The sequence below is a fragment of the Patella vulgata genome, chromosome 2, assembly GCF_932274485.2.
Source record: "Patella vulgata chromosome 2, xgPatVulg1.2, whole genome shotgun sequence".
NCBI lineage: Eukaryota > Metazoa > Mollusca > Gastropoda > Patellidae > Patella > Patella vulgata.
Window position 1 is genome coordinate 90,628,730 of NC_065880.2, and position 69,037 is coordinate 90,697,766.

At 38.4% G+C, this 69,037-nt stretch overlaps 1 protein-coding gene across 2 annotated transcripts; it reads left to right on the top strand.

The window, feature by feature from the left end:
- Positions 1 to 19,465: 19,465 nt before the first annotated feature.
- On the top strand, positions 19,466 to 38,917 carry LOC126810065 (uncharacterized). 2 transcript variants are annotated; one of them, XM_050535019.1, is made up of 4 exons: positions 19,466 to 19,570; positions 33,897 to 34,059; positions 35,320 to 35,460; positions 36,865 to 38,917. In XM_050535019.1, exons 2-4 carry the CDS (start codon positions 33,914 to 33,916, stop codon positions 38,885 to 38,887), a joined length of 2,310 nt encoding a protein of 769 aa, XP_050390976.1. In that variant the 5' UTR covers positions 19,466 to 19,570; positions 33,897 to 33,913; the 3' UTR covers positions 38,888 to 38,917. The 2 variants fall into 2 exon arrangements, with proteins under 2 accessions (XP_050390976.1, XP_050390975.1); XM_050535018.1 differs by lacking the exon at positions 19,466 to 19,570 and adding an exon at positions 24,120 to 24,252.
- Positions 38,918 to 69,037: the final 30,120 nt, after the last annotated feature.

Sequence of the window (69,037 nt, forward strand, 5' to 3'; positions counted from 1 at the left end):
TTACTACACTAGGATCTGACTGAAAGAGTTGTTATATAACCCGCATTCTGGATGATGTAATTAAGGGATTGGCCAATGAAATGGTCTGGTACGGCGAGTTTTTGGCGTGAGATGTACGGAACTGTGGGTAAGTAACCCATTAGAAACACCAATACTGATTGGTTAATCAAATGTCTGACGTCATAGAGTCTAAAGCCGCACGTATGTCATCTGCGACCTTCCACTACAACCCGTCAGATTTTCATGTAGTAGAGTCCTTCGAAAGTATACAAAAAACGAAACGAAATAAAGATACGTTATGTCCAAAATTTAAATAATTTCATATACAAATGACGGTCACTTTTTTCACTACTTGTCAGTTCATGTCAGTGATTTGTTGGACCCCCACACACGAGAGAGAGAGAGAGAGAAATGGGGTTTAACGTCCACTCGACACAAACTAGGTCATTTCGGGACTAACATATGGTTCAATTTTATTTCTATGATTCGCTTGCGCGTAGGGGTCTTTAGCAGTGGGAGGAAACCGGAAGACCCGGAGAAACCCTAAATACGACAATCCTGAACACGCCCCCACAATAATCCTAAATTTTTTCACTACTTGTCAGTTCATGTCAGTGATTTGTTGGACCCCCACACACGAGAGAGAGAGAGAGAGAGAAATGGGGTTTAACGTCCACTCGACACAAACTAGGTCATTTCGGGATTAACATCTGGTTCAATTTTATTTCTATAATTCGCTTGCGCGTAGGGGTCTTTAGCAGTGGGAGGAAACCGGAAGACCCGGAGAAACCCTAAATACGACAATCCTGAACACGCCCCCACAATAATCCTAAATACCAAGCTTCTATTGAACATGGCCCAGATGGCCGACAAATACCAAGCTTCTATTGAACATGGCCCAGCTGGCCGACAAATACCAAGTTTCTATTGAACATGGCCCAGATGGCCGACAAATACCAAGCTTCTATTGAACATGGCCCAGCTGGCCGACAAATACCAAGCTTCTATTGAACATGGTCCAGGTGTGTTTTGTTTCTCGACGGCTGCTGGTGTACAAGTCACATAGTACATATATATTGTATATTATTTGTAATCTTTATATCATTAAATTCCACAAATATCAAAATATAATATACAGAATATATAGATTCTATAGATATTCGATGAAATTGTAACCTATATATGTATTAAAGGAGCTAAATCGCTAACATTTGGGACCTAGAAATGGACAGAAGTAGGTCGCAACGCATATAATACTGTAATATGAATGTATATAAACTGATTTACATTCAATGGTTTCCGTTTTTACTCTAATTTCAAATCAGTTATGTTCCACGAAATAAACCAGCAGTCTCAATTGAATTCAAATATCTAGCGTCTGGTTATTCCAGTCTACATACGCCGTTTGATTAGTGCAATGTGTCTAGTCTCGTTCCCCGAGTCTCTAGCTAGAAGTGGGGCTGAAACGCATTATGGTACACGATTCGTGTACCAATGGTAAAATGTTTATTTTGTCTTAAATATTGGATATCAGAAGCCCATCTTTTTCCGGTTAGATCACAGCATCAATGTTGATTTAAATTGACAAATAATTCGTGTTTTCAAAGTTGAAGATTTTGGATGATATTGAGTTAGAGACTTGGCTACTTTAAAGGGCCAATTCCGATAATTTTTTGGAGAATTAAACTGATTTATTTTGTTCTAATCCCTTAAAATCCCCAATCTAAGGGCCGAACAACTAACTCAATATTTGTGATACGTTTTCAAACAACTTAAACCCGTTAGTCTTCATCTGGAAATGGAGACCGGTGTCCCTAACTGTTTTATACGATGTCTGGATAAAACCAGACTTTTATTTTATAAAAATAACGTATAGGTGAATTTTACCTTTTGTTATCAAGTACAGTACATAGGTCATTCACTGTATAGACCTCTAAAGGAACGGGAATCTATTATCAGGTCTCTCATGGAAAAAATTGACCCGAAATATTAAAAGGGTTACGTGTCCGGATAAACGGTTTTGACGTTCACTTCCAAACAACTCAATATTTTGAGCTGGAATGCCGATGGCTAGCGAGTGCGTGCTGTATCATAAGGTCATTGAGTCAACTGCCGTGGTTTCAAGTCCCCGGTTGTATGTGACAAGTAATAGGGTCGATTGTTCAACCTCGCAGGTTTTCGCAGGGTCCTCCGGTTTCCTTCTACTACTAAAGACCCCTACGCCCAAGCGAATTATTGAAATAAAGTTGGACCATGTGTTGGTACCGATGTGACCGGGTTTGTGTCGAGTTGACGTTAAACCCCATCTCTCTCTCTCTCTCTCTCTCTCCGTCCTGTACCACTGACAAAGGGGGAAAACCACACTGTACGATCCCGGACTATTTTCTCGGCCAACACGGAGATCGAACCCCAGACACCCGGTTAGCGAGACGGCGCCTTACTCACTAAGCCAACGCGAATTCCTACACTCATAAGCAAATACAGTGAAATACAGTGAATGGAAATGTCCTTTGCAACGTCATAAGCTTAAAAATCTAAATCGGAGAAAACAAAAATTAAAAATACGATAAAACTTTGAAGTATCCAAACAATGAAATGGAGTTTAATATCTCGTCAACATCAAACGGGTCCTTTTGAGACTAACATATGGTTAGATGTGTAGTGTGATGTAGAAGAATTTTGTCCAGGCGGCGACTTGTCTGGCTTCTCTTCCTCAATTTTCAACTCTATCCCAGTTGGAGTTAGTGAAAAATATGAAATAAAATGGGGTTTAATGTCCTACTGTTCTGCAACTATAATGGGCTAATGAAGACGGGCATACGCCATACAATGTGCTATGTGGGAAATTTTGCCCTGACAGCGGCACTATCGCCTACTCTTCTATCGAATTCCAACTAAGAATGTATCTTTTACGTGAACGCCAATGTATACACGGGACCTCGGTTTTTCGTCCCATCAGAACGACTAGACATCCGTCCTTGTCAGACCCTCCGTCCTGTACGACTGACAAGGGGAAACCACGTCAGAAAATCCCGATGAATTTTCTCGGTCAATGAAGGATCGAACAGGCGACACAATCTAATTAAAATATAGATCTATATTTCGTTTCGTTTTTTATTCTTTCGATGGCCTACACTACATGTAGATCTAACAAGTTATAGTGGGAGTTCACGTTCTATGATGTCAGGTACCAAGCAAGCGACATTTGACCCGATTACGTCAGTCATTCGATTAATCAATTAGCGACCGCCATGTATTTTTTATCTACTTTTGCTTTGTTTTGATTTCTATTGCCGCTAATGTCTACCCACAGTTCCGCGCAAAAAAGGTCAAACGCTCGATTCGACAGACCATTTAATTAGCAGAACACGAGTTAAATAACAACGCTTCCAGATCCAAGTGTAGTAAAGACAAGTAAAATCAAAATTTTGAACTATAAAAACGAAACGAAATAGGATCTGTGTTTTAACCAGAGTGCAGGCGACCTGGGTTAGTGCAGAAAAGTAGGTCGTTAAACCACAGATTATTTATATGCCATTATGACTTAAGGCAGTAGGTCAATATGGTTTTCGTATGTTGATTGATACATATTGATTCAGGTATTTTTTTAATTAAACATGTGTCATACTGTTCAGATACGTTTATTTGTATACAAATCCGAGTCGACATTTTATTGACTATTTTAATAACGAAATTGGGTACTGACACCTTCGTGTTTAATTTTATTCCAATAATTCGCTTGCGTGTCGGGGTCTTTAGCAGTGGGGAGGAAACCGGAGGACACGGAGAAAATCCACTCCTTATTACGTACAATGGGGGAGTCGAAACCACGCCAGTTGACTCATTGACAGATCTTATGATGCAGCGTGCACGCCCTAACCATTCGGCCATTCCCCCACACACACACACGAGCTTTAATTACTGGCTAGCTAACCACGTCGTCCACAGATCAATCCCGGAGTTGGCCGAGAAAGTTCCGCCGGATTTCCAAGCCTGGCTTCCGAGAAAGTTCCCCCGGATATCCCAGCCTGGTTGTCACGTGTAGAGTCAGATAAAGAACATGTTCCTGAAGCAACGACTGCGAGTTTTACAACATCTGGCCGTTGCTTGTTTACTTTACAATTCCCGAACTTATAGCTACATTATCTACAGACACGTGAGCAGTAGCGTCCAATCAGAGGTTGTGACATCGCGACCTCCACGGAAACCTTGACATTGAATGAACCTTGAACTTTGCAACTCGATTATCAAAGGTAGACATTTTAGCTTGAAAGTGCGAGACTTGGTATTTGCGACGATCGAGGAATCTGATAGGCTCACAAGTTGGGCTTGTACCCAATCAAAATTAGTGCCGCAATAATGCAGGGTATTACGTGAAGGCCTTGATGTACGTAGTTAAAGCGAGATCAAGCCTCATATTGAAGATGGATAAAGAACGGCGTCGGATGGGATAAAAATAAACCCCGAGGCCTCGTGTACCGCGTGCCCTTAAAAGAACCCTTAAAGGGCCAATCCCGATAATATTTTGGAGAATAAAATCATCTACCTTAGGGCTGAGCAACTAACTCAATATATTTGATACGTTTTCAAACAACTTAAACCCGTCAGTCTTCATCTGGAAATGGAGACCGGTGCCCAAAACTGTATTATGCGGTGTCTGGATAAAACCAGCCTTTTATTTTATAAAAATAATGTGTAGGTAAAATTTACCTTTCGTTATCAAGTACAGAACATGCATCATGCACTGTATAGACCTCTAAAGGAACAGCAATAGATTATCAGGCCATGCAACGAAACAATTGACCCGAAATCTTAAAAGGGTTACGTGTCCGGATAAGCAGTTTTGACGTTCACGTCCAAATGACTCAATATTTTGAGCTGAAATTTTGAGACAGAGTAAATACAACATTTCTTTATATTTTGGCGCTTAACTTTCATACGTACTCGGACTTTTAATTTTGAGGCTCTGTTCAATTCGGGATTCGAAATAAGAGTAGACTGTAGTTCCGCTGTTCGTGTACAATTTCCCTCATATCACACTGTCGGGCCTATTTATGTCTTCATTAGCCCAGTCGGTGCAGAACAGTAGGATTTTAAACCTCATTTCGTCATTTCTGTCGTTCAGCACATTTGCCCAACGCCTACAACTATTCTTTGAAAATCGCGGACAAATAATCGCAGGCGTTAACTAGAATTCCAAATTCCGATATGCTGGTGTATTACGGATATGGGATGGGTGTGAGTTTCCGGTAGGCTACTGAGCGAGATCTGTGATAGAATTTACGCGGTATGTTATACTGGAGTCTATCGAAGATGGGATTGGTGATGGTAGCAACTCATATTTATTGAAACCCGTGACCAAAAGCGCAAATTCCTTAAAAACAATTTCTTCTGTCAAGTATTTTGACCGCGAAATAGACATAACCGGAATATTTACAAAATATAGTCAATTTATTACATGACTTCAAGCATGTACATGCAGATAGCAGACGTGTTACAGTGAATGGATGTTTGGACTACAGCGGAACTGTGTGGCTGGTGCCAAAATATTTCCTGAAAATAAACAGATGTGAATGAAATGTTGGGGGTGTGTGGCAGATACTTGATCTAGTATCATACGTATTAGAGAGAGAGAGAGAGAGAGAGAGAGAGAGAAAGAAAGAGAGAGACAGCGAGTGAGACAGGGAGAGGGAGAGGCAGCGAGAGAGAGAGAGAGAGAAATGGGAATTAACGTCCACTCGACACAAACTTGGTCATTTCGGGACTAACATATGGTTTAATTTTATTTACATAATTCGTTTGCGCGTAGGGGTCTTTAGCAGTGGGAGGAAACCGGAGGACCCGGAGAAAACCCACGAGGTTGGACAGGTGACCCTACTCCTTGCCACGTACAACCGGGGATTCGAAACCGAGAGAGAGAGAGAGGGGGGGGGGGTATGCTTCTTCATACTTGGTAAACTCATTAATACCTCATATAGGTTTTATTAATGAACCATGCAAGTCTTACAATCAGATGTTGATCGATGCGTGTCTATCAGAAGAGTGAGATATACAAGATAAGTGGACCTGGGGTCACATGTTAAACAGATTAATTACCACCCGAGTAACTCATTATATTCTGAGTAATTACTAATAATATACCACCCGAGTAACTCATTATACTATGAGTGCCAATATACATATTGTGTCAAAGATTAGACGAGATATGCGACGGTATATGTGTGGTGAGAGAGATTAAACAATTATATAAATAGGAGGATGTTTATGTCGACTTGATGAATGTGCAGGAGAGAGAGAGACAGAGAGAGAGAGAGAGAGAAGAGAGAGAGATGGGGTTAACGTCCACGCGAGAGAGAGAGTCTTTAGCAGTGAGAAGAAACCGGAGGACCCGGAGAAAACCAACGAGGTTAGGGAGGGACAGAGAGAGAGAGAGAGAGGGAGAGAGAAGAGAGAGAGAGAGAGAGAAGAGATAGAGATGGGGTTAACGTCCACTCGAGAGAGAGAGTCTTTAGCAGTGAGAAGAAACCGGAGGACCCGGAGAAAACCAACGAGGTTAGGGAGGGACAGAGAGAGAGAGAGAGAGAGAGGGAGAGAGAGACACACACACACAAATTCAAGACTAACACATGGTTCAATGATATTTCAATAATTCGTTTGCGCGTAGGGGTCTTTAGCAGTGGGAGAAAACCGGAGGACCAGGAGAAAACCCACGAGGTTAGACAGGCGACCCTACTTGTCACGTACAACCGGGGAGTCGAAAGCACGCCAGTTGACTCGATGACAGACATTATGATACAACGCGCACGGGCTAACTATTCACCCCCCCCCCCCCACACACACACACATATCCTCGGCGCATGGCGCATACCTGTCTTTGTCAGCCCAGTCAGTGCAGAAAAGAAGGACGTTAAACCCCATTTGATTTAACCCTTGAGCGTATACAAGAGGTATATCGAGACACCACGACCCTTAATGTTTGTGAGGAACAGGTTCATAATTGTCTAGCGAGAATTATATGCATTGTCAGCTAAATCGCTAATATTTCGGACCTAGAAATTGACACAAATGGGTCGCAACGCTAATAATGTAATAGGAATGTATAGAAACTGGTTTACATTCAATCGTTTCTGTTTTACTGTAATTTCTAATCAGTTATTTTCGGCGATATATGCAGAAGTCTCAATCGAATGGCAATCTCTAGCATCTGGTTATTCCAGTCTACACCGATAGTATTTATTGGGCATGCTTTCCAGATAAAAATATGACCTTAACGCCGCTGCCGGGGCAAAATTTTCTTCATAGCACACTGTATGGCGTATGCCCGTCTTCATTAGCCCAGTTTAGGAGCAGAACTGTAGGATGTTAAACCCCATTTCATTTCATTTTCGTCCGTGTTACAATATATAGTACAGTTGGTGATATAGCCGGTATTTAAATATTGATATTATATACACTGTAAATAAATAGGTAGACAGAGAAAACCTGTATTGATTTATCGATTTCAGAAATTGTGTCACCAACTGACTCTATTATGAATATGTCACGGGGATTTATATTTTGTCAGATGACGATGAAAACATGTCAATAACAATAACTCTTTTGTTTATTTATTTGCTAGTTGGCGGAAGGTCAGGGCCCTTTTTTCTCGAAATCTTAACTAAAGATAAAATCCAAATTTCAGTTATTATTATTATTACAACATATTTATAGTGCGCCCTTGTAACACTTTTTTAGTGATAACAGAGGTTAGTTTAATAAATGTATTAACAGAATACAACACATCTACATAACTACAACAGCAATACAGAATTTATACAGGAACTCATCAAGACGGTACATAAATATGTTAACTCTACCATTCCGCCTCTCTGCCAAGGCAGCGGTTGAACTCGGGTGAGTCCATACGCCTGTCTGCGCGTTCTCCGTCTTCTCGAAACAGAAAGACCCTTCTCGAGCGAGCTCCCAAGTTCCACTGATTTGATTCAACAACCTCAGCCAATTTATACTAAACTTAGATTTGGTATAAGTTAATTAAAGTATGCGTATACATATATTATTGATATTAATATATTAAAATGAAGAACTACACAATGAATCAGCTGTCATTGATAGATTATTTCACCAATATCATATTGATGTTGGCGACACATCGGTCAGGAGTCGCTCAGCCTATTGTCTAACGTGACCTCTCTCACCCCAATAATGTAACACCCTTTCATATTACATGTTCAGGGGCACTTTACAAAGTGACAATATAATCTTAAATAAACAATAAACATATTTTAATTTTAATTGACTAAGCACTAAAATCAATCTAATATTATCCAATCAAATTACTAAAATTTGGATTTTGTCTTAGTTAAAAAGTCCGTGAAACAGGCCACTGGCTGATTGGCGAGATCAATTGAATACGGATAAATCAGCTATTGGATATGTTAAGTTAGGGTTGTGGTTACACGTGTAAACCTAGCCCTGGTGGTGTTCGGTTCGACTTGTAGTCTTCTATACAGCAAAATTTTGTAAAAAAAGTCACACGCATGTTATGGCCAATCAAACGAAAAACATATGTTAAACATATTTTATGGAAGGGCTATCCCTGCCTATTGCAGATCTTTCAATAGCCCTGAAATGTTATCTAAAATATTAATTGAAGACCATAATAAACTCGCGATGTCATCGCTATAGCCTGCGATGTTTACTGGATTTGAATACATTTTGTGATGGATGATTTGACGTCAAAATTGATAATCGAGACTTTGTATTTCATCGTACCGACTTTAGTAATGATAATCTAGACTAGGCTTAAAATTAAATCTTTAATTTCTCGGTACAGAGTGGAATAATTTGACTGAAATTTTCAGCATATTCTCTTAACGTTTCCTTTATTCTTTTACTATTATAGCGAGAACTGTCACCTCTTTATCTAATCTCCCATAATGTTCCTGTAATTATCTTGTGATTACGAGAAAATCAGAATTTTTTAAAATTTGATTGACCCTAATATTCTTCCTTATCCGATCGCATATGTCAGTGTTTCGATGGCTAAATCTATTTGTTAAGGTCAGCTAAATATCTGTCAAGGTCACTGAGGTGTATCGTATATGTCATTGTTCCTATGGCTAAGTCTATTTGTTAAGTCCAGCTCAATTTTTATCAAGGTCACAGAAATGTAAACAAGGTTAGAGCACGTGATTGTTGGCGAGATTGTAGGTTAGGTTTAAGAATTTGAGGGAGAGGTTAAGTTTCCACATAAGCACTGACCTAGGATGATAAAAGATTAGTTCGTGATATTTCCTAGTTTCATTAAAAATACATACAATACATTAGATTTATATACAAAGTCGATTTCACTGTTTTTTGGTGTTGGTGGCGCTGGTGGTCTTCCTTTGATGGTGCTTCTGGTATTCTGGTATTATTGTTTCTGAAGAAAAAAGAAAATAAATTTGAGGCTCTCGGCCGCAATTTTTGGCGGAGCCGTGGTGGTTGAGTGAGTAACACGTTGGCCCGCTATGCGGTCCTATGTTCGATTCCAGTGTTGGCCGAGAAAATTCATGGCGTGCACGTAAATGAACCTATGAAAGTTTGCAGCTGTCTGGGCAAAGAGAGAGAGAGAAATGGGGTTTAACGTCCACTCGACACAAACTAGGTCTTTTCGGGACTAACACATGGTTCAATTTTATTTCAATAATTCGCTTGCGCGTAGGGGTCTTTAGCAGTGGGAGGAAACCGGAGGACCCGGAGAAAACCCACGAGGTTGGACAGGCGACCCTACTCCTTGTCACGTACAACCTTGGAATCGAAACCCGCCAGTTGACTCAATGACAGACCGTATGATACAGCGCGCGCGTGCTAACCATTCGGCCATCCCCCCCCCCCCTGTCTGGGCAAAGTTACCCTCATAACACACTGCATGGCACAATGAAGTGGGCTAGTCGCATGTCTTAATTATGCGTACAAATGCAAATGAACACATATCAATGACATCGCCATATTGTCTAACCAAAGGGTTGGAGGGGGTGGGGGGCGTCAATGGCCGAATGGTTAGCGTGTGCGCGTTGTATCATAAGATCTGTCTTTCACTTCCTCACTTGTACGTAACACAAGGAGTAATGTCGCCTGCCCAACCTCGTGGGTTTTGTCCTGGTCCTCCGGTTTCCTCCCACTGCTAAAGACTCATACGCGCAAGCGAATTATTGAAATACAATTGAACCATATGATAGTCCCGAAATGACCTAGTTGTGTCGAGTGGACGTTAACACACTCTCTCTCTCTCTCTCTCTCTCTCTCTGGTGTAATTGTTGGGAGATACTGTGTCGGTTGGGGAAGTAGGAAACTCTCACAAGCCAAACTGTACGCCATACAGTGCGCTATGAGAGAAAACCTCGGTTTTTCGTATCATCCGAACGACTATATGTTGTCCCTACTAACGGGCACTCTGTTCTACATCACTGACAAACAAATCATGACGAATTTCTCGGCCAACGCAGTGATCGAACGTGGGACCTCAAGGTTAGCAAGCCAACGTCTTACTCGTTGGATCACCGCGGTTCCCCATGTAAAAGAACCAATGACAGCTGGAATTCAAAATAAAGAGTCAGGGTAGGTGGAAACGTCACAGTCCGGTCACAATTTCCCTCCACTCGGCAAATCTCGGCAGATTCTGTTACTATACACTTATCCTCGGCTGTATGACGGTAAGTGATGTGTACCTACGTCTATACAATTGCGATGCGGCACCGGTTTACTTATTAGGAAAACTTGCCGCTTTTTAAGAGAAGTTATTAAAATTGTGTCGTTCGAAGCGTGTGTAGAATTTTCAGGGCAAAGTTGTCATTGTTTGAAGAAAATTGGATAAACTTGAAAGAAAAACAGCTTCAGGCTTTGAAATATTTGTATGATAAAACATTCTTCAAAGGCGTCGTCATGGGCAACGCCGTTGGTAATCCGGGAACTTGAAAGTAGTTCCAAAGGCGGACTTTGTCATACAGCCGAGGCTATAGATGTAGGGTACTGGAATCTGCTGAGGTTTGCCGAGTCAATGTCCCTCATATCACATTGCATGGGGTACGAACGACTTAATTAGCCCAGTCGGCGCAGAAAAGTAGGATGTTAAACACCAGTTCATTTCATTTCCGGGGGTTGGATGGCTGAATGGATACCGTGCGCGCGCTGTATCATAAAGTCTGTCATTGATTCGACTGGCGTGGTTTCGAATCCCCGGTTGTACGTGACAAGGAGTAGGGTCGCCTGTCCAACCTCGTGGGTTTTCTCCGGGTCCTCCGGTTTCCTCCCACTGCTAAAGACCCCTATGCGCAAGCGATTTATTGAAATAAAATTAAACCATATGTTAGTCCCGAAATGACCTAGTTTGTGTCGAGTGGACGTTAAACCCCATTTCTCTATCTCTCCATTTCATTTCCACTACATTGTGGCAACTGTTGAAAGGGAAGTAACTCCTAATTTTAACGCCACCATTTGGATGCAGACCACCATATTATCCAATAATTGTCTCTGTTTTTTCCCCCCCCAAATATGCTGCTTATAGAGCGTTACTTTGTTTCTCAGTGTCATTGTATTAAAATAAACAGAGTAAATTCAAACCAGCATTATGGGAGATTAGATAAAGAGTTGACAAGTCTAGCTTTAATGTTGTTTATATGATGACATGTATGTGATAACTTCCATCTTTATATTTTCAAATTTAATCCCATGTGATTTATTTTTAAAGAGACACTAACACTCTTGCTGGCTTGACAGCTCCAGAAAATAAATAATAGCCTTATTCTAAGTATTAGATGTTTATGTGTCCTACCTGTTGTGTAAATTATCCATTACATCCTATTTTACTTGTCCAGAGGGTTCAAAAATATTTTTAAAGCCAAGTCACATTTGAAAAGGTTTACGTTAGGCTTTTCAAATCATTTAGTTGAATTTTTCAAATTTTTTAAATTAGGTGTGTTAAGATGAAATTTGTATCATCAATTAATTGGAATATTGTAAAATAGTACAATTTGTTGACTAGAATAAAGATTGGGACATATTATTCAGTTACAACAAGAGTGGTATTAAGTCTTTAACGGACCAGTGTACATGTTATTTTCTAGCACAAATGTTAAGCCACCCAAAATAAACTCTCTTGTGTTCAAATTCATCTGGGATATTGTCAGGAATAAACTTAATGATATGTTTAAAGTAGCCTAACCGTCAAGACTTCTTAAAGAAGATAGGTCGCTAACTCAATATCATCCAAAGTCTTCGACATTGTAAACACGAATTATTTGTCCATTTAAACCAACATTGAGGTTGTGATCTTACCGGGAAAAGATGGGCTTCTGATATCCAATATTTAAGACAAAAAAAATATTTTACTATCGGTACACGAATCGTGTACCATAATGCGTTCCAGCGCCATTTGTAACAAGGGACTCGAAGAACGAGGCCAGGCATTTTCCACAAGGCATGTCAAACGGTGACGCTATATTCTTATCTGGAGAGCATGCCCAATAAATACTATCGGCGTAGACTGGAATAACCAGACGCTAGAGGTTGAAATTCGATTGAGAATACTGGTGTATTTCGTCGAACCTAACTGATTAGAAATTACATCTGTGATCATCTGTGATCATTTGGCTGTGATCATCTGTTATATACTCTTCAAAAAAAGTAGGGGATATTGAAATGCAAATACCTATACAGGTTGCGATATGATAAATAGTCATGGACATTTGACATGCTTTGAGAGTATGTTCACAGATGAAGAATTTGTCGCCCCAACAGAACTACTGAGCTGCAATAGCGCCATACACGTTGGAGGCGTTCATTGTCAAATTTGACACTTCAAGGAAGGGTTGATGAAGACCACCGCGTGCTGGTTTATCTATCCATGTTTGCTTTCCTATCGGTTCCTGCATAAGATTTACTGTTTAGCGTATCTTTGCTTTAGTGTGTTACGTTTAATTTGATCGGGAGACTTGTTCGTCGAGGTCAACGTCAACCGACAACACTGCAAGAATTGGCCGTGGCACTGCAAGAGGATCAGTGGGTCAGATTGAACCAAATCGTGGTTGGATGGTTGATTAGGAGAATTGCTGAATGTCTGAGGATTGGTGGAGCAATAAATTACTCATTATTAAGACAAAAATCAAAAACGTCCATTTTCACTTTTGACGGTCTTTCTCTTTGCGAGTGAAATGGGGCCGTCAGATAAGCCGCCCATATGAACTGTTTATGTTCATGTGTAGGCAATTGGCCTGTTATTAACATACATTGGTTACCTCTAATAACATCAGCAGTGCATTTCCACAGTTTTGTATTGTTTCTGAATATCCTCTACTTTTTTTGAAGAGTATATGTGTTTATATTACAGGTTTGTTTGTAGTGCATAATCAAAAATAATTGTTCCAAGCGTTTGTTATCCAATTTAAAAATCGGTTTTTGGAACATTAATGGGTTAACATCAGAAATCAATAATAATAAACCCCTTTCAGACTTAAAGATACATTATGGGAGATTAGATAAAGAGCTGGTAGTTCTCACTATAATAGTTAAAAACTAGATAATGTAAAGCCATAATTATTCTATTAAAGATACATTATGGGAGATTAAATAAAGAGCTGGCAGTTCTCACTGTAATAGTAAAAGAATAAAGGCAACGTTAAGAGAATATGCTGAAAATTTACATTACATTACATTACATTAAAGATACATTATGGGAGATTAGATAAAGAGCTGGCAGTTCTCACTGTAATAGTTAAAAATAAGATAATGTAAAGGGGATTTGCTGAAAATTTCAGTCAAATTGATCCACTCTGAACCGAGATTTCAGCGTTTGAATTTTCGGCCTAGCCTCGATCATCATTACTAAAGTAGGTACTATAAAAAACATAGTCTCGATTACCCATTTTTTGATTTAATCAGAAGCAGCAGACCGGGTTCTAATCCAGTAAATATCCCAGGCTTAATAATTTAGTTAACATTTCAAGCCTAAAGAAAGACCTGGAATTGGCAGATTTAGCTCTTGCATAATGTTTGTTTAAAAAGAAATCATTTCACATTGATATATCATGTTTCCTGGAAACATGGTCTAGCCAAGAAAAGGAAGAACTTGGAACTTTTACTGGACATGTATTTAGTAGGAAAGGGGGGGGGACAAGCAGTGTCTAACCCCAGAAGAGGGTGTGCGATTTTTATTAGAAGTGAACTAAAACATGGTGTTAGTATAATTGAATCGAAGGACGGTGATGTGTATAGTGGTATGGTTCCCTTTTGATATTTATGTAGCTGCAGTTTATATTCCGTGTCCATTAATTCCCCCATTTGGCAAAACAAACGATACAACCCCTTTAATCAAGACCGTAACGGGGGGGGGGGGGGTCCCAGAGGTGCTGTAAAATTGATGGTCGATGTACATCTATTTTTTAATGGTCGACAATTTTTTCACGCGCCTGCCTTTAATGGCCTAGAAAAAGATGTTCTTAGATATAATAAATTGGACGAAATACTAATTGGGGGCGACTAATTGCCCGAACACATAATATGAAAGAGATATTCTATTCTGATTCAACCATATCCATCACTAATTAATTATATACCAGAGAATATTTTTCTAAATAACAGAAACAATACTAAAATAAATATATGTGGTAGATAACTCATAGACCTATGTAATACAATCGATATTTGTATTCTGGATGGACGTAGCATTGGTGATTAGCTGGGGAACTATACATGCACAAACCATATTGGCTGCAGCACAGTTGATTACTTCTTGTCCTGCATCACTTGCAAGGGGGAACTACGCCGGAAAATCTGGATGAACTTTCTCGGTCAATGCAGGGATCGAATACCCGACGTTCAGGCTATTGTGTCGGCTACAAACAACGTTAAGCGGCTTTGAGGGACATATATATTTAACTTGAAGTATATGTTTCAATGTAAGTATAAATATAAGTATTATACAATGTATATTGTACTGTTGGTGAAGAAAGGTAAGACGTTACACCCTATATTTAATTTAATATACAATTATATACTATATACATTATACTATTAGACTGTTGATAGACTATATACATTAGACTATATACATTAGACTGTTGGCGAAGACAGGTAAGGCGTTACCCCCTAGTTTATTTCATTTAGGGGGATTGGATGGCCGAATGGTTAGCATGTGCGCGCTGTATCATAAGGTCTGTCATTGAGTCAACTGGCGGGGTCTCGATTCCCCTGTTGTACGTGTAGAGTAGGGTCGCCTGTCCAACCTCATGGGTTTTCCCCGGGTCCTCCCACTACTAAAGACCCCTACGCTCAAATGAATTATTGAAATAAAATTGAACCATGTGTTAATCCCGAAATGACGTAGTTTCTCTCTCTCTCTGTGTCTCACTATTTCATTTCTTGTCCTTAATGATACATTATGTAAGATTTAGATAAAGAGCTGACCATTCTTACTATAATAGTTACTAAAATAGATAATGTAAAATGAATTTAATGACAATTTCGTTCAAATTACTCCATTGCGAGCGAAGATATTAGCTTTTGAATGTTTGACAAGACGTGTGTCGAAGATTAGCCTAGTTCACTTTTTTTTAGATTAAATCAAAATATGGCCGAACCGTTGTAATCTACTTAATATCGGAGATATCCGATGGTATCGAGAGTTGATTATGGTCTTGGGTGTTAATAAAAGCCTAATTAATAGTTTATATAATATTTCAGACCTAAAGAAAGACTTGCAATAGGCAGATTTAGCTCTCGCATAATTTATGTTTAACATTGAAAAAAATATAAGATTACTATTTGACTATATAAACATATCCAATGTCACATCCGTGAATTAAATATAAGATTACTTTTTGATTACATAAACAAACATATTCAATATCACATCTCATCCTTCTGTTGTTATCTTGAGGGAGAGAGAGAGAGAGAGAGATAGAGAGAGAGAGAGGTTTAACATCCACTCGACACAAACTAGGTCATTTCGGGACTAACACATGGTTCAATTTTATTTCAATAATTCGCTTGCGCGCAGGAGTCTTTAGCCGGAGGACCCGCAGAAAACCTACGAGGTTGGATAGGCGACCCTACTCCTTGTCACGTACAGCTGCGGAATTGAAACCACTCCAGTTGACTCAATGACAGCCCCCCCCCCCTTCCGAAGTATGGGGGGGGGGGGTTATTGTATTAACGTTGCGAGTATAAATCACTGACACGTGCTCTGTGTCACGTGATAAAGACGGGAGTTAAAAAGTCATTCATTCTTCTAGCCCACCTCGAGTTGTCAACAACAACAACAATGGACGACTTAACCAGGGACTCTATAATGAGCGGAGTACAAACAGCCATGAATAGAATTCAACAAGGTACACTCAACCACTTAACGATACATTATGTAAGATTTAGATAAAGAACTAGTCATTCTTGCTATAATAGTTCGAAATTAGATGATGTAAAATGAATAATTTAAAAAAATTTCATTCAAATTACTCTATTGCAAGCGAAGATATTAGCCTTTGAAGGTTTGACAGACGTGTGCAATAATTTCAACCACCGTACTGGTTGATCGAAGCTAAGTCTCGGTCCTCCATATTTGATTAAATCAAAGTATCGCTGAACCATTCTAATCTATTTAATATCGGAGAAATCAGATGCCACCGAGAGTTGATTAAGGTCTGGATCAGTTAATTAATGTCTAATTAATACTTTAGAAAACATTTCAGGTCTAAAGAAAGACCTGCAATAGGCAGATTTAGCTCTTGCTTAAAGCATAGATATGACGTCACCCTTTGATGTTTTTAACCATTATATAGGAGAATGTACGCTTTTCTTAAACAATCGTCTGTTTAAGAAAATACCAATAATAGACACGTATCTGAAAAATGAAGATGTATTTTGGGATAATTTATTCTCTGAACAAATTAAATTACAGAACATGAAATTACTTTAAAACCTCATAGTTACCGAAATGTCACATGACCGAATGTTGATTTCACGTGCTTGTCTACATAAAGAATTCCACTTAAATCCGTCCGTTATATGTCACTTGTCCGTTTAATAGTACGTTCGGCACTAGATCGACGATACGTTTTTATACGCCCACATTTTCACATCTTCTTTGTGGACACTCTACAGGTCATAACTTGAAATATAGGTATATATCCCAAAGATCTCGGTTCCTTTCGATATTGGCTTGCATGGGACCGTAACTTCGTGGATTACGGCCCCTGACTGTACACACTAGAGGTCACAACTATTAGCCCATTTTGGTGAAACTGAACATGTGTGTTTATAACCCAAAGATATCGATTCCTTCCGCTATTGGCGCATCGGACTGTAACTTACTGAATTATGGCCCCGGATTGAACAAAAAACAAAACGTGTTTTGAGCCTGTGGAACCTATGCAGGTCACAATTTTTATCCGATTATAAAAAACGTTCAAATATATCACCGTTACACCATAATGACAGTTGAGTTTGAATTTCGTGAATTGGTTTGTGCCTTTGATCCTGTGTCCTGTCACTTATATCCGTATATATATTAAATTTTAAATCAAAATTGGGACGGCTAGTACCCTCCATATTAACCACAGTATTAAGAAAATTATCAATATCTAAATCATTCTCGTGAGCAGCCTTTCCATCACAACTTTGGCGGCTATTATCCCCCACATCAAGAACATCACAATTTTTACGACTATTATCTTCCATATCGAGTACATTACCAATGTAATCAGTATCCAAATGCTTATCACATAATATATTCTCATTATTAATATTTGTTTTCGACTGTGTTGTAAACATGTCGTCTTCATGTAGAATATTTTGGACTGTCTGTGTATGCTTGCTTTGTATGACTGGAGTGTAACGGTGTTTTGTCACATGCATTCATGAGCATGTGCATGTTGTTTTAAGAATATATCCATTATTTTATGGCTTGTTGTTTTAGAAAACTAACCATTATTTGTATCTCTATATAGTCTATGGTGCTATGTTTTAAGTTTGATAATAGCCTCAGACTGTCCATTATGTAAATACAAAGAAATGTACTTTCTATTTACATAATGGACAGTCTTCGGCCATTATCCATCACATAATGCATGTTTAACATATCTTATCAATTCAAACTTAGATACTTTTAAGAGATGTATTACTCGCTCACAACAAGAAATTTCGAACGATCAGGGGCCTGTTTCACGAAATTTTAACTCAGATAAAATCCAAATTTTAGTAATTTGATTGGATATTATTAGATTGATTTTAGTGCTTAGCCAATCAAAATTGAAATATCTACTAAAATTTGGATTTTATCTTTAGTTAAAATTTTTTGAAACAGGACCCAGGGCCCTTATTCACGAAAACTTAAACTAAGATACAATCGAAATTTTAAGAAATACTGCAATTCGATTGGCTGACCAATATGCAAAATGGATATATGCAAATTGATTTTACTGGTCAGCCAATCGAATTGCAGTATTTCTTAAAATTTCGATTGTATCTGAGTTTAAGTTTTCGTGAATAAGGGCCCAGGTCATAAGAAATGAAATGAAATGAAATGAAATGGAGTTTAACGTGCTACTGTTCTGCTCCTAACCTGGGCTAATGAAGCCGGGCATACGCCATACAGTGTGCTATGAGGAAAATTTTGCCCGGACAGCGGCACTACGGCCTACTCTCATATCGAATTCCAACTGCCAGGGGATCTTTTACGTGCACGCCAATGTGTACACGGGACCTCGGTTTTTCGTCCCATCCGAACGACTAGACAGCTTTCCTTGTCAGCCCCTCCGTCCTGCATCACTGACAAGGGAGAACCACGCCTGAAAATCTGGATGAACTTTCTCGGCCAATGCAGGGATCGAACACCCGACCTCCAGGCTAGCGAGCTAGCGTCTTACCCACTTAGCCACGTGATCCCCCCCCAGGTCATCAGTATACAGGAGAAGATAACTGATAATTACACGTTTAGTAAAAAGGATCAGAATGAAAATCAGTACAGGCACGAATCGAAGGTCTTAGCTAAACTGAAAGAAGTCAAATTATCTTTAGATAAACAAAATCTAGATTTAGACTCCGCAACATCCAGTATATTAGAAGTAAAACTCAGTTACTCTGGTGTAAGAATGGAAGGACTTGGCTAAACTAAAGGAAAGCAAATTATCTTTAGATAAACAAAATTTAGATTTAGACTCCGCGAAATCCAGTATATTACTCTGATGTAAGAATACGTCTATATTACTTATATGAGATATCTATATCTTCCTACCCACTATTTTATTACGTCATGACTGACCCACTGTTAGCCTACGATGGCCGGAGTGCAGGCAAAATCGGTCAGGGGTTATGTATATATACCTGTATTATTAATATCTGCCTACCCACTATTTTATTTCGTCATGGCTGACTAAACTGACGATGATCAGTAAGAATAGGAGGGTCATGAACCTGTACACGCACCCACCTATATCGCTTCGTATGTTTTGTGATACATGTTTGGCTTTGCTAGATTAAAAAGGATACAACAGGGATAGGCTATATCGGTGACAACTGATGAAGAAAACCAACACAATACGTAAGTAAATAATAATGCTTTATTTCGTAGTACACAATACTATACAGAATTTACATAATTATTTACATATATGAAATATAAGTAAACTTTTCTCTATGATGTACATAAATAGTTGATAATTTCTTCAGGGTTTCTGGCATCATTATAGTTCACATCTCTATATGTAATAAATTCTCTATTACTGTTTCCGAGTTGAACGTCTTTATCAGTAAGATTTTAAGCTACAGTCAATATGGAAAGTCCATAAGAAACCGTATGTCTTACGCCACAAGAGAACAAATCCTACACTCATAGCTTTGTGACGGTTCGAGTGGAATTTGATATTTGGTAGAGTGGCCCACAGCCTCGAATATTTGTGCTTTATAAACAGACCTGTTTTAACAGCCTGTTGCAACTCGGATCAAAATAATGTTTATGAGAAAAATTCAGTCAAGTGGTTTCGGAGAAGATGTCAAAAACGTCTAAAACGTTCAAGATTTTATTGTCATTTTTATTTTTTGTGAAGATATGACTTTACTACAATAGAAATGAAATGGGGTTTAACATCTTTCTCCGAACTGTACTAATAAAGACGGACATACGCCATAGAGTGCACTATGAGGGAAATTTTGCCCGGACAGCGGCACTACGGCCTACTCGTATATCGAATTCCAACTGTCAAGGGATCTTTTACGTGCACGCCAATGTGTACATGGGACCTTGGTTTTTCGTACCATCCGAACGACTAGACAACTGTCCTTGTCAGGCGGATGGGACGAAAAACAACGCCTCTAGGGATTACCAATGTTTGTCTGATCTGATACGAACTCCTACAAGCGGCAGACCGGAAACATTTTTGATAAAGACATCCAACATTTCTTTTTTGGGGGGTATATTTTAATTATATCATGAAATAGTTATAATACAAAGCCAGTTCAATTATGATAGTTATAATAATAGTATTTATATAGAGACGTTATATATTACATAGAGATCCTGTATTTTCCATTTCCTCTTTACATAGGGGATCTCTAAATCATATACCACTCTAGCAAATTCAATATACTAACATAGTTAAATTTGGTTTGTAAATCATATCACACTCTTACCAAATTCAATATACATTTGGAGCCTGATTGTTATAACGTAGGTTTCTGTATATGTTCGGGTTTCAAAAAATAGGAAATGAATGTCTCAGTACTATACAAGTCAAATTTCCCAACTGCTGTCATATTTCTGAAGCAATGGCCCAAGAAAATCCTGTCAGTCTATTGCTGGGTTGGCTTCTGATACTTGAGCTTTTGAGGGAGTGTGTCCATTCTTCCCCTTCAATCAAATCTATCTCAAGTACAGCAACATGACAGCCCTTCGTTTAATCTGGGGTCTTTCCTAAAGCTTTAGACAGTGATTTAAGGTATTAAAAACTGCGAAAGTATTGCTCGTCTCCAAGCAATATTGTTTACATTGTAGCCATTTTGATAGCCTCGTTTGTCAAGCAATTTTCTGCAATATTCTGCTAATCACTGGTTAATTGGGCGTAATTAAATCGTGAGTCACGACGTAACGTTATGTAAAGATATCTGGAGCTCTGTTTAAACCGAATGTTAATGTTACACAGTTAGGTATTGGTTGTTAATGGGACTATTGACCAGTCATAATTTGGAACAAAAATTAATTTGCTTTCATTACGGCATTGTTTGAGTGGGAATTTAGCTGTTACCAGTCTTTTAGGGGGATCACGTGGCTAAGTGGGTAAGGCGCTGGCTCGCTAGCCTGGAGGTCGGGTGTTCGATCCCTGCATTTGCCGAGAAAGTTCATCCAGATTGTCCGGCGTGGTTTCCCCTTGTCAGTGATGCAGGATCGAGGGCCTGACAAGGACAGCTGTCTAGTCGTTCGGATGGGACGAAAAACCGAGGTCCCGTGTACACATTTGGAATTCGATATAAGAGTAGGCCGTAGTGCCGCTGTCCGGGCAAAATTTCCCTCATATGTAGTCGGTTACATACTTATAAGAAATGTCAAACTTGGTATGTTGAAGAAATGAAAGTTTCAAAATTTCTTTTAAAATGCCGGCATTAAATCCAATGTTAATTATATTAATGTCCAGGGCTCTGTTTCTCGAAATCTTAACAAAAGATAAAATCCAAATTGAAGTAGATACTTCAGTTTTGATTGGCTAAGCGCTAAAATCAACCTAATATTATCCAATCAAATTACTAAAATTTGGATTTTATCTAAGTTAAAATTTCGTGAAACATGCCCCAGATCAAGAACAGGTGAGTTTATTGTGCCGGAATTTTCTTTATTTGATATTAGTTCTGGGGGATATATTTTACTTTTATATTTGTTGAAATTTGCGTTATCATTGATGGGTGTTAAGTCATCAAGGTATCGGAAGGTATGAGTTAGAATCTGAACATGTTCCTGAAGCAACGACCGGGAGTTTTACAACATCTAGCCGTTGCTTCAATACTCAACAATTCCCGAATTTTTGCGCTCGTAGTGTTTACACGTTACTAATTAGCATTGTCCAATCAGAGGTCGTGGCACATAACACACTGTAAACAAATATGGCGGCCTCCATATAAAAAGAAATAGACAAGTTTACAGCCTTTGTTGATCAGCCATAATTTCCAGCAACCTTGACATTGATCAAACCTTGAACTTTGCAACTCAATTGTCACATGTAGACATTTTAGCTAGAAGCGCGAGACTTGATAATCGTAACGATATTTTTAACGAAGGATTCTGATAGGATCACAAGCTGGGCTTATACCCAATCAAAATTAGTGCTAAATATGCGGGGTATTACGTGAAATGCTTGATAAGATGTACGTAGTTAAGGCGAGATCAAGCCTTCTATTGAAAATGGTATCTGAATGGAATGTCGGTAAAATAAAAATAGAAAAAAAAGGTTGCCAAGCAAGATAAGCCCACATTTTGCAAGAGATGGGCAGAGAAAAAGCTAAAAAAAAAGCGATAGAGGGCCACAATCCTGGAAGTTACGGTCCAATATGCGCGAATATTTAAAGGAACCGGGATAGTTGGGTTATAAATATGAATTTTAAGTTTAATCTGCAGTGTCCACGGGCTAAAACGTGATTTTTCGTACAAACAGGGGTCATAATCCACGAAGTTACGGTCACATACATGCCAATATCGAAAGGAACCGAGATCTTTGGGAGATAAACCTATATGTCAAGTTTCGTCAAAACTGTTACCTGTAGAGTGTTCACAAACAAATTGTTGGCGGACGGATGGACAGGAGCGACGACAATATACCTCCACGTGTGCTATGTGGAAAATTTTGTCCGGGCAGCGGCACTATGGCCATTTCTTATATCGAATTCCACTGCCAAGGGATCTTTTACTTGCACCCCAATGTATACATTTAACCTCGGTTTTTCGTCCCATCGGAACGACTAGACAAACCCTCCGTCCTGCACCACTGACAAGGGGAAACCACGTCGGAAAAATCCCGGTGAAGTTTCTCGGCCAATGGAGGGATCGAACACGCGAGCCAGCGTCTTAACCACTTAGCCACCGTGGCTCCGAAATGTTTTGCGTGCTGTTCTTTTTCAATAAGATAAAATCCCCCTTGGGGCTGAATACAGTCAATTTTATATAGTATTGTAACCATAGAAGCACCTGCATTTTATAGTAATTAAGTCTAACATCTATGAATAAATAATGGTCTGTACTGAATAACCAATCACAGCAACAACAAACATACAAAATACGGTTAGTGCTAAATGATAAGGCCGGCTCAATTTTTCGTCATATGTCACGAGATGTAAACAGAGCTAGCGGTAATCCCAACCCTAACCCCAACCCTGGACCTTATCCCTAATGCGTATCCTAACCCTAGCCTACAATCTTGCCAACAATCACGTGCCTTAACCTTATTTAAAATACAGATGTGACGTCACCCTTTGATGTTGGCGTACCATTATTTCAAATAATCGTACGGGCAACTTGCCAATCGTACCTTGTCAAATATTAGACTCGAGTGACGTATTTCACTGTAAACGCACGTGCGGAGTGTCTGTATTTTAAGATGTTTAATGGTCTCGAGCTGAGACATTGCGTAATATATTGTAAAAACACTCGGACCTGACGGTCCTCTTGTTGTTACAATATATTACTTAATGTCTCGCTCTCGACCATTAAACAATACGTACATCTCAGCGACCTTCACAAAAATTGAGCTGGCCTTAACCCTAACCTACAATCTCGCTAAAAATCACGTGCCCTAACCTTATATACATCTCAACGACCTTGACAAAAATTGAGCCGGCCTTAACAAAAAGATTTAACCATAAGATACCCGTCACGGTAAACGATCAATATCAACCCTTTAAGCCTTGTCCCCTCTCTCTCTCGCTCTCTCAGTTATTTTACGGACATTTGTAACGTACAAGCATTCATACCTACTGAACAGTGTCGGGGTATTATATACCCTTTCTCAGAAAGACATACTGGGAGTTATAATAAAAAGATATATACATATGTGCATAGTACATATATGAACGTCGATTCAGTATTTGCCCGGATAATCGTCGTGGTTCCGTAATATTGCAGTTCTTAATCCGTCTTTTGTGGTTTGCCAAAATACTACTGCCGTTTTACTCGGGTTATTGGCATTATTCAACAACCACGAATTGTATTTAATAGTTCTACCATCATTAGTAGTTTGTATACAGGTAAGAATTTGTATATTGAAAATAAAATAGGCTTTAACGTCCTACTGGTCTGCTCCTATACTGGGCAAATGAAGACGGGCATACGCCATACAGTGTACTATGAGAGAATAGAGACACTACGGCAAAATGACCCTCATAGCACACTGTATGGCGTATTCCCGTCTTTATTAGCCCAGTATAGGAGCAGAACAGTAGGACGTTAAACCCCATTTCATTTCATTTTCATTTCATTTTGACTGATTTACATTTCATGATCAGACCAAAGGATTAGCAATTAGCTAAATTATATAACTACTTAATCCCTAGGATATCAGTTAGCAATGATTGGGTTATCTCTTTAATCCTTTTCATAGATAAGAATACCTTATTCTATACGATTAATTAGTTTATATACATGGTAACCAGTCATCTAGAATACGATATCACTTCTATTCTGGATATTAAATACTTCATATCAGTTAACTGTGTTCCTGTACTATTTTAGGTGAGTCACTCCATGTATTAATTTTACTATTCACTATAGCTATTCGAAGTAAGCATTTACTGTGCGCTCCCTTTTATCACGTGGGACATACAATTTCTCAGTACTACCGTAGCAATGATCTCTGTGTTAAAATTATATTTGGAACGGGTTTAACCAGTTCTATCACATATGTGATAATGACTGACACCAATATTGTCCTTTAAAATAAAGCTTATGATGTGGAATATGATTCGTTAAACTCCAAGGTAGCTAGGGGTCGGCATATAACCATTGCTTTAAACCCGAGCACTTACAAACTAAAATGACCCCCAGAATATTGTAAACTAACTTTTTATTTATTTATTGGTTAAGTCTGAGTGAGTAAAATATAGGTCAGTTTTTAAAACTAGCAGAGAGAAAAATCAATGAGTATTAACTCTATGGCGGCGGCAATTAATCATTTACCGAAGTTCTAAAACTAGCACAAAATGTCATTGAAAGGGCAAATTCAATATCGCTTGAAACATGGGCAGTTTATGCAGTCAAAAAAATATTTTACATCAATAAATGAAATGAAATGGGGTTTAACGTCCTACTGTTTTAAGGCGTCTATAGCACCCGGTGTTCCCAGGCGCTGTAGACGCCTTAAAACAGTAGGACGTTAAACCCCCATTTCATTTATTGATGTAAACACCGATAGGTCTTAACAAATTGTTGAAACCTTACAACACACCTTATGCCATGATGTCGGATTCTAACACTTCTGGTTTGGTCCCTGACGGTTACAAGAGGGACAGTATTTGATTGGTAGATCCGGACAAGGACAACGATGCGTTGCGCGTTGTTCCGGGTTTATATACATTCACAAGATACCCTTCCATAAACCCAAACTTAATGACTTTTGGGTCCTTTCCGAAAGCACTGACAAACTGCCTTCAAATTAGTGGCTTTTATTCCAAACTTGCTGATGGAGCTGCAGCCTGTCAGGTGATGGATGAGCTGATAAAAGTACTACAAGAGCCTTCATCCACAGTTCCTTGAATAAGTACTGGTGATGCAATGCAGGCACCATGATAAAACAGCTCTAGTCATCCCACAATTGTGGCTAAGTGGGTAAGACGCTGGCTAGCTAGCCTGGAGGTCAGGTGATCGATCCCTGCATTGGCCGAGAAAGTTCATCCAGATTTTCCGGCGTGGTTCACCCTTGTCAGTGATGCAGGGCGGAGGGCCTGACAGGGGCAGCTGTTTAGTCCTTCGGATGAGACGAAAAACCGAGGCCCCGTGTATACATTGGAATGCACGTAAAAGATCCCTTGACAGTTGGAATTCGATATAAGAGTAGGCGATAGTGACGCTGCCCGGGCAAAATTTCCCTCATAGCACACTGTATGGCGTATGCTCGTCTTCATTAGCCCAGCAAAGCAGATGAACAGTAGGACGTTAAACCCCATTTCATTTCATTTCATCCCACAATTAAAGGACAATATTAGTGTCAGTCATTATCACACATGTGAGAGAACTCGTTAAACACGTTCGTGTATTACCATGTTTTTATTATGTATAGAATGAATAAAAACCAGGGAATGTACGGACTATTTCTATTTTTCTCGTGTTCTCTTATCTAGTGACAGTCAATCATTATTTGAATTGTCAGTTATCCTCTCATTGTCTCACATAACTTTTGGTCTTCGAAGGAATTATAAGTGAGCAGGAATCCCCACGCGTATCTGTTATCACTCGTCCTTTCAGTCCGTTATATAGAAGGATAACTCGTGTTTTCCGTTTGCGTTCATCACTTCCGTTTGTTGAAACCTCGATTACGCATCTATCGTAGTAATGCTCTCTTTGTTTATCTCAATCAGCACACAAGTTATCACCATCATCATTTAAACATAGTGACTCCTGGGCCCGATTCCTAGAAAATTCTTAAGCACGTTTTTGTGCTTAGATTTAAGTAGACTTTGCATTTTAGTAAACTTACCTTATTTTGTGTTCCCAGAATATTCTTAAGAACGTTCTTGTGCTTAGATTTTAAGTAGACTTCATTGTAAGCACAAGAACGTTACTATGCGTTCCAAGAAAAAACTTAAGCACAACTTCGTTCTTAAACATAGCCAATCTAAGCGCAAGTCCCAAGCAAGGTATACGGCTTGCTTACCAACCTTAAGTCTGTTTCCACTTCAAAACGATGGCTGACCGTAGAGTTATTCAACGGCATTTCCGACACCTTTTGATACCAATAGAGACAAAATTGCAAGAAGAGAAAATCCTTCTACAGAAGAAATTAAGAATACTATAGAAAATTTCGCTTCTACCCTGAAACCATTTTATTTATTTGCCAATTAGTAAATAGTAGGCTATACAAACTGACGGGCTACTTAAGATCAGGCGCTCTCACAATTATTGAGTTAGTTTATATATGTCTGCGTTTTTTTGTCTTGTGGCACATTTTATATGTGTATAGGGGACATGTCAAATGCATCTAAATCAACCATATATGACGTCAATGAAGCAGACGACAAATTTATGACGTAATTCGCATACCAAAGTTGTTTTTGTGACGTTAAAGAGCATCGTAGTCTCAGTTTATGGTAAACTTTACCAGTCATAATGTGCTTAGACTTATACTTGACTTGTGCTTACGGTATTTTTATAAGTTTCTTACGTAAGAAAAAGTGAAGCATGACTTTGTGCTTACTTTAAGAATTTTCTAGGAACCGGTCCCAGATCTATGTATTCAGCGCGCTGATGGAAGTCCCACTTCTTGAAATCTTTATTTTGTGTCTATCGTATAGTAATGATCTCTGTGTTGAAATTATATTTGGAACGTGCTTCACCAGTTCTATCACATATGTGATAATGACTGACACCAATATTATCCTTTAACCATATGTAGAGCATGTTGAATTACTCCCACGTCAGCCATCTCAATGTCGACTGTACCTTACTTTTATTTGTGAAAGACAGCGAGAGAGAAAGCAGATTTAGTTGTACATAGGCATACGGACTCGATGTCGATGAATGTTAAGCGGTGCCGGTCGTCTGCGTGAGGCGAAGGAGCGGAGCTTACCGTGTATGATCAGGCCCCCCCCCCCCCGCCCCTTCAAGAAAATTAGACGGTCGCAAACGCGTTTTCCTTGGGAAGCTAGCATTACTTTAATCGTATCACCTCACTGGTTTGCACGAGTAAAATGAAGAGTCATATCTTTCTAGCTCCTTAAAGCGGAAATTTCAAATTTTCAAGTTAAATTTTTAAAATGTATTAAAATAAAGCCTTAAAATAGATGGTATCCATAAACAGTCCTACCTTGTTAAAGAATAATCCTATTAATCCTATAATTCGCTATTGCCAGCTGAGAAATTGGCAAAAATATCATTTTTAACTTCAAATTCCAACGTTGGAAAATGGCTGCCCCATGTTGTCAATAGCAAAACAGGGGAGGTAATTGGGTTGTTATTTCCTTTGTCATAGATTTTTAAGGGTGGGAAATAATGCCCATGATCGTATAATAGTGAGTTGATAACCTATGGAGCAAAAGACATAGAAATAATTATGTTTTGACTTTCTTAGAAAATTTGAAATTCTCGCTTTAACACCGTAACATGTGTAACAATAAAATAGATATTTGAGTAACGTCCTTGTTGAATAAGTAGGCCGATAATATTATAAAGAAGACAGTGTGTGAAATTGTATACATAGTGGGTGGTGTAATTCACTATTGATACATTTACTCAAGGTGGAAAACAAATCAAAGCCCTGTGTCCTCGATAATTAGCACACCCAAACACCAACACAGTAATAAAATTCGTATATTTTCTAAAGGAAAATGGGCATAACCAAAATTCATTAAAGGGACTATCCCTTATTTGAACAGAGTCTCAAAACTAAAAGTCTGAGTATGTATGAAATTTAAACGCCAAAATATCGAGGAATGGTGTATTGACCGTATCTCAAAATTTCAGCTCAAAATATTGAGTCGTTTGGACGTGGCCATCAAAACTGCTTATCCGGACACGTAACACTTTTAAGATTTCGTGTCAATTTTTTCGTTGGGAGACCTGATAATCGATTCCCGTTCATTGAGAGGTCTATACAGTGAATGACCCAAATGCTGTACTTGATAATGAAAGGTAAAATGTCTGGTTTTATCTAGACACCGCATAATACAGCTTGGGACACCGGTCTCCATTTCCAGATGAAGACTGACGGGTTTCAGTTATTTGAAAACTTCTGACAAGGACAGCTGCCTAGTCGTTCGGATGGGACGAAAAACCGAGGTCCCGTGTACACATTGGCGTGCACGTAAAAGACCCCTTGACAGTTGGAATACGATATAAGAGTAGGCCGTAGCGCCGCTGCCCGGGCAAAATTTCCCTCATAGCACACTGTATGGCGTATGCCCGTCTTCAATTAGCCCAGGTTAGGTGCAGAAGAGTAGGACGTTAAACCCCATTTCATTTCATTTCATTTCATTTGAAAACTTATCACAAATATTGAGTTAGTTGCTCGGCCCTTAGGTAGAGGATTTTCAGGGATTTTAAAACAAAATTAAACAGTTTTATTCTCCAAAAAAGTATCGAGATTAGCCCTTTAAGATCTATTTTGTTTGTTTATTAATGCGAAAACATTAAAAACTGAAACATTTTTTTTCTTTTATAAGCTTATCTCTTATAATAATATGTATTATATGTGTATCTCCATATTATAAGCATGTACATATTGTTAATACATTTTATATCTATATGTATTCAAACGTTATGTCATATGACCCGCACATACATGCTTAAATTAATCTTTTAACTGATTTTGTATAATAATTGCTTTATCATAAAGCCTGTCATTGAGTCAACTGGCGTGGTTTCGAATCCCCAGTTGTACGTGACAAGGAGTAGGGTCGCCTGTCCAACCTCGTGGGTTTTCTCCGGGTCCTCCGGTTTCCTCCCACTGCTAGGGACCCCTACGCGCATGCGAATTATTGAAATAGAATTAAACCATGTGTTGGTCCCGAAATGACCTAGTTTGTGTCGAGTGGACGTTAAACCCCATTTCTCTCTCTCTCTGTATAATAATTTGTCCTCTGTTGTAAATTATTGTGGTGTGTTTATCAGCTTTTTTTGTGTTTTATATTTTCTATGAAGGGTAGGATGTTAGAAAGACTGTTATAGCCTAATCCTCAATCCCACTTAAAGATACATTATGCAAGAGCTAAATCTGCCTATTGCAGGTATTTGTTTAGGCCTGAAAATGTTATCTAAATTATTAATTAGACATTAATTAACTTATCCAGACCATAATCATCTCTCGGGGCCATCGTTAGCCTGTGATATTTAGTAGATTTGAATAATTTGTATGGTGGACGAAATAACCGTAAAAATGGATAATCGAGACTTTGTTTATTATCGTAACAACGGTAGTAATGACAATCGAGACTAGCCTTAAATTCAATCGCTAGTATCTTGGCGCAGAGTGAAGTAATTTGACTGAAATTTTCAGCATGTTCTCTTTTTATCATCTATTTTGTAACTATTATAGCAAGAATTGTCAGATCTTTATCTAATATTACCTAATGCTGCTTTAATATGCATGTGCTTTGATAGCACATGAAATGAAATGAAATGGGGTTTAACGTCCTACTGTTTTGCTCCGAACTGGGCTAATGAAGACGGGCATACGCCATACAGTGTGCTATGAGGGAAATTTTGCCCGGACAGCGGCACTACGGCCTACTCTTATATCGAATTCCAACTGTCAAGGGATCTTTTACGTGCACGCCAATGTGTACACGGGACCTCGGTTTTTCGTCTCATCCGAATGACTAGACAGCTGTCCTTGTCAGGCCCTCCGTCCTGCATCACTGACAAGGGGGAACCACGCCGGAAAATCTGGATGAACGTTCTCGGTCAATGTAGGGATCGAACACCCGACCTCCAGGTTAGCGAGCCAGCGCCTTACCCACTTAGCCACCGTGATCCCCAATTTGATAGCACAATGCGCCCTAGTTTTTCAAAGCTCAGATTAGTAAAAACTGTTATACGTTTAGTTATGAAACAGGAACGCCTCAATGAACTATTGCCTCTTGACAAAATCGCCGATCGGTGGTCGAAATAATTGACTAAGCACGGACACTTGATGAAAATATGAGGACATAATCATATCTTTGCTAATTTATGTATATTCACCACAATAATATATAGAAGATATAGGTCAATGTAAATGATGTAATTGTCACCCGCCTTTCGAAGAAAGCAGGGGACTATTAAAATGGGTTCGTCCGTCTGTCTGTGTCCGTCCGCCCGTCCGTTTGTCTGTCCGTCAAACTTTTTGGGACACAATACCTCTCCTTCTAATTGACCTAGAATGTTCAAACTTGGTGTAGGTGTTTATTAGGTCAATGCCTTGATGGCGTTCGAAGATGAGCATTTTCTGTTTAGGGTAAGCAGAGATAAGCAATTTGATTGGTTGATGCTTTGGGACACGATAACTTTAGTTCTAATTAAGTGAGAGTGATGAAACTTGGTGTATAGTTTCATTACATCAATACCTTGACTAAGTTCGATCATGAGCATTTTCTGCTCGGGGTATGAAGGGCGATAAGCAATTTGATTGGCCGAGACTTAGGAACACAATAACTCTCCTTCTTATTGAGCTAAAATGTTCAAACTTGGTGTAGGTGTTTATTAGGGTAATGTCTTGACGGAGTGTGAAGATGAGCATTTTCTGCTTAGGGTAAGTAGACATAAGCAATTGGATTGGTTGATGCTTTGGGACACGATAACTTTAGTTCCAATTAAGTGAGAGTGATGAAACTTGGTGTATAGTTTCATTACATCAATACCTTGACTAAGTTCGATGATGAGAATTGTCTGCTAAGGCTAAGGAGCAATAAGCATTTTGATTGGTCATGACTTTGGAACATAACAACTCTGCTTCTAATTGAGGTAGAATGTTTAAACTTGATATAGATGTTCGTCTTGACTGAGTTCAATGATTAACATTTCGAGCTAAAGCTAAGCAATTTCTTTGGTCGATGCTTTGGGACAAGATAACTTTGATTCTATCTGATAGAGAGTGATGAAACTTAGTGTATAGTTGATAACCAGTTTGATTGTTCGATACTTTTGAAAAAATAGATGTGCGATTATGTGTTGTCTATTTATTTGGGGATTTCGGCGGGGGACATCAGCCTCACTGTTGGCTTGTTATCACTTTGCTATGGGGGGGGGGGGTGCCCCCGGGTCCCCCGAAAAAAGCTCGCACCTGTGGTGTTCGGCTCGGCTCGTAATAGGGGCCCGTGCATCAGTCGGTCTCATTTTTGCTAAACACTCGCACAAACCAAATCGATATGTATGAACCTGTCTAAGCCTATCTGTGAAAGAGATGTACAAATTCAATGGTTTCTATTTATTTTTCTACATAGTCCCCTTCCAGGTGTGCACACTTTTGCCAACGATGTTGCAAGGCCTGGATGCCGGTCAGGAAGAAATTTTCTTCAGTCGCCCTAAAAGAAAGTCGGTCACAGCTGACATGACGTCACCATTACCAGGACAATGACGACCGGCTAGTTCCTTTTTCGTTTCTGGAAACAGGTCTCATCCATGGTTATAAATCTGACCAAAACATTATCAGGATCTGCTTCAAAACGGCACATATTGTCACGGGAGGTCAGGAATCTGACACAATTCTGATCCGCAGTCAAAAGCTTCGGCACCCATCTTAAAGCAAAAACTTTTGTCATTTCTAACTCTTTGGCGATAATGTGCTCAACCTTCTCATGCCCACAACATTGGCAATTTATCGAGTGGTCAATGGTCGATCAGCCATTACCATATCATGCTCCCGGGTAATGTTTTCGTGGATGGTTGCAGTTGGTGGCCTTCCAGGACGCTTAAATTCCGCAGCATACTTCTTTACTGTGGAATAGGAAAGGGCAGCATCCCCTATAGTGGAGACCATTTCGGCATGTATCTTTGATGGAGTTAGTCCTTTCGGTTGCAGCTACTCGGTGACTGCCCTATAGCCAGGTTTGTCCATTTCCGGTTATTTCAAAGGGTATGTTCTCAAGATGGTCTTGTACGATGTTAATTAAATATAACACCACAGTTGCAGTTGGTGATTCATTTAATCATTGTACCAATCTGATTACAATACATATCTATATTTCGTTTCGTTTTTTATACTTTCGATGGCCTACACTACATGAAGATCTGACCGGTTGTTGCGATAGATCGCGTCAGAGGTTATACGAGCGGCTTATGACCCTATGACGTCATACATTTGATTAACCAATCAGCATTGATGTTACTAGTGGATTACCCACTACTTATCCAGAACACGTCAATGATAACATCTCTTCCAGATCCTAGTGTAGTAAAGACAAGTAAAACGAAATGTTGAACTATAAAAACGAAACGAAATAGGATCTGTGTTTTAATCAGATTGTGATTGTCCTTGATGGTGGCAATAGTTTGTTTCAACCAACTGGTCTATCCTTTTCAGGCTTAGAACTTTTCTGCGGGTTGGATGGTCGAATGGCTAGTGCGTGCGCGTTGTATCATAAGGTCTGTTATGGAGTCAACTGGCGTGGGTTGGATTCCCCGGTTGTACGTGACAAGGAGTAGGGTCGCCTGTCCAACCTTGTAGATTTCCTCCCGCTGCTAAAGACCCCTACGCGCAAGCGAATAATTGAAATAAAATTGAACCATACGTTAGTCCCGAAATGACCTAGTGTTTGTGTCGAGTGGAGTGTTACCCCCCCCCCCCCTCTCTCTCTCCCTCTCAGCCAGTCCTGGTATTATTATTTTAGTTATGTTTAGCGGCGTAATGTAAATGATTTCAGGCCAAAAAGGCCTATGAGAGGTTAGTGCTAAATGATTGTGCGATAGCTCAGTGGTTGAGCGCTGGACCGGCAACTGCGAGGCGAATGGGTGCCGTCATGGGTTCGATTCCCGTATGGGTTAGGAAACGTTAGACCCACGGCCCGTGCTTTCTGTGTGGGGATCTGTAAAGAACCCTCACCTCCCGATAACCCTAACCAACAACCTCGCCAACAATTACGTACCCAATGACCTTATTTACATCTCAGCGACTTTGGCACAAATTGAGCTGGCCTTAACAAATATATATAGCCCTATAATATATTTACATGTAAAACATTAAAATGCTATATTTGATCAATTGCAGCTTTCTAATGTGTCACAATGGTACGTTTTATCGAGAGCAGGAATCTGCGTAAATTCATATGTATGGGATTATTGGTGATGGTGTTAATATTAATTAATCTTCTATTAATTTATGATAGAAGCACCAAATACAAAGTTCCAGAAGTAATCAAATTCACCCAAAGGTATTTTTATAACTTATTTTTTTTTATAACTTATTTATGAATAATTATTATATATCCGTTATCTCCTCTTCACTGTTGGGGGGGGGCTGCGAATGGTTAGCACGTGCGTGCTGTATCCTAAGACCCACCGCTAAAGCCCCCTAAAGCACTACGGCCTACTCTTATAGCGACTTCTAACTGCCTAATGAGTATACGGGTTCTCGGTGTTTCGTGCCATCCGAACGACTAAACAGCTACTGTCCTTGTCAGGCCCCCCGTCTTACACCACTGACAAGGGTACTTAAACCACGTCAGAAAATTCCGATGAACTTTCTTGGTCCATGTTAGTCTACAAATGGTCAAATTAGTATTGACGACATCTCTTCAAAAGAGACTTACTAGTATCCAACTCAATATCATCCTGGCCACAGTGGTCGACACTTATTGGTCCGTTTAAATCGACATTGATGTTGTTATCTTACCGTGAAAAGATGGGATTCGGACATCAAATATTTAAGACAAAATGAAAATTTTAAGATTGGCAGACGAATTCACGTATCAGAATGCTTTCGACAGCCATTTGTAATGAAGCGACTCGATGAATGAAGATAAACAAATCCCACAGGATTATACTACCGGTGTAGACTGGCATAACAAATGCCATCTTATGCGTCGTATTTTCACTGGATTTGAATCCGATCTGTTGCTCAACGCCCATTGATGATTACATCGAGAAATGGATAATCGAGACTAGGTTTTTATCGTACTGACTTTAGTAATGATGATCGAGGCTAGGCCTAAACTTGTGGAATTGCAATCTGATTAAAACAAAGATCCTATTTCGTTTCGTTTCTTATAGTTTAAAATTTTGTTTTATTTGTCTGTACTATACACTAGGATCTGGAAGAGTTGTTATCATTGCCATGTTCTGAATGATGTGAGCTATTAGCCAATGAAACGGTCTGTTACGGCGAGCTTTAGGCGTGTTTTGCACGAAACTGTGGGTAATCCACTAGTAACATCATTGCTGATTGGTTAATCAAATGTCTGACGTCATAGGGTCAAAAGCCGCTCATATGACCTTTGACGCGACCTATCGTTATAACCGGTCAGATCCTCATGTAGTGTAGGCCATCGAAAGTATAAAAAAAACGAAACGAAATATAGATCTGTATTTTAATCAGATTAGTAGAATTAAATTAAAAACTTTAAAACACGGGAATTTTACGAAAACTGATATTGAATTTAGATTCTCATATATATATATATATATATTTGTAGCTCACCACTTTCACAAAATGATAAATGGATTGTAGTGACAACATCGTCATTCCGGGAACATGATATTACAGCTCTGACCAGAATTCCTGGATGGAAAGTTGTAGTTGTGGTACTGAGACGGGACGCAATCCCGGCAAAACGGTAAGAATAGTTCCATTCCTTTATTTCCCTAGCAGAACGGAGGGTCTGACAAGGACAGCTTTCTAGTCCTTCGGATGAGACGATAACCCGAGGTCCCGTGTATACATTAGAATGCACGTAAAAGATCCCTTGGCAGTTGGAATTCGATATAAGAGTAGGCGATAGTGCCGCTGCCCGGGCAAAATTTCCATCATAGCACACTGTATGGCGTATGTCCGTCTTCATTAGCCCAGTATAGGAGCAGAACAGTAGGACGTTAAACCCCATTTCATTTCATTTCATTTTATTTCACTAATTTAAACATACATTATGCAAGAGCTAAATCTGCCTATTACAGGTCTTTCTTTAGGACTGAAATGTTATCTAAATTATTAATTAGACATTAATTAACTTATCAAGACCATAATCAACTCTCGATGGCATCTTATGTGTCCAATTTTCATTGGATTTGAATCCGATCTGCTGTTCAACGTTCATCGATGATTAAACTAAAAAATGGATAATCGAGACTTTGTTTTTATTTACCGACTTAAGTAATGATGATCGAGGCTAGGCGTAAGGGTGCAATTCAATCGGTAATATCTTGGTTCAGAGTTGAGCAATTTGACTGAAATGTTCAGTATATCCCCTTTACATTATCTAGTGTTTAACTATTATAGTAAGAACTGTCAGCTCTTTATCCAATCTTCCATAATGTATCTAGTGTTTAACTATTATAGTGAGAACTGTCAGCTCTTTATCCAATCTTCCATAATGTATCTAGTGTTTAACTATTATAGTCAGAACTGTCAGCTCTTTATCTAATCTCCCATAATGTATCTAGTGTTTAACTATTATAGTCAGAACTGTCAGCTCTTTATCTAATCTCCCATAATGTATCTAGTGTTTAACTATTATAGTCAGAACTGTCAGCTCTTTATCTAATCTCCCATAATGCCCCTGGATTCTGTCTATGGTATGATTGTTTTAGTTCCGTGTTTCCGCCCACTGCTAAAGACCCCTGTGCGGACGCAAATTGTTGAAATAAAATTGAACCATGTGTTAGTCCGGAAATGACCTAGTTTGAGTCGAGTGGAGTTACCCCCCCCCCCTTTTTCTCTCTCCCACTACCACGATTCGTGCTATGATTGAAATCGAGTGGTTTTAATCGTGGAGTAATCGTGGTGATCCTATCAGGTCTTACCATATATTGTATGGCAGTATATTAGATTCAAAATTCTAACATGCTGTCGTCCTCTCTCTCTCTCTCTCTCTCTCTCTCTCCATGGCTTAATAATCATGAGTCAGTCCCGCTTGTGGCCCAGCGAAGTTCACCAGTAAGAGGGATTGTGTTCCGTCGGGAATTCACGCATCTGATCAAGCTTTGTATACATTTTGAAAATTGGACTTGTTTTGTTTTTTCAGATTAAACAACTGTGTATATTTAGACATTGACCAACAAAATCAACTTGGGTATAAAACAGCAGATTTAATACCGGAAGGAAGCTACGCCAGGAAAAATATCGGATATCTCTACGCTATTTCTCATGGCGCCAAAATGATTTATGAGACGGACGACAATGTGCGTCTATTGGATGGATTACAACGATTTAGATTCAAGTCGATGATGACAGGTTTAGTGTATGCAGGTGAAAACATGTTTAATCCATATCGCCATTTTGGTCAACCTACATTGTGGCCTCGTGGTTATCCGTTAAGTTCAATAGGAGAGGAAATAAAGAATGAATATATCTTGCATGAATTTAAAACACCCTTAATCCAGCAGGGATTAATATCAAACGATCCAGACGTCGACGCAGTGTTAAAATTAAGTCGCAAAACGACAAAAGCTCATTTTAACGCCACGTTTGATAGCAGAGCGCCACCTGTGATTTTACCAGCTGGTGTGTTCTCTCCCTTTAATTCCAAAGATACGCTCTTCCTGTACAATGCTTTATGGGCACTTATGTTACCCACAACCGTGAAAAATAGTGAGCCAGATATCTGGCGAGGATATTGGGTCCAGCGACTTTTATGGGAAATTGATGGCAATTTGGGATTTTTTCCACCCAATGCTGTCCACACGGATAGCGAACATTCTACTTTAGATGAGGCTGTCGTTGATGCAAAACGTGTTTATTTCCAAACGGAAGATGTGATAACGTTCTTAAGGCAATGGCGATGTCCTGCGGATTTTATATTCTATGACTGCATCATGCGACTGAGCAGAGAAATAGTGGAACATGATTTCTGGGAGAATAGTGACTATGATCTGGCAAAATCATGGTTGAATGATCTAAGAGCAGCAGGATTCGTGTTACCAAAAAGACGCAGCCCCAAACGCAATTCTCATAATATGCAGTCTCTTTTCCAAAATATCAGCAGTAGTAAGTCAGCGTTATCTATAAACACCAAAGACCCTAAGGTCGTGTATTTTTGGCCTTCTGAACAGAATCCACCTTCATTATATTCCAGTGCTGCCATAGAAACGAATGGTATGTCATGGAATCACATGGACCGAGTGGTTAAAATGTGTTCAGATGCTCAAGTCGCCATCTCACACGACATGTTGAAAACCCACAAACAATACGAGGACATATTGTTAATTATAGCGTTTAATAACCCACATTTACAGAACATTCTTCATTTACAGACATTATACAGCATTCATTTCTCCCATATTTTATTTTGTGCAAACGATTCTAGACCATTTGTAGCGGTTTCAAAAAATCTAACACAAAGAGTAAGCTTCGTTAAAACTTTTACCCATCATGGCATCGTGATATATAATTGTTTAAGTCATGCAATAGCTATGAACTATGACGTCAGTGGCTATATCCTTATGGGTGATGACGTACTACTCAATTCTTGGAATATAGGAGATCTACCACGCGATAAATTTTGGTTTCAAAGAACTGTGAGTGTCTTTAATAAGTCGAGTTCTTATAAAGAAAATCGCTGGGCTTGGTGGAAAGATAGCTCTGGAAAACCTGCTTATAATAATTTTTCCAACTTTCTCCAAACAATTCCATCCCTTGATCCGGAAAAAGCACCCATAATTCACGACTTCAATAAGATGCTTATAAGTAATACAAAATCGGACGTAGGACTTTTACGGGCTGTGGCAGATTTTTTATATGTACCAAAGCGTTTTCAGGACCGTGTGTTATACTTTTTAGAGATTTTTTCCAAGTATGGAGTGATGTTGGAATTGGCGATACCTACTGTAATAGGGGGGTTGGATCACCGCAAAAATATTGTCCCCATACGCGGTGTTGTTTTATGGTTCAAAAAACGTTTAAACTACACCTCTAGGTTCGAACCCTCGGGTCATTTTATGCACCCAGTGAAGTTAGGTATAGAAATGAAAACAGAGAAAGGTCGACGGTTTATTTGTTCACGAGTTATCCCTTTGATGTTGCAAGGTGTATTAAAGAAAAAGAATTAAAGGACAATATTGGTGTCGGTATTTATCAAATATGTGATAGAACTGGTTAAATACGTTCCAAATATAATTTTAACACAGAGATCATTGCTACGCTAGATGCGATATGAAGCGTTCAAGAAAGGGAAGTGACGAACACAAAAGGAAATCACGACACCATTATTGTCCTTTAATACAGTGTTCGGCAAACCAGTGGGTGTGTCTGAAACTAAGATCAATAAAATACAATGAGCTAGCCTACATAACCTTTGCCCCGGTGAATGACACCCGAGACTGAAAGGGACACAATTTGGTTAACCGTTTGAACTGGGTCCTGTTTCACGAAATTTTAACTAAAGATAAAATCCAAATTTTAGTAGATACTTCAATTTTGATTGGCTAAGCACTACAATCAGTCTAATATTATCCAATCAAATAACTAAAATTTGGATTTTATCTTAGTTAAAATTTCGTGAAACAGGGCGCTGGATTAGTATCATTATTATATTATATTCTTTATTTCCTCCAGTTATGAAGCGTACAAACAATACACCATATAAGACATATAAGATATACACACAATGTAGATAATAAATACAGAAATATACAATATACAAACTAAGGACTTGAAGATCACAGTGACGTAACACAAAATATACAAGAGAGAGAGAGAAATGGGGTTTAACGTCCACTCGACACAAACTAGGTCATTTCGGGACTAACATATGGTTTTTAATTTTATTTCAGTAATTCGCTTGCGCGTAGGGGTCTTTAGCAGTGAGAGGAAACCGGAGGACCCGGAGAAAACCCACGAGGTTGGACAGGCGACCCGACTTCTTGTCACGTACAACCGGGGATTCGAAACCACGTCAGTTGACTCAATGACAGGCTTTATGATACAGCACGCACGTGCTAACCATTCGGCCATCCAACCCCCCGCAAAATATACAAACATTATTACAGCTCTCTGGTAGTCATAAATAGTTGTACTACTTATAGTCATATCACGTGATTGATCTACTTATAGTCATATCACGTGATTGATCTACTTTTAGACATAACAGGTCCTTAAGGAGGTTACTAGGATCTGCACCAAACATTATTATGAGACTAATTCTCATGTCATTGAATAAATCGCTTCCACTGCATTGCCAAAAACTTGTTATCAAAACGTCACTTGAAAAACAAAACTAATTCATCGTGCAGCTACACTTATTTTAAATTTAATTTATTTAAATATTAATGGGAGATTAGATAATGAGTTGACAGTTCTGGCTGTAATAGTTAAAAATAGATAACGTAAATAGAATATGCTGAAAATTTCAGCCAAATTGCTCCACTCTGAACCGAGATATTAGCGTTTGAATTTTAGGCCAACCTCGATCATCAGTACTAAATCCGCTACGATTATCCACTTTACAAAATATGTATTCCAATCCGCTAAATATCTCAGGCTAGCGATGGCATCGATGGTTGATTATCGTCTAGATTAGTTAACAATCTGATTAAAATACCGATCTATATTTCATTTCGTTTTTTTATACTTTCAATAGCGTACACTACATGAAGATCTGACCGGTTTTAGTAGGTCGTGCCGGAGGCCATACGAGGAGCTTTTGACCCTATAACGCCAGACATTGATTAATCAATCAGCGTTAACGTTTCTAGTACGTGTAGTTTACCCACAGTTTCGTGCATCAAACAGACCGTTTCATTGGCTTATCCATTACTTCAACCAAAACGCCGGTAATATAACAACTCTTCCATATCCGAGTAAAATGAAGACAAGTGAAACGAAATTTTGAACAATAAAAAACGAAACGAAATATGATCTTTGTTTTAATCCGATTGGATAAGTTAATTAATGGCTAATTAATAATTTAGATAGAATTTCAGTCCTAAAGAAAGATCTGCAATAGACAGATATAGCTCTTGCATAATGTATGTTTAACCCATGTGCGTAAATATACACTGTAAAAAATATTTGTGTATTTTTACAGTAAATGGACTGGCAGAAAGTTGCCAGTAAAATGACCGTATTTTAACACTGACTTGTAAAATTACTCCTAAATGATAGATTAGATTTACAAACACCATTTCAATAACAATTTCAAATGACAAAATTCTGATTTTCGATCCCTGGTATGCCACCAGCGTCATGGCTATTGATAAAGAACAAAAATAGTGTCATTCAAAAAGACAATAAGAGCTTACTCAGGTTCTGGAAAAGAAGTTATTGACCAACAATTGGATTTCAATTGATAAGACTTTATTTCAGTTTGGAAACAAGACGTAATGTAATGGACTTATTATCTGAGGCCAGACTTTTCTAACATATTACTATCAATATTAAGAATTACTGTATGTCAACAACGAAATATGACATAAAACCATTTACAACTATATCTGTATTTCTTAAAAGAGAAAGAAATAAAACGTCAAATAAAAACTAAATTAATAGAATTTGTTGCATGCTAAGTCCTTTATATTTCGTTTCACAGCTTGCCAGTTAAACAGTCTTAGGTTAATGTTTTTCTTAACGTTTATTTAGTCTGTACATCACTTGTGATTGCTTCCTCCCTCTAATATCAGGAGCCACGGTGGCTAGTTGGTTAAGACGCTGGCTCGCTAGCCTGGAGGTCGGGTGTTCGATCCCTGCATTGGCCGAGAAAGTTCATCGGAGGTTTTCCGACGTGGTTTCCCCTTGTCAGTGGTGCAGAATGGAGGGCCTGACAAGGACAGTTGTCTAGTCCTTCGGATGAGACGAAAAACCGAGGTCCCCTGTATATATTGAAATGCACGTAAAAGATCCGCTGGTAGTTGGAATTCGATATAAGAGTAGGCGATAGTGCTGCTGTCCGGGCAAAATTTCCCTCATAGCACACTGTATGGCGTATAGGAGCAGAACAGTAACAGCTCCCGATCACATTAAACGTAACACACTAAAGCAACGATACGCTAAACAGTAAATCTTAAGCAAGAACCGATAGGAAAGCAAACATGGACGCGGCTGTTTTCATCAACCCTTCCATGAAGTGTCCAATTTGACAATGAACCCCTCCCACGCGTATGGCGCCATTGCGTGTCGCACGGGCAGGTCAGTGGTTCTGTTGGGGCGATAAGTTCTTCATCTGTGAACATACTCTCAAAGCATGTCAAGTGTCCATGACTATTTATCATATCACAACCTGCATAGGTATTTGCATTTCAATATCCCCTACTTTTTTTTAAAGAGTATATTATAGTGAGAACTGCCAACCCTTTATCTAATCTCCCATAATGTATCTTTAATAATGTTTAAAATATTGTTTGTTTTTAATTACCAATTTAAGTACTTACATAAATAATGGTAAAATTATATAAAACAAAAATGGGAGAGACGGAATTCATAAAGTTAAAAACAAAATTTCCCATATTACAAAACGGAAAATAATCACCCTTACCAACGCGATTAAACCAGGAATTTATACGTCCGCATTTCCATAAGCCGCAGTTTACAGGCTTAGCTGTTTGAAAAATGATGTAGAGCCATAACAGTCCTCCTAAAAAGTGCCGAGGAGAGTGTCCAAATAAAATAATCTACTTCAAAGTTTCTATAATTTAAAGGGGCTAGATCGCTAATATTTGGGACCTAGAAATTGACATAAATGGGTCGCAACGCATATAATAATGTAATATGAATGTATATAAACTGATTTACATTCAATCGTTTCTGTTTTCACTGTAATTTCTAATCATTTATGTTCGGCGAAATACGCCAGAAGTCTCAATTGAATGGCAATCTCTGGCGCCTGGTTATTCCAGTCTACACCGATAGTATTTATTGCACATGCTCTCCAGATAAGAATGTGATGTCACCGTTTGATTTGACTTGTGGAATATGCCTAGCCTCGTTTTTCAAGTCCCATGACGCTGAAACGCATTATGGTACACGATTCGTGTACCAATGGTAAAATGTTTATTTTGTCTTAAATATTGGATATCTGAAAGCGATCTTTTCCCGGTAAGATCACAACATCAATGTTGATTTAAATTGATAAATAAATTGTGTTTTCAATGTTGAAGATTTTGGATGATACTGAGTTAGAGACTTAGCTACTTTAATTAGGAAGACAAAATTATCCAAAAAATTCTGAACATATACAATGAAAACTGACTAATGATCCATATAGGTGAAGTTGTCAAGGTATTTTCATTAAGATGAGTATACAATTATCATTCATGGAAACAAGATTTACAGAATAACAATAATATGACTGTCGTGGGGATTCGTCTAAAGTATACGCTCCCAATTACAACAAATTTACTCTAATTTTCATGTTTTATGTATTAGTATTGGTTTGCGGGAAATGCATACAATAAAACAGTCAGAATGTTCGTGGATAATTTTACTTACAGACATTGATTTCCCAGGGTATGTCGCGAGTTCTAAGTGTCTTATTGTCTAAGATATTTAAGCACGTGTTGTGCCTTGCTTGTCGTCGAGATCGTCACGTTCTGAAGTCGGGAACATTTAGACGTCTTTGAGTCAATACGTACCGGAAATGAGATGTTACGTAACAAAACCGTCTCGAGAAGCCAAAAAGACACCTAACGCACCAACAACTAATAGGAATTTGTCCGCTAAATGTAGCCATTTTGCTGCGGCGAAAGCGACCCCTGTTAACGAGGTTAGATGAGATAACGCTAGTATGGCCACAGATCACTAAAGATTTCCCCATTGACTTTAATGTTAATTCTCGTATCTTAGACCGGCTCTAACTTTTTCCCAAATTTTCGTTGGGTGAAACGCTTTCTACCACAGATGGAGCAACATGTGGCAAGCGTCTAAAACTTGAGATACACAAGCTGAAAGTAGGACAAGGAAATATGCAGTGTGCAACCCTACATTTCAACCAACCTCTCCACTTTTGTAGCCTTCCGCCTCAAATCATGAATATTCATCAAAACCTTGCAGAAAATGTATTTTCAAACCTCGTTCTTCGATTCTACACCAAAAAGTCAACAAAGATCGCCATGCAAAAGGAAGGAAAGGGGAGAGGAACAGGAAGACTAAAAATAGCTTTGGCCCTTGTTTCGTGGGTGACGGCATAGGAATATTTGGTGGTCTGAAATGAAATGAAATGGGGTCTAACGTCCTACTGTTCTGACTGGGCTAATGAAGATGGGCATACGCCATACAATGTGCTATGAGGGAAATTTTGCCCGGACAGCGGCACTATGACCTACTCTTATATCGATTTCTAACTGTCAAGGGATCTTTTATGTGCACGCCAATGTGTACACAGGACCTCGGTTTTTCGTACCATCCGAACGACTAGACAGCTGCCTTTGTCAGGCCCTCCGTCCTGCATCACTGACAAGGGAGAATTACGCCGGAAAATCTGGATGACATTTCTTGGCCAATGCATTGATGATCTGTATCTGTATGGAAGGTCGGTCATATTACGTGATATTAATATAAGCGGCCCAGTTATTCAGCCTGCGGTGAACGGAAGAATTTCGAATGTGTGAGCAGCCGCTTATATCAACGTAATGTCATAAAATGACGCCATGTGATCGACCGTCTCCAAATTGGTATTCAACCGTTTTCGTCGATAACAACCTCAACGAACAACATTCAATGAATTAATTGTTTTTTGATGGCTCTCCTAAAAAGCAAGGCCTGATTTTATCCTCTACAGATCACAATTTTCATATCCAGTTTTGACGAAACTTGAAATATATGCCATTCAATTTTGGCATGTATCGGACCCATACTTCATGGATTATGGCCCCTGATTGTACATCACAATTTTTATATGCCCACATTTTCCTTGTACCATATTTTGTCGTGTTCCCGTTCGTCCGATCACATTTTGTCTGTGGTCGCTCAACATGTCAAAATTTTTATTCGATTTTGACAAATCTTGTAAATAACTACTGTGAAAAGTCTTGTGGCTTTGATTGTTATGTGTTGTTTATATTAATGCTATCAAATTGTAACAATTTCGGACATTTACATCATGTGTTAAATTGCCCTGTATAATGTTTTATGCGCCCACATTTTAATGTGGACGTATATTGCCGTTTTTCCCATCTGTCTGTCTGTCTGCCCGTCCACAATTTATTTGTGAATACTCTACAGGTCGCAATTTTTATCAGATTTTGACTAAACTTAAAATATAGGTTTATATCCCAAAGATGTCAGTTCCTTTCGATATTAGCATATATCGGAATGGATTATGGCCCCTGATTGTACGAAAAATCATGTTTTTAGCTTGTAACCGATTTTAACAACTACTTAAATATATTACTGTTACGCCCTTTTGAGTTCGAATATCGCGACAATTGGACCGGCACTGGCCGATCCTTGTGTACGCAAAGAGTGTAAAAGTATGGTATATCAAAGTTGTTGAACATCTAGAGGTCACAATTTGATCCGATTTTGAGGAAACTTTAAATGTATGCTTATATCACAAAATATCTCGGTTCCTTTTGGTGTTGCCGCAATGTCGGACCGAAATATCCTAGATAATGCAGCCCCTAATTGTACGAAATAAAATAAATTCTTTTTAGCTTATGGACCCCTGTTTTCTGTACATTTCTTGAAGTTTGCAAGAAGTGGGTATATCTGGCCTTGCAAATGCTTGTTATTTAATATATTAATTTTAACTTTATAGAGTTGGACTACATATATATTGTTAAATTGTTATAATGATTTTTTTTCAGCATTGGCTTCTTCTGAAAGTAGTCATTTAAGTAGGTGGAAAGAGAACTCACCCTCTGTATTGACTGAGAGTCCATGTCCATCAACTTCTCTTACAACATTAAGCTCAAGATCACTTTCCCCATAATCCCCAAAGATGTCATCTGATGATTCAACAAATTCTTGTTGGCTAAATGAATACAGAATTCCATGGGAAAGTTTCCCGAAAACACTTCGAGCTGTATGTGGAAAAAAATGTGAGACAGAAAATAGAGATAGAAGAGAAATGATCAGGATTTTGATGAATTGTACAAAACCTTCAACCAAAGATCTATGTGTCATATCATCATGTATAAAGGACAAATACAAGGATTCATTTGCAGACATAATAAGCGGGAGTGTAATTGGAACTGGCCTCATCAGTTTGCTTAATAAAATGTTTGAACGCCTGAATAACATGAATACCAATAATACAAAGAAAACTCAGTTTTTATCTTATGGATCCCGTCACCGTGGGAAATAGTCCTATAACTTTATATATGTATATGAAAATGGTCATGATGGTGTAGAGTGGGTGGTTCAAGAATTCTTAAAATCAACTACATTTCATGATTCCAGAAGAATTAATGAGGCAATGAACGATACATATTCCCTGCAACGTAAATACATCAAATACGTGCTAACCATTCGGCCATCCAACCCCCTACTTCTGACATCTATTTAGATTGTTTGGAACCTATTGTAAGGAGAAATTGTCAAACATTATAATGATTGGTGTAATTGCAATATGCAACACAGTAATAATTAATGGAAATTTGATACAGAAAGGTGATTTTGAACATATTGAATCAGATTGCAAGAACAAGGTATTTTTATTATATGAAAACATACTAGATTTGTTCCCTCTTCATGCTTATAAATCTGGATCCTTTAAATTGATTGCACTAAAGCATTATCCATGTGATGCATGGGTGGTTTAGTCGCATTTTGTAAAAATGAAAGTTTGAATTGAGAATGGGATGATAAAATATTAAGCCAATTCAAAAGCGTTACCAGAGAGAAGGTGTTACTTGAAAAGGCAGTTGCCATCTAGGGATTCTAAAATGTAAGAATATTCATTATTTGAATTTTTGTCCATGTAACAAATGAGTTTCAGAAATTTGTATCCCTCGTGTCAACTTGGCTATGGATCATGAAAATGAATACATGATACTGGGTTAATGTGTTTGAAATAACCAGTTCACTTGAAATTGCCGAGCAGATTTTGCTCTTGCATAATGCATGTTTAAGTAATATATTGTAACAACAAGAGGGCCGTTAGTAGTCCCGAGTGTTTTTACAATATATAACGCAATGTCTTAAGCTCGATACAGATACTCCGGTTTCCTTCCACTGCTAAAAACCCCTACGCTCAAGCGAATTATTGAAATAAAATTAAACCATATTTTAGTCCCGAAATGACCTAGTTTGTGTCGAGTGGACGTTAAACCCCATTTCTCTCTCTCTCTCTCTCTCTCTCTAAGTCAGAAGTATAATCAATTATTATGTTTGGTTGAATTAAATTACCAGCCAAATAGTATGCCTGAAGTAGCTGGTGTTTTTCAGATAGGGCGTGTGTTATATTTATAGCGGTGTCTACAGCTGTTGATACATCTTTTAAAGAATGTATGTTTTGACTCAAATCGCATTGTCCACACACGAAGCAATGGTCCAAATTTAGTAATAAAATAAAATAAAACCAAGTACGAACAATCCAAACCATTAGACAAAATTCGAAGTCCTAAAAAAACGGTATAGGCGAAATAGTGTAATAAAGCAAAATAGTGTAATCAGCATATGGACTGTTCACCGTGTACAAAATACACGATAAACAGTGGTAACAGGTGTCCGGAAGAATAACATGTGGATAATAGTGCAGATAATGGTCTTTATTTGGGAATAAAGAATTCCTACTGTCAATATATTCATCGTGGCTAAGTGGGTAAGACGCTGGCTCGCTAACCTGCAGGTCGGGTGTTCGATCCAGATTTCCCGGCGTAGTTTCCCCTTGGCAGTGGTGCAGGACGGAGGGCCTGACAAGGACAGCTGTCTAGTCCTTCGAATGGGACGGAAAACCGAGGTCCCGACTACACATTGGCGTGCACGTAAAAGATTCCCTGGCAGTTGGAATTCGATTTAAGATTAGGCTATAGTGCCGCAGCCCGGGCAAAATTTCCGTCATAGCACACTGTATGGCGTATGTCCGTCTTCATTAGCCTAATATAGAAGCAGAACAGTAGGACGTTAAACAACATTCCATTTCATTTCATTAAAAATTATTCTACAAAATCCAAAATTAAAAATAGAAATTAGAAATTATTTTTCAAAATTGAAAATACAAATTCGAAATAAATCAAATATCAACTCCAGATATCTTGTCTAATCCAAATATGCCGTGCACGATTATATGGCTTAGATCTTTACTCTCGCTAAAAGGCCGGAGGCCGCCTTTATTTTTAAATTGATAGATACAGCAAAAATGATGTTAACCAGCACTCTTCACATGTGGCAGTCAGTGTGTATAATATTTATAAAATTATCTGAATAAGAATTATATTTTTTCTCGTCAAAACACGAAGCTGCTACGCGGTCAAGTAATTGACCAATGAAAATCGTTGGATCATGGCACGTGATTAGTCACGTGATCATTGTTGATAAACAAAACCACGATCTGGTCAACTGAACTAATCATGTTTTACGTGTGTTTATTGATAGTTTGGGCTTTGTGGAAACGCTATTTCAACGAGGATTGGCACGAAATTGATGCAGGGTAATCGGGCACACTTATATCTCTAGAAATGTTGAATTTGAGCTTCAAACTCAGTGCAAATTGCGTCATATGTATCGTCATCTTAGTCATGCTGTTTTCAATAATTATGGGGGAAGGTCTGGTGACAACTGGCCCAGAGCTACAAATCTTTATTTAGTTTCCATTGTTTTTACTCAGCTGAGAATTCACTCATATTTCGACCGCCTTTTACTAGCTTGAATCTGAATATTGGGGGGGGGGGGGATTTCTGATGGATAATTTCTTGACAATCTTTCTAGTAGATCTAATGAATAATGGTTATATTTCTGCTAAGGTACACTAAATCTGACCAAATTCTTAACTGAGTAAAACACATTTTTGTGGCCCTAACCAGTGAGTCCCCAAACTATCATTTCCATCAGGCCATAATTGTATTTTTCCGGTAAGATCACAGCATCAATGTTGATTTAAATTGACAAATAAGTTGTGTTTTCAATGTTGAAGATTTTGGATGATATTGAGTTAGAGACTTAGCTACTTTAACCATTTTCACTGCATCTGTGTAGCATACAATAACTCATGGTACCTTTTACGGTAATAGAATTCAAAGCGTTGATTGGCTGGGGCATGATCGCGATCTACGAAATGCCATCAGAACATTCCATTCTCCGTGGATTTCAAAATTGAGTTGTGATTAATATATAGTTAATAACTGAGCGTACAATCGTATGGATACATTACCCTGTGAATTTCAAAATGAAGCCGGGATTTTCAGAAAATAATTTGTGTTACCGAGACGCAAAGTTCTGAACAGTTTTTGCACAACGGAAATAATATTCGAAGAGAAATATAAAGACATGGAATTATCGTCCGATAATCAAACCTATGTGTGGTATGATTTGTTGATAATAATTTTTGGTATTTATAAAAAAAATTACCTATTCAATGATTCAATGGCATCGGCTATTAATTATACCGAGGCAAATGTAAAATACATCGGCATTTACGGATTTACCTAGGCTACAGCAGATTTCCGAAGTTTATTGACTGGACTGCTTAAGTTCATAAGGAAATATTAAAGTTATGCAAGGGCGAGATTCAAGGGCCGTAAAACGAATGTCGTTCTTTTTTGCACCTGAATTCAAAAGAAATAATCCCACCCAACTCCCTAACCAAATAATTAATACAAGACGGAAACAGAATAACGGACTATGTTTGTAAACGCCCAAACTCATTACTCATGGGTCTGAGAGCAATAACTTATTCATACACAAAATTTGAATTGTCGTAAAAGAGCAAAACACCGTTACGGTAGACAAGCCTTGCTGAGCCCCCTTTATACGAAATGATCTATCCCCATAAGTGACGTAATTAGCTTCCAATTTTGTATTTCTCGATGTCCAAGTTTGTGATGAGTTCAATTTAACAAGAGAGAACTTTTTTTATTCGCTGGGATATTTAGTTGTACATTAAAGTTTATTTAACTTGAGGTAATTTCGCAGGTAAGTTTATAATAACTAAAGCTAAGTAGTTTGTTCATAATCGAAGAAGTCCGTTTAAAGTTTACGACGGTTCAGAAAGTAAGTCAAAATATGTGTTTAATTCAATTTTCACCAAAATTTGACTTACTAGGTTTTTCCAGATTATGACCGCAGCGTGTCGACTCACCCGAACGATGATGCAAAACTTTACTTGACAAGTGGCAATTAGACTTGAAAATTTCCGAGAGTCTCCTCCCTGTCAAAATCGCTTTTCTAACCCTGGACATGAGTGCTGTTAAATTACCACCATCCCTTTCAGTGTCACATCTAACATGATAAGGATATTTAATTAATCCCGCTTTCTTGTGCCAAAGATACCCCCCCCCCACCTATTGTGTAACATAACAAGATCAAGCCCAGAGCCGCTGTTAGCCAGCGCCAGACTCACCAAGCAAATTCTCCCGAACACACAAAAATTACAATCGTCAGAATTGGAATTTTGAAATTCATGGTTTCACGGTGCACACAACTGATGTAAAATGTGTTGGGATGTTTTGTTCAAGGCTAAGGTCAGTACACCTACGGTTCTGAATACGGAGAAAGCGCCACTACGTTAATTGACCTTTCCGCAATAGACCTGTAACTCCTCTAACGTTTTATAATGACGTCACCTTAGACAAAATTGACATAACACGCATGGCGTTGACAGAACGGCGTTCAATCTCGTGCAAATCTTTTAGACCTTCCTGGGTTACATCTATTTTACCAAAGCCACTTGCGAATTTCTTCAAGGTCACTAGAACATTAACCATACCTTCCTTTGGCCCAATCCGTAATCCGAGGCAACCTTATTTACATCTCGGACCTTGAGGAAATTTGCAGGTGGCCTTGGTAAATAGATCCAACCTTCCCGCTAATTGTCTGGAACCATGATGGAGATTTACTGCCCGCGTGGTCATGTGGTGTTTTTGTAAGTAAGTCTTATCTTTTTATGTTATTTAACTTGTGGAACTCGTTTGATAGAAAACTCTAGCCTACTGGCTAATTAAAAATTACTTTAAACAGCTTGTAGAATGTATCACTACAGCAACAGGCAGTAGTTTTTTTGTACGCCCACATTTTCATGTGGACGTATATTGTCGTCGCCCCTGTTTGTCCGTCCGGACGTCCGTCCACAATTTGTTTGTGGACACTCTACAGTTCACAATTTTTATCCGATTTCAACGAAACTTGAAATATAGCTCGGTTCCTTTCGATATTGGCATGTATCGGACCATAACTTCATGCATTATGGCCCCTGATTGTATGAAAAATCGCGTTTTTAGCTTGTGGACATTCTAGAGGTCACAATTTTGATCCGATTTTGATGAAACTTGAAATCAAAGTTTATAAACCAAAGATCTTGGATCCTTTCGATATTCGGGCATATCGGATCGTAGCTTCCTGAATTATGGCCCCTGATTGTACGAAAAATCGCGTTTTTGGCCTGTGGTCCCTCCAGAGGTCACAATTTTTATCCAATTTAAAGAAACCGTTTTAGTATATCACCGTTACACCGTAATAAAGGTTGAGTTCGAATTTCGTAAAAATCGGACAAAAACTGACGGACAAAATCGCCGCCGCTTGTACGCGAATAGTGTAAAAATATGGTATATCAAGGTTGTGGACTCTGTAGAGGTCACAATCTTTTTCCGATTTTGTTGAATTGAATTATGGCCCCTGATTGTACGAAAAATCACGTATTTAGCTTGTGGACCCTCTAGAAGTTATAATTTTTATCCGATTTAAGAAAAAAACGTATTATTATATGACCGTTACACCCTAAGGACGGCTGAGTTCGAATTTTGTGAAAATCGGCCCAAAACTGACAGACAAAATGGCCGCCGTTCGTTCTCAAATAGCCTAAAAATATGGTATATCAAGGTTGTGGACCCTATAGAGGTCACAATTTTTATTCGATTTTGTTGAAACTTGAAATGTAGGTTTATAACCCAAAGATCTTGGTTTCTTTCGATATTTGCGCATATCGAATTGTAATTTCCTGAATTATGGCCCTTGATTGTAGGAAATCTCTATCCATCTCTCGAAAATGTGGGCGTATCCTGCCTGGCAGCTGCTGGTTACAAAATATGAAAGTTATGTATGAAATATAAAAATGAACAAAACAAATTTGAAGACCCTGATCATTAGTGTAAACTTATTTTATTGAAATGGCAAAAACCATGGACATAAAAATCATCCCATGGACATTTAACAACATAGATAGATCATGACTCAATCTGATTAAAACACAGATCCTATTTCGTTTCGTTTTTTATAGTTCAAAATTTGGTTTTTCTTGTCTTTACTACACTAGGATCTTGAAGAGTTATAATTGACGTGTTCTGGATAATGTAAGGGATTAGCTATTGAAACGGTCTGTTACGGTGAGCTTTAGGCATGTGATGTACGGACTTGTGAGTAATCCACTAAAAACAACAATGCTGATTGGTTAATCAAATGTCTGGCTTCATAGGGTCAAAAGCCGCTATCGCTACAACCGGTCAGATCTTCATGTTGTGGAGGCCATCGAAGGTATAAAAAACGAAACGAAATACAGATCTGTATTTTAATCGAATTGATCATATGATTAGTCGGGACGTCAAATGCCAAATTATCACTGAACCCACTTTTGTCTGATATATAATGTTTCTCGGTGGATTATTGTTGGGTAGGGCCCCCTTGATTTTTCCAGGTTGGTTGTGGTCGTGTCACCCTTGGGGGAAAGTTAAATATTCAAGATTATCGGCCAAAAATGCCTGGAAAAATACAAAAAATACAAATATATCGTTTTACATGTTTTCAGGGTCACTGAACACGAATTCGGGCACATTTTTAATACCCGACCTATTCCGACAAAGATATTCAGAATGACGACCAAAAATGGCGGCAGAAGTGCAAGAATTTCATATTTCGCCCTACTAGGCCGTGTAATATATAGTTTCATATGTTATGGGGGTCGCTTAAGGCGAATTCGGACATCTATTTGAAATAAGACCCATCATGAAAGCAGAAAATAGCAAAAAATCAAAGTCCACACAGCTAGATTTATGATAATAATTCATTTCAGAAATTTCAATTTTGGATTAAACTGTAAGTAACAAAAGGATACGATATTTAAAACATATAACCAAAGCCATTTTGGATTTTGGCCTCTCAAAATTTTTCCTTTTGGCCAATTGATGGGGCTTTTTTTTGTAACACTACTGGGTGTAATCTAACATTTAAAACCAAGAAAGCTTAGTTTGCACATTTCTGCCACAAAAACAAAAAAACAAAAAACCCAATTCCGACAGCCTATCACCGGAAGACTGTAAACTATGTGAGGCCTCATCAGAAGATTTTAAAGGAGCTAAATCGCTAATATTCTGGACCCAGAAATTAACAGATATGGGTCGAAACGTATATAAAAATATAATATGAATGTATATAAACTGATTTACATTCAATCGTTTCTGTTTTCACTGTAATTTCTAATCAGTTATGTTCGGCGAAATACATCAGCGGTCTGAATCGAATTGAAATCTCTAGCACCTCATAATTCTATGCTCTCCAGATAAGAATGTGCCGTCACCTTTTGACATGATTTGTGGAATATGTCTAGCCTCGTTCTTCGAGTCCCTTGTTACAAATGGCGCTGAAACGCATAATGGTAAAATATTTATTTTGTCTTAAATATTAGATATCAAAAGCCCATCTATTCCCTGTAAGATCACAGCATCAATGGTGATTTAAATTGACAAATAACTAGTGTTTTCAATATCGAAGACTTTGGATGATATTGAGTTAATTAAAGACATTAAGACACCCCTAAAAATTGTCTCTTGGGAACCTGTCTTCAAAATCATCTGGGAAATCGTCCAAATGATATTGAGTTAAAAACTATGCGAGGGGAGGTTGTGAACGTGACGGAGATTATAGAAACCTATCGAATTTCAATATTGTTTACAATCTGACTGTTCAAGTTATCAATAATTGGAATTGTTCATTTGAGTAAGGCCGAGTTCGTTCGGAATTCAGATTATAAAATATTGTAGTTATCTCCCTTTGATACACGAATCCGTTCTAGGTGGAACGAGAGAGGGGGGGGGGGAATTAACGTCCACTCGAAACAAACTAGGTCATTTCGGGACTAACACATGGTTCTATTTTGTTTCAATAATTCGCTTGCGCGTAGGGGTTTTTCCCAGTGGTAGGAAACCGGCGGACCCGGAGAAAACCCACGACCAATCTGGTACATGGGTAACCTGTTGAGAGACAGAGTGAAATTGGGTTTAACGTCTACTCGACACAAACTAGGTCATTTCGGGACTAACATATGGTTCAATTTTATTTCAATAATTCGCTGGCGGGTAGGGGTCTTTAGGAGTGGGAGGAAACCTAAGGACCTGGAGAAAACCCACGAGGTTGGATAGGTGACCCTACTCCTTGTCACGTACAACCGGGGAATCGAAACCACGCCAGTTCCCTCAATGACAGACCTTATCATACAGCGCGCACGTGCTAACCATTCGGCCATCGACCCACCCCCCAACATTTCCAATATGAAGACCAACTAGTAGGTGCATTTATGAGTACACTTACACCCTGCTATACCGAGACTATAGATTGCACAGTAGATGATTGAGGAGACATGCGCCATGTTGAACATTGAAACCTAGACGAGAGAGAGAAAGGGAGGGGGGATTAACGTCCACTTACTCGACACAAACTAGGTCATTTCGGACCAAGTAATGAGTTTTGGCGTTTACAAACATAAATACGCCCCCGTGGTCCGTTATTTTGTTTCCGTCTTGTATTAATTATATGGTTGGAGAGTTGGGTAAGATTTTTTCTTTTGAACACAGTTGCAGAACAAAAAGAACGACATTTGTTTTACGGGCCTTGAATCTCACCCTTGAATATTTCCTGATGAACTTTAGCAGTCCTGTCAATTAACCTCGGTAATCTGCTGTAGCCGAGGTAAATCCCTAAATGCCGATGTATTTTACATTTGCCTCGGTAAAATTAATAGAGAGAGAGAGAGAGAGAGAGAGAGGGAGAGAGAGAGAGAGAGCAAAAATGGGGTTTAACATCCACTTGACTCAACTAGGTCATTTTGGGACAAAAAAATGGTTCAATTTTATTTCAATAATTAATTTTAGTGATCAAGTAAAATTATGAAATAAAGTGTGTTTATTTATAAATGTTAGCCACAAAGCGGCTATAATTGACAGGAATGTAATATAACTTATAAAAATATATATAATATACAGTGTATTTACAATTATGGGATGATGGTGATGTGAAAAGCAATATTATATTTACGAGTATTCGTGTGATCGGTGATATATTCATTGTGAATAAAATTTAGTAGACTGACAATGTCATTGTCTTCAGCTGCTATTTTTGTTGCCCAAAATCCAACGATCGAAAAGTTTGTGTGCTGCTTTAATTTCAACACACGTGATTGTCATAATTGTTCAACCTTTACCCCCTACAACATATGGTTTAGCACATCACGTGACATATGCAATGTTGTAATGAACACAGTCGAAAATACAAGCAAAAACATTGACTTTTCAAGAGAGGATTTTTTTTTCTTTGGGATATTTAATTGTGAAATGGATTTTATTCAACCGGAGGTGATTTCAAACACATGGGCAAGTTTTTAATAATTATTCTGCAGTTTGTTTGTTCACAATCGAAGAAATCCGTTTAAAATTTACCAAGAATGTCATGTCAGAAATTGCATTGCCAGTTCAATATCCATCTCTCTTAATTTTTTTATTGTAAAATTTCACTCTTCATGGTCCATATATATGTTTTTGTTACGTTAATCCTAATCCGCCATGTTTATGGGATTTATTGCTGGAAGGCAATCTGTTTCATAGAGGATTACGAAAGTCGTCTTATGTAAAAGATGACTACCTTCAACACGTAACGCTTCATCACGCGGCGTCAATCATTGGCTCAATAGCGCGTGCATTGTTTACATAAGACGTTACTGGTTAGGGCAGAATGGCGTCTTACTCATTTTAACACCTATTTACACTACATAATAAATAATTTTTACCTTCAAATACGTCAAACGTCTTTATTTATTTTTCTAATACATATTTTTCGGAGGAAAACAGTTAATATTTGGGGCTCATTAAGTCACATCGATGTCATCCCTATCAGTGATTGTAGCGACCTAGCGAATATTCACGGCCGATCAGTATGGTGGGAAGGGGCGCAACTCTTACCTGACTTTGCCAAAGATACTGACCAGTCAATCTAAAAAAAAAACAAAACAAAAAAACTTCTGGTTAAGCATGGGCAATGGAACTTTTCGTCAAATATTGACAACGGCCTAGCTGTCTTTGTCAGCCCCACCCTATCCTGCACCCCTGGAAGTAACGCTGGAAAATGTAGTCTCGGCCAACACTAGGAGAACCCACGACCTAATGGCTAGCGACTCAGAGCCATACTCACTTAAACACACTGTGAGCTACGGTGGCTATGTGGTTAAGACGCTGGTTCGCTAGCCTGGAGGTCGTGTGTTCGATCCCTGTATTGGCCGAAAAGGTTCATCCAGATTTTCCGACGTGGTTTCCCCTTGTCAGTGGTGCAGAACGGAGGGCCTGACAAGGACGGCTGTCTAGTCCTTTGGATGATACGGAAAACCGAGGTCCCGTGTATATATTGGAATGCACGTAAAAGATCCCCTGGCAGTTGGAATTCGATATAAGAGTAGGCGATAGTGCCGCTGCCCGTGCAAAATTTCCCTCATAGCACACTGTATGGTGTATGCCCGTCTTCATTAGCCCAGTATAGGAGCAGAACAGTAGGACATTAAACCCCATTTCATTTCATTTCATTTCTTAAACACATTGGCCCCCAGAGCTTCATGTAGTTCAATACAGGCAAACGAAACTATACAAAAAAATGAAACGAAATATAAATTTTTATTTTAATTATATTGTATAGTCTAAATCAAAAAAGCAGAAAGATAATTCCCATTTCGTATCTAAATTCAAGTAAAAAAACCCAGTGGAATGTATTATTACACAAACAGTGTATTTTCTTTATTAAAATAAAATATGCCTTCGGGTGCTCCTATTTTATAAAGTTTATACGAAATATATAAAGACACACTTTGGTTAATGAAGTTTATCATTAGCTTAAACATATTTTATTGAAATGACAAACAATAAATGTGTAGACAAAGTCTAAATCTGTTCAAAACAGAACTTATTAATTGGCGAAACAGTGGTCATAAAAACACAACAAAACAAATTATGCATGTAATTCTCTTATTAAAGGACAAAACATGTAAACATAATCAATAACATCGATTTGTAATTGTTATGTTTTTAACTTTAAATCCGGAAACTTTATTATTTTTTTATCCCCGCTTTGATACAATCTTTTATAATGTATAGACATGTTTGATAGTTACCAACCATAGTCGTCTGTATACAGGTGGAATATGTACAAGGGACAATTAATATACAATGAAATGAAATGAAATGGGGTTTAACGTCCTACTGTTTTGCTCCGAACTGGGCTAATGAAGACGGGCATACGCCATACAGTGTGCTATGAGGGAAATTTTGCCCGGACAGCGGCACTACGACCTACTCTTATATCGAATTCTAACTGTCAAGGGATCTTTTACGTGCACGCCAATGTGTACACGGGACCTCGGTTTTTCGTCCCATCCGAACGACTAGACAGCTGTCCTTGTCAGCCCCTCCGTCCTGCATCACTGACAAGGGAGAACCACGCCGGAAAATCTGGATGAACTTTCTCGGCCAATGCAGGGATCGAACACCCGACCTCCAGGCTAGCGAGCCAGCGCCTTACCCACCGTGATCCCCCAAATTAATATACAAATGAATCAATCAGATTAAAATACAAATTATATAAAAGGGATAATTAAAGTAGCTAATTCTCTAAAATCTTAACACTGGTCTACAAGTCTCAGCATGATTCAGCTCCATCCTATATCACAGATCTTATGCAGCCTTATGTACCAAACCGACCACTCCGTTCACAGAATAATCTATCACTTGTTGTACCTTCAACTAAATTAAAATCTTTTGGTTATAAGGCCTTCAGTGTATATGGTCCACGACTATGGAATGACTTACCTGACAAAATAAAGTGTTCAGAAACAGTTGCTCAATTTCGATCTAGACTTAAGACGCATATGTTCACGATGTATTATCCACAGAAGCTATTAACTTACAGCGCTTAGAGCATGCTCATGGATGGATTAAGCGCTATATAAATGTACATTATTATTATTATTATAACTCCATATCATCCAAAGTCTTCGACATTGAAAACACGAGTTATATGTCAATTTAAATCAACATTGATGTTGTGATCTTACCAGGAAATGGTAGGCTTCTGATATCCAATATTTAAGACAAAATAAACATTCATCCTTAGTACAAGAATCGTGTACCATAATGCGTTTCAGCGCCATTTGTAACGAGGAACTCGAAGAACGAGGCTAGGATTATTCCACAAGTCATGTCAAACGGTGACCCCATATTCTTATCTTTTGTTGTTGTTTTTCTTAGTGTTAAATGTTCGCTTCCACCGAAGGTGATATCGCAGTCTTATTTTTCATTTTATTATCTTAGCGAACGCGCAGGGGTCTTTCCTGTGGAAGGAAACCGGAGTACCCGGAAAAACCCACGAGGTTGAGAAGGCGCCCCTATCCCCAAGCCACATACGCTAACATCAGGGATCGAAACGACAACCGCAAGCCAGACGTTACCGCCAAGCTAGAGGACAGCATGCGCAATAAATACTTTCGGTTTTGACTGGAATAGCCAGACGCTAGAGGTTGTAATTCGATTGAGACTACTGGCGTATTTCGCCGAACATAACTGATTAGAAACGAAAACGATTGAATGTAAATCAATTTATATACATTCTTATTACAGTATTATATGCGTTGCGACCCATTTGTGTCAATTTCTAGGTCCCAAATATTAGCGATTTAGCTCCTTTAACAAACAAATGAATATAAGAAATATCTTTCAACTTGGATACGTGAATAAAATTGTCTCATTAGATTAATTGCTTGTCTGTTTTATTTTAATTTTTTTTTTGAATTGAATATAAGAAATATCTTTTAACTTGAATAATAATATCTTGTCTGGTGTATTTTTATGTTTGTGGGGGGTTGGGTGGCCGAATGGTTAGCGCGTGAGCGCTGTATCATAAGGCCTGTCATTGAGTGATCTGGCGTGGTTTCGAATCCCCGGTTGTACGTGACAAGGATTAGGGTCGCCTTCCAACCTCGTGGGTTTTCTCCGGGTCCTGCGCTTTCCTCTCAGTGGTCAGTAAGCATGCTGTGACCGAATGTATATGGCGAGGAGTTTGCTGACAGTTAGGCGACTAGAGAGACGGTTGGAGAGGACAGACCGGCGTATGGACTCGGAGGGGCAGAATGGTGGATTTAACATAGTCTAGTCCTCGATATAGACTAGGTTCTTATATAGTTTAAAGGAGCTAAGTCGCTAATATTTGGGACCTAGAAATTGACACAAATGGGTCGCAACGCATACAATACTGTAATAAGAATTATATAAATTGATTTACATTCAATCGTTTCTGTGTTTACTGTAATTTCTAATCAGTTAGGTTCGGCGAAATACGCCAGTATTCTCAATCGAATTTCCATCTCTAGCGTCTGGTTTTTCCAGTCTAGGCCGATAGTATTTATTGGGCATGCTCTCCAGATAAGAATATAGCGTCACCGTTTGACATGACTCGTGGAATATGCCTAGCCTCGTTTTTCGAGTCCCTTATTACAAATAGCGCTGAACCGCATTATGGTACACGATTCGTGTACCAATTGTAAAATGTTTATTTTGTCTTAAATATTGGATATCAGAAGGTTATCTTTTCCCGGTAAGATCATCAGATCAATGTTGATTTAAAGCGACAAATAAATCGTGTTTTCAATTTCGAAGATTTTGGATGATATTGAGTTAGAGACTTAGCTACTTTAAGTACCTGTATTGCTGTTGTAATTATATAGATGTGTTATATTCGGTTCCAATGTAAATAAATCCTATATTTACTAAACTGATATCTGTTATACTAAGATAGTGTTACAGTAGGGGATGTCGTTTAAAGGAGCTAAATCGCTAATATTTGGGATCTAGAAATGGACACCAATGGGTCGCAACTCATAACATATTATAAATAATGTAATCTGAATGTATGACGAGGACTGATACGCGCCCCTGTGTGTTGACCGTTTGAATTTATCCACCGCTACACGAACATCTCGGTTGGATACAGAGATTTACATTTCTTATCCCCTGTATTTTTACATATTGCTTTCTACTATTTTTATTGTTGAATATATTCACACATGAAGCTAAAGGTAAGTTGTTAATTGGCTTAATTTACCTGTTAGACATAAATTTGTTAAATATTTTTAATAGGGTTAAATGTTGAGAAATATAGAATGTTGAAAAATATAGAAGGAATTTTTATTGTTTTTTTGTACGTCTACATTTAAACAAATTGTTAGATGACTTGGGACTAAGACGTTGGTTCAACTACCTGGAGTTCTTGCATTGGACAATCTGGTTAAAACACAGATCCTATTTCGTTTCGTTTTTATAGTTCAAAATTTCGTTTTACTTGTCTTTACTACACTTGGATCTGGAACAGTTGTTATTTAACTCGTGTTCTTGATGGTGTCAGGGATAAGCCAATGAAACGGTCTGTTACGGCGAGTTTTAGGTGTGTTTTTCACGTAACTGTGGGTAATCCACTAGTAACATCAATGCTGATTGGTTAATCAATTGTCTGACGTCATAGGTCATAAGTCGATCTTTTGACCCCTGACGTGACCTATCGCTATAACTTGTCAGATCTTCATGTACCATCGAAAGTATAAAAAATTGAAACGAAATATAGATCTGTAGTTTGATCAGATTGTGCATTGAACACGAAATGTAATCGTGACTGTCCGACGTTGTTGCCCCTTGTCCGTGAAACAGATTGCGTTGGGTCGTCTGCTAGTATTACACAATAGTGAAATGAAATGGGGTTGAACGTCTTACATGTCTGCTCCGACTGGGCTAATGAAAACGGGTCTACGTCATACAGTGTGCTATTAGGGTAATTTTGCCCGGACAGCGGCACTACGGCCTACTCTTATATCGAATTCCAACTCAGACATCATGAACAGCACCACAATTACCTTACAAAGGTGTTTCTTCTGCCACTTTCACCAACTATTCAGAAACTGAACTCCGTAACATTATCAAGAAAACAAAACCCGAATTTTGTAACCTAGATCCATTGCCTACATGGTTACTAAAGAACCATGTGTTTATTAACTCCTCCCTTCAAGCTGGTGTATATATTCCCAGATGAACTTACACAGGCCACTAATAACAAAAACACACTGTTTCGTAACAGTCTAAAAACTTACAGGCCTGTCAGCAACTTGAGCTACGTGTACATGTCAAAACTTTTGGAAAAATGTGTGCTTCTCCAGTTGTGATCTTACCAGGAAATGGTAGGCTTCTGATATCTAATATTTAAGACAAAATAAACATTCATCCTTAGTACAAGAATCGTGTACCATAATGCGTTTCAGCGCCATTTGTAACGAGGAACTCGAAGAACGAGGCTAGGATTATTCCACAAGTCATGTCAAACGGTGACCCCATATTCTTATCTTTTGTTGTTGTTTTTCTTAGTGTTAAATGTTCGCTTCCACCGAAGGTGATATCGCAGTCTTATTTTTCATTTTATTATCTTAGCGAACGCGCAGGGGTCTTTCCTGTGGAAGGAAACCGGAGTACCCGGAGTAAACCCACGAGGTTGAGAAGGCGCCCCTATCCCCAAGCCACATACGCTAACATCAGGGATCGAAACGACAACCGCAAGCCAGACGTTACCGCCAAGCTAGAGGACAGCATGCGCAATAAATACTTTCGGTGTTGACTGGAATAGCCAGACGCTAGAGGTTGTAATTCGATTGAGACTACTGGCGTATTTCGCCGAACATAACTGATTAGAAACGAAAACGATTGAATGTAAATCAATTTATATACATTCTTATTACAGTATTGTATGCCTTGCGACCCATTTGTGTCAATTTCTAGGTCCCAAATATTAGCGATTTAGCTCCTTTAACAAACAAATCCTCGTCAAAGTATTTACATGCCATACCACAGCACTGGAACAGCAATCATCTAAATTGTCAATAATGTATATGTTGCGATTGAAAAACAGCAAGCAAAATGAAATGAAATGGGGTTTAACGTCCTAAAAAAATAGAAAGCTGTTGTTCTGGTACTCTTAGACCTGTCGGCAGCGTTCGATACCTTGGACACAGCTGACCTCCCCAATACACGTCGGAGCGAAATAGGTTTAAAAGGAATAGTGTTTAATTGTTTCAAATCTTACTTAGCCAACAGAAAGTTCTCATCAATGGTAGTTGGTAAACAGACAGAACCCTGCTTTGTGGAGTACCACAGGGTTCGGTCTTAGGTCCAGTACTGTTTATTATATTCACTAAGCCTCTGAGCAAGATAGCACTCAAGTATGGATTAAACATTCACTTATTTGCCGACGACACTCAGCTTGCATCCCGACACACATCGAGCTCTGTTTAAAGGAAATCCACAAATAGATGACATTCCATTTCCTTAAAGGGACAATAAGACTCTTGCTGGCTTGACAGCCACAGAAAATAAATAATAGCCTTTTTCTAAGTATTAGATGTTTTAGTGTCCTACCTGTTGTGTACATGTAAATTATCCATTACATCCTATTTTACTTGTCCAGAGGGTTCGAAAATATTTTTAAATCCAAGTCACATTTGAAAAGGTTTACGTTAGGCTTTTCAAATCATTTAGTTGAATTTTTGCAATTTTTTAAATTAGGTGTGTTAAAGGAGCTAAATCGCTAATATTTGGGACCTAGAAATTGACACAAATGGGTCGAAACGCATATAATAATGTAATCTGATTGTATATAAACTGATTTACATTCAATTGTTTCCGTTTTGCCCCTAATTTCAAATCAGTTATGTCCAGCGAAATACGGCATGTGTCTCAACCCTATAGCAATTTCTAGCGTCTGGTTATTCCAGTCTATTGAGCAGGCTCTCCAGTTGATAAGGTCTAGCCTCGTTCTTTCTGGGCGCTTGTTGCAAATGACGCTAAAACGCACTATGGTACAAGATTCGTGTACCAATGGTAAAATGTTTATTTTGCCTTAAAATATTGGATATCAGAAGCCTGCCTTTTCCTGGTAAGATCACAACATCAATGTTGATTTGAATTGACAAAAAATTCGTATTTTCAACGTGTAAGACTTTGGATGATATTGAGTTAGAGACTTAGCTACTTTAAGATGAAATTTGCATCATCAATTAATTGGAATATTGTAAAATAGTACAATTTGTTGACCAGAATAAAGATTGAGAAATATTATTCAGTTACAAGAGTGGTATTGAGCCTTTAAGCTTAACCCTGATGAAACAGAAGTGATGTTCGCAGGTTCAAGAAAGAAGCTTCGACAAATCAGACACTGCAATATAACAGTTGGTAGTGAAACGATTGAGCCATCTGTTAAAGTAAAGAACATAGGAATAGTCTTAGATAAAAACCTGTCATTTCAACCTCAAGTATCTGCTGTATCATCATCTTCATTTTATAAAATACACCAACTGAGTAAAATCAAACAATATCTCTCTTTTATAACCTCAAACTTCTTGTCCAGTCTCCTGTAATATCTAAACTTGACTATCATAATGCAGTATTATATGTAAATGCTGACCATAACATCCAAAGGCTCCAACTTGTTCAAAACGCTGCCGCAAGGTCCTCACTGGCACCGAGAAAAGAGACCACACTAATCCACTGGCTGTCAATCAGATCCCGAATTGAATACAACACTTTCTGTTGACTTACAACGTATTACATGGTTTAGCCCCAGATTATAACAGAATTAATATCAAAGCCAGATTATTGTCGGTCTCTCCATTCAGAAGATAAAGACCTTATTGTCATCCCAACACCCAACCTTCAAATGAGGTGTAGATGATCCTTCCGATTCTCTTCACCTAAATTATGGAATTCAATCTCATCCAATAGCAACCTGAAGAACTCTGAATCAATTGACATATATTCAAACACAGGCCCAAAATAATTGGTGGATCTCTTAATCAAACATGCGCCTTTGGAACCATTTATTTTGTGTTTAGGCGCTATATAGATACTTTAATGTTTAATGTTGTGTGCTAAGGGGGATATTGTTCCCGGTCTGAAATTGATAGTATGTACTGTTAAAATACAAGCGCACATTATTTATATGAGCTGGAGAAGGCACACCCTATCTCCAAGTCACATATTCTCACACCAGGGATCGACACCACGACCACAATCCACGTGACCGACCAGTTGGAGCTCGAAGCGCGACACCACTCGGCCATCCCATCATTTTATATTTTTATATTTGAACTATAATAGCAAACAGTCTTTTTCTAACACTTACATAGGGCTTTTTTTAAATTAAACATACATTATGCAGAAGTTAAAGCTGTCCATTGCGGGTCTTTCTTTAGGCCTTAAATGTTATCTGAATTATTAATAAGACATTTATTACCACGACAAGACCATAATCAACTCCCGGTGTCATCGGACAGTTATGATGTTAAACAGATTTGAACCTGATCTGCGATTCAACGGCTGTTTATGATTAACCGTAAAACTGGATAATTTAGACTTTGTTTATTATCGTAACAACGGTAACAATGACAATCGAGGCTACGGTGGTTTTGAAATTAGGTTTTCTCGGCTCGGAGTGACGTAATTTGACTGAAATTTTCAGCATATTCTTGTTACATGATCTATTTTTTAACTATTATAGCGAGAAGTGTCCGCCCTTTATCTAATCATTAAGGTCAATCGTTTGTGCAACACATTTATTCACCTGACAGTAATTACTTGAAATTATTCTTCACTTTTATTAGGTTTTTAATAAACAAAGATTGATTTTTGTCCCGCCACGGCGCTAGCAATAAACAATTAATTGTATTATTACCACAAATTGAAAAGATCAGAACTTACATATAAATGAGATAATTGCATGGATATAAAAAGGGGAGAACTCGTGTATGGAGGTAAGACAGTCGTATGCAACCTGTAGTTGAAGTAAGTAACAGGTTTGGGTAAGTAAATTGTAACGATAATCTGTTATAAAAAAAACTTATTTGTACTTTATGTCTGAGGTTTGGTGTACTGGGTATAAAGGGGTAGAATTCGTGCATAAGTGAGACGGTCGTATGCAGCCTGTCATCTGTTATTGAACAAGGTGGTGTCCAGGAAATGGAAAAGCGAGGGGTCCAAAGTGGAGACAACGTCAAGTTTGGAGTTAAGTTTGACGTTAAGTCTTGGGAGGGGCTACTGGCGAATTTGTTTAAATCATAAGCTTTAAGACAATCAGGGGGGGGGGGGGTGCATACATGTATATGATTACAGTAGAGTGCGCCACAACGGCGGCAATATTTCGCCCGTTATGGCCATGAATGTAGGAGAGAAAAAAGCCCTTGACACCAACCCCCCATCCCCACACCAGGACACGCGCCCGTCGAAGTAAGGTTTGACAAGTAAAAACCAAGTAATGAGATTGGGTAAGCTAATTGTAATGATATTCTGCTAAATAATTCCTTGCGTCGTGTAACTGTCTCCATCCATCAGGCGATTATCTGGCCTCATCCCACGGCTCAGGTTACTTCTTTACAAATCTGGATGTTCATCATCGCACTAAAACATACATTGATATCCCAACTGAAAATTCATGATATTTTTCGGTTTAAGTTTGAACTTCACAACCGTGACACCTCAAAATACATGTAAATCCCAATTAAAAATTCGTGATTTTTTTCGGATTAAGTTTAAATTTCACAAACGGTGTGACCATGACACCTCAACATACATGTATATCCTAATTAAAAATTCATGATTTTTTTCGGTTAAGTTTAAATTTCACAAATGGTGTGACCGTGATACCTCGAATGTTTTGTAAACCATTGACTGTGCCGGTTCTCAATAGTTTATCAATGGAATTAATAAACAGGCATAAGAATGGACCCGTTCAAAATAGAACTTCTGCTAAGATTGTTCAATTGAGACAAATTTGCTAATTATGTTTTCGGGCGATCATTATATTTTCCGAGCAGTGGCTAAATGATGAAAAAACAAAAAAGCAATTATTCTATCAAGCAAAATGAAGTACCCGAAATCCGGGACTTTTCCTGGCCATTGGGTGTGGTGATGTAATTCCCATCAAGAGTTCAGAGTTTCAGAAAGTCACACAATTCTGATTTTGATTCAATGTGTTTACTTCTCAAACTCAAACAGCAGAACTAGAAAATTTGTACCACTGGGCTCTTCTTGCCGATCGGGCGCTATCTATTAGAGTTATGTAAAGTCCAGTTTTCGGGTGCTAATGCCGTTTATCACCTAATAATACATTCTACAGTAGATATCAGTTTACATGAATTTGATTGGTCAATCAAAAGAAACTACTTTGTTTTTATTTTTAAAGAACAGTTCATTTTTTATTAAATGTAACTTCTTATTAAAAAGGAACTATTTTATTTAATTGGCCTTTTGCAATGGTTGAATTGCTGTTAAAAAATGATGTATCGCTACGCCGTAATGTAATCAGGTTCAGTAAAAGTGAAATCTATAGCAAAGAATTATATTTATTTATTTGTGCATGTAAGAAGGGATTGGGTGATAAATAAAATCTCATACTCGTCTTTTTGGGTATCATAAAATATCAACACTCGTCGATAAAGTAAAAAAACAACTCGGCAGAGATTCTCTATATGTTCGTGCAAAGGAAATCCGGCCCGTTCGTATGGTGGCTGATAGTGGCCATATTAAATCCTCGCCCTTTTGATAATACGACATCACGACAGTATTGACGCATCACACGACACTACTCTGTTGTAACATCGTGTTATTTTTGTCGTAACATCGAGGTGTCGACTTATCAGCTTAGTCTCTTTCTACAAGTCACAAAAATACATCTGTACTCATTACATCATATAAGTAGCAGATTAGATAACTATAAATAAGACCCGTGCAAAAGAGATAATAGGAAAACGTTGATTTTTCTCAAAATAATGAAACATTCTATGGAAAGGTATCGCTGTCAATATTAAATGCTCTGCTAAAATGTCTTTTCCATTGATAATATGTAAAAACTACAATGCACAAATTTCTAATACCGGTAATGATAAAGTCAAAAGACCTCTAAGGCCAAAGTTAAATTTAAAACGTCAAATTTAATGTGTCAAATGACGAATGTTTGATTGGAAAGGGCTGTTTTTTTGTGTCTGCATTTTACATTTCCATCATTACATTTTACATTTGCGTTCTGCCGGATCTCATTTGTATGGAAGTCTATAACTACCATTCATAATTTATACTTTTCGCCCCTTCAAAACAGGAAAGTCAAAAAGTAGAAGTTGCGACAAAATGTGAGACGACAGTACGCTATTCAAGCCAAAATCGACTCGAAAATAGGAAATTAAGAAATATAAAACCGTTTTTTCCTAATTTCTTATTTTCGACATGCATTGTGGCTTGTGTACCGTCTTGTCGACTTTCGACTTTTTTGTATTTATTGATGTCAGTAAGAAGGCGCCAAGAAGCATACCAAGCATTCCAAGTCGATGATAAACATCACGATAAAACACCAAACTGTCATATTATCGACTTTGATTTACATGTACATTTATTATTAACTTTATTTTAGAGAGACAGGAAGATGAAATTTACATATTGTTTTCTAGTGTGTATATTGTTGACTATATTATCACTTAAAGCTACAGGTAAGTTTACCTGTTAAACGTAGATTTGGAAAAGACTTTAATAGGGTTTGATGTTGGGGAATAGAGACGCAATATTCGCTTTTTGTTGTACTTGTATATATAATAGTCTGGAGGCTCAGTGCGGGGAGTGTCCATCAAATGGATACAAAAGCAAACTTTTCGATAGTAAAATTTTGCGTAGAATACAATGTCGAGTGGTAATCAGTCCGCCGTTGGGGCGTTTTCGAGACATCCGGGGGTCAAAGGGGAAGTATCTTTAATAAAGAGGGTTCCTACGGTAAAAGGCAACAATACATCTGAATGTCTAAATCAAAATTAAGTTTTTCTTAAATTATTTCAAAACTCACAAAAGGGTTTGTATTGTTTTCAGGAAACCTGGGAAACAAAAGAGTTCTAATTCAAAGAGGTATATACAGAAACCTATTGGATGTTTCATCTGTAAATAGTTTTACAGCTAATCTAAAAGGGGAGGCAACAGTATTTGTAGGATTATTTGATGATGAAAAAATTGTGTACCAATTAGGCATTGCCGCTGACAATTACGATATTCGAGAATGTGTAAGAACCGGAACCTGTTCTGCACCTATCCGTGCTACCAATACTACCTTCAATAATGTTGCCTTCTCCCCGTTTTGGTTCCGGTGGGAGACGGGTCAAGTGGAGTTTGGAACTGGGATTGTTTCTGGTGTAAACAGAATTGGATTACATCAAGATAACAGAACGGTTAATGTTAAATATTGGGCTGTATCTGCTTCTGGTCTAGCCTATATTAATTATGAATACAATACAAGTAAGTTATGTATTATTTATTAAAGGGACATTATGTAAGATTCAACGTCCACTCGACACAAACTATGTCATCTCGATACTAACATATGGTTCAATAAGGGGTCTTTAGCAGTCGGAGGAAACCGGAGGCCCTGGAGAAAACCGACGAGGTTGGACAGGCGATTCAACTCCATATCACATACCAACGGGGAATCGAAACCACAACAGTTGACTCAATGACAGACCTTATGATACAACCCGCATGCGCTTACCATTCGCCCCCCCCCCCCCCAATTATTCACAGAATTTAGTGTATGATTGTATATATACTAGTAGGTACGTTCGTTCAGTCTAGTGTGGCGTCTCGTCAGGACCAATCCTGTGGAGCCGCGTATCAATCATACAATCATATGTAACTGTGAGAGGATATCTGGCAATTCAAACAAAATAATTGAATGTCACTAGAAAAGAGAAAAATTGAAACAGGCCTACAAAAAAGAACAATAATGCACGGACTTTATCTAGTGACAGTCAATCCTTT

Coding starts and splice junctions, on each gene's coding strand:
- LOC126810065 (XM_050535019.1), top strand. CDS start 33,914: ATGGTACGTTTTATCGAGAGCAGGAATCTGCGTAAATTCATATGTATG. Junction 34,060..35,319: donor GTAATCAAATTCACCCAAAG/GTATTTTTATAA, acceptor ATATATTTGTAG/CTCACCACTTTCACAAAATG. Junction 35,461..36,864: donor GACGCAATCCCGGCAAAACG/GTAAGAATAGTT, acceptor TTGTTTTTTCAG/ATTAAACAACTGTGTATATT.